The sequence below is a fragment of the Oncorhynchus kisutch genome, unplaced genomic scaffold (assembly GCF_002021735.2).
Source record: "Oncorhynchus kisutch isolate 150728-3 unplaced genomic scaffold, Okis_V2 scaffold967, whole genome shotgun sequence".
NCBI classification, from domain to species: Eukaryota; Metazoa; Chordata; class Actinopteri; order Salmoniformes; family Salmonidae; genus Oncorhynchus; species Oncorhynchus kisutch.
In genome coordinates this window covers 46,538-113,326 of record NW_022262912.1, presented here as the reverse complement: position 1 = coordinate 113,326, position 66,789 = coordinate 46,538, and the positions used below count along the sequence as shown (strand labels likewise).

General features: G+C 42.2%; 2 protein-coding genes, 1 long non-coding RNA gene, 2 other non-coding genes and 2 pseudogenes across 9 annotated transcripts; 4 read left to right on the top strand and 3 right to left on the bottom strand.

Annotated features, from left to right (window-relative positions):
- Positions 1-3,829: 3,829 nt before the first annotated feature.
- LOC116363911 (uncharacterized) lies at positions 3,830-3,948 on the top strand (annotated as a pseudogene).
- A 2,593-nt stretch (positions 3,949-6,541) lies between these two features.
- LOC116363907 (uncharacterized) lies at positions 6,542-22,194 on the bottom strand. Of its 3 annotated transcripts, none has more exons than XM_031817254.1 (21): positions 22,012-22,194; positions 21,858-21,913; positions 21,689-21,769; positions 21,465-21,589; positions 20,678-20,821; positions 20,269-20,367; positions 19,997-20,158; positions 19,758-19,857; positions 19,359-19,579; positions 18,600-18,756; positions 18,191-18,414; positions 17,851-17,971; positions 17,336-17,532; positions 17,107-17,221; positions 16,728-16,897; positions 16,535-16,632; positions 16,239-16,369; positions 15,739-15,928; positions 6,930-7,071; positions 6,734-6,830; positions 6,542-6,658 (listed from the first exon to the last, which is right to left on the bottom strand). In XM_031817254.1, the coding sequence occupies exons 1-21, from the start codon at positions 22,032-22,034 to the stop codon at positions 6,585-6,587; spliced, it is 2,727 nt and encodes a 908-aa protein (XP_031673114.1). In that variant the 5' UTR covers positions 22,035-22,194; the 3' UTR covers positions 6,542-6,584. The 3 variants fall into 3 exon arrangements, with proteins under 3 accessions (XP_031673114.1, XP_031673115.1, XP_031673116.1); XM_031817255.1 differs by having other exon boundaries at positions 6,544-6,658; positions 20,678-20,818; positions 22,012-22,184; XM_031817256.1 differs by lacking the exons at positions 19,359-19,579; positions 19,758-19,857; positions 19,997-20,158 and having other exon boundaries at positions 6,544-6,658; positions 22,012-22,184.
- Positions 22,195-27,132: 4,938 nt separating this feature from the next.
- Positions 27,133-27,250, bottom strand: LOC116363913 (uncharacterized; annotated as a pseudogene).
- Positions 27,251-28,865: 1,615 nt separating this feature from the next.
- trnaa-ugc (transfer RNA alanine (anticodon UGC)) lies at positions 28,866-28,937 on the top strand. Its single transcript has one exon. It is a non-coding gene; the product is annotated as a tRNA-Ala (tRNA).
- A 528-nt stretch (positions 28,938-29,465) lies between these two features.
- trnat-ugu (transfer RNA threonine (anticodon UGU)) lies at positions 29,466-29,537 on the top strand. The gene has a single exon. It is a non-coding gene; the product is annotated as a tRNA-Thr (tRNA).
- Positions 29,538-53,083: 23,546 nt separating this feature from the next.
- On the bottom strand, positions 53,084-56,798 carry LOC116363905 (uncharacterized). 3 transcript variants are annotated; one of them, XM_031817251.1, is made up of 14 exons: positions 56,240-56,797; positions 55,851-55,990; positions 55,673-55,744; positions 55,494-55,577; positions 55,224-55,370; positions 55,054-55,134; positions 54,779-54,928; positions 54,612-54,661; positions 54,421-54,490; positions 54,242-54,328; positions 54,058-54,156; positions 53,855-53,935; positions 53,645-53,749; positions 53,084-53,459 (listed from the first exon to the last, which is right to left on the bottom strand). In XM_031817251.1, the coding sequence occupies exons 1-14, from the start codon at positions 56,403-56,405 to the stop codon at positions 53,328-53,330; spliced, it is 1,464 nt and encodes a 487-aa protein (XP_031673111.1). In that variant the 5' UTR covers positions 56,406-56,797; the 3' UTR covers positions 53,084-53,327. The 3 variants fall into 3 exon arrangements, with proteins under 3 accessions (XP_031673111.1, XP_031673112.1, XP_031673113.1); XM_031817252.1 differs by having other exon boundaries at positions 53,084-53,192; positions 56,240-56,796; XM_031817253.1 differs by lacking the exon at positions 55,673-55,744 and having other exon boundaries at positions 56,240-56,798.
- A 5,661-nt stretch (positions 56,799-62,459) lies between these two features.
- Positions 62,460-63,178, top strand: LOC116363904 (uncharacterized). The gene is made up of 4 exons (XR_004207896.1): positions 62,460-62,526; positions 62,631-62,705; positions 62,830-63,003; positions 63,112-63,178. It is a non-coding gene; the product is annotated as an uncharacterized LOC116363904 (long non-coding RNA).
- Positions 63,179-66,789: the final 3,611 nt, after the last annotated feature.

Sequence of the window (66,789 nt, the reverse complement as noted above, 5' to 3'; positions counted from 1 at the left end):
TTGGATGAAGAAATGGGGAAGTGTGTGACAGTGAACTTAATCATAATATAGAAACGTTTTTAGATTTAAAAGCAAAACTGAGTTAAATATGAAATAGATAAGTGTAAGGGTGCAATTATAAGAAGTAAGGCAAAGTATGTTTTGGAGGGGGAGAAATGTACTTCATTTTTTCTTGGTTTAGAGAAGAATAAACAGAGGAGAACATATATTAGAGAGATTGAAAATGTAAAGGGTGAAGTTGTCAATGATTATGTAGAGATATTAGAAACAGTGCAGAATTTTTATAAGGATTTATTTAAGAAAGGGAGGTGGATGAGGGGTGTGTAAAGGAGATATTGGATAGTGTGGATGTGCAAATTGATGTTGAGGATAAACAAATGTGTGTTGGGAAGATAACAGTGAATAAAGATAAAGATGCGATAAAGGGGTTACAAGTAAATAAGAGACCTGGAGTGGATGGAATAATTGCAGAATTTTATAAAATATATGAACGTTTTTTAGCAGCTATTTATTGGAGGTTTATCAATATATGGAGGATAATAATAGTGTTTCAGAATCTATGGTGACAGGGCTGATAACGATTTTATATAAAAATAAGGGGAGCAAATTGAAACTGGAGAATTATAGGCCAATTAGTTTATTAAATTCGGATTATAAGATTTTAGCTAAGATACTGGCAAATAGAATGAAGCAAGTTTTAAATGATATTATAGCACCTACACAGAATTATAGTGTGCCTGGTAGAGATATTGCTGATACAATTAATACGATTAGAGATGTGATAAATAAAATGAATCATGATAAGATAGGGGGAATAGTGTTAAGCATAGATTTAAATAAAGCCTTTGATAGGGTAGAACATGATTTTATGTTTAGGGTAATGGATAAATATGGTTTTGGTAATAGAATAATAGGATGGATAAAATTATTATATAAGAAGGCAAAAAGTAGGGTGAAGTGTAATGGAGTTTTAACTGATTCTTTTATTCTTGAGAGATCTGTGAGACAGGGGTGCCCTTTATCAGCTTTATTATTTGTTTTATCGGTAGAACCTTTAGCAGCATTTCTTAAAAAAGATCATCTTATAAATTGTGTACAGACTCCACAAGGAGGTTTTAGTTTGATTCATCAATACGCAGATGATACCACTATAACAGTTAGAGATGAGGGAAGTGTTAAAAGGGTGATTGAGTGTTTTAAAGTATATGGACAAGCATCAGGGGCAAAGGTTAACATGGAGAAGTCAGTTGTAATGTATATTGGGAAGATTAATGAGGGAAATTTTACTTTTAAGGTGGTAAACGATTATTTTAAGGTGTTAGGAGTTTTTTAGGGGTGAAGGAAATGGAAGCTAGGGATTTGACATGGAGTGGTGTAATAAATAAAGTTAGAAAGGTGGTAAATATGTGGAAGGGGAGGTCTTTGAAGTTAAAAGGGAAAGTCATTGTGATAAATTCCTTGTTGATGTCAATTTTTATTTACGTAATGAATGTTTTGGATATGCCAGAATGGGTTTTATCTGAAATGAATAAGATTTTAGTACATTTTTTATGGGATGGGAAGGGGGTGAAAATAGCTTTTAAAACTTTGATTGCAGGTTATGAGGAGGGGGGTTTGAAGTTGGTAGATTTAAGTGTAAGGAAAACAGCAATTAGAGTAAAAATGGTACGGAAATATTTATTTGGTGAATTGGATTATGGGTGGAAAAGGTTTTTTAAAGATTATTTGCAAGAGGTAGGGAGGGTGGGGGACAATGGTTTATTGATGAGTATGAAGAAGGAAATGGTAGGTAATATATCGTTGTTTTATAGAGAAGTATTTGAGGCTTGGGGGCAATTTTTACCAAATATTTCTTATGAATGTACCATTTTAGAAAATATTTTAAATCAGCCGATATTTTTAAATCCAAAGATAAAGTGTAATAATATGACGTTGTTTTGTAAATATTTTATGAGGGCTGGGATGAGGCAGATAGGTGACATAGTATATGAGGTAATTCCTGGGTTCCTTCCGTTTCAAGCAATATATGATAATGTGGTTGAAATAGATGAAGAGATAAGTAAAACTACTGTGGAGAATAATTACAAGAAAATATTAGAATGTATTCCTGGGGAGTGGGTGATTTTAATAAATAAAGAGGTGGCTAAAAGAGCGAGGGGTTTACCGGTTTTATATTATGAAAGTAATGGGGAGAAACATGATTTATCAGGTTTAAAAGTTAAAATGGTTTATAGTAAATGTATTTTAAAAGAGATAAAAGTTCCTGCTTCGGAAAAAGTGTGGTCTAGGGTGTTTGCAAATATGGATGTGAAATCAATATGGAAGAATGTCAATGTAAAATATATTTCTATAGAGTGTGAAGACAACGATTTTAAATTGAAACATAATAGGATTTTTACAAATGTGGTTTTGCATCAAATAAATAGGGATATCAAAAGAGAATGTGATATTTGTGGTATTGAGGTGGAACATTTTATGCACTTTTTTGTTGAATGTAGCAGGTGTTAGAAATTAGATATGTAGACGGGCGAGTCGGTCAAGGATCGATTCAGACAAGGTGGTAAATTGTATGACAAGCGACAGTTTATTCAGAGTGAAGATATCTAGAACAGCGTAATTACGGCTCCTCCGCTAGTTCGTACGGAATTGCAGGCAAAAAGACCGTTACAATCAGTACACCACTTATATATAGAACAGAAAGTAGGTTGATTCTGGAAGATCGGATCTTTGGATTGGTTCAGCTGGGGTGTAGTCTGTAGTCTTCCGCCATTGGCTCAGTTGTCTGTCCGTCATCGTAGAATCCTCTTCGGGCACACAATGTTCAGCTACAAAGGAGATTATGTGTATGTGCTGGTTTTGGCAGTTAGTGTAATGCGGGAGCTATCCTGTAGGGGACCCCACAGGCTTTACTTTAAGTTGTAGCCCTGTATTAGCAATAGGTTGGTCACCTGCATAAGAAATTGCATTTCTCTACACAGGTTAAAAGATTTATGAGTTTTTAAAAGGGCTTTTAGTAAAACATTGGGGGGAGGAGATTTTGAATGAGGTGGAATGGAGAAGATTATTTCTTTGGGATTAATGGGAAAAGTAAAGTTTTGAATTTTAATTTGGTTAATTATGTTTTAAGTCATGCTAGATACGCTGTAAGATTAAGAAGGAACATGGGTCATTATGAAGGGAAATGTGTGAGTGTGGAAGGTCTTTTTAGGAGGATTTTAGAAAAGGATACAGAGATATATAAATACGGTGGAGGACATTTTGAAAAACTGTTTGTGTGGGGGAGTACTTTTATTGAAATTCTGTCAAACGGGAAACTTGTATTTAATTACTAATTGGTATTAGTGAATGATTGTGTTTTAAATTTATTTTGTATTTTTTTCCCTCTATTATTTTTCTGATTTTGTAAAAGGGTGAATTGTTCAACCTTAATTAATATTGGCTGAATGTTGTAAATATGTGTTTTTTCATAATATATATATATTTTTTAAAGTACGCCTGATCTCGTCTGATCTCGGAAACTAAGCAGGGTCGGGCCTGGTTAGTACTTGGATGGGAGACCGCCTGGGAATACCAGGTGCTGTAAGCTTTTTGTAAACTCTTTGTCTGTTTTTTCCCCACAAGGCTGAAATATGTGCCCTCGCTTTGAAATAAGTAAGCAAGGTTAGTTTGTATTTCATCCAACAATCTGTGCTACAAATTATGGCTACAGTATATGCAATTTCTTCCACTTTTTGAGTGACACAAAGATGCTTATCTAAATGGTGAAAATGCAACAGCTGTTAATCAGACTCACTTTGACTTTATATAGTGCACCAAGGGATAGTTTCTCGCTTACGACCACACCGGCCTCAGTACGCCTGATCTCGTCTGATCTCGGAAGCTAAGCAGGGTCGGGCCTGGTTAGTACTTGGATGGGAGACCGCCTGGGAATACCAGGTGCTGTAAGTGTTTTGCTCCAGCAGAGGGTTCTCGTGTCATGCGTGGAGCAACTGCCTTTTATTTATCACCCTAATGTTATCTTTTTATTGGACTAAATGCAGTTTGTTAGTGCTTCCCTGCCCTGATCATATCAAATAATGGACAGTCCGTTTCCCTCAATCTAGGCAGTGCATTCAGCATTTCTTTTTAGGCTAGGAGACTGTCAATGTCTGTAGTCCATTAGACCCTGTAAAATCCCTTCAATGTTTCTCCATTTACATTTCCCCGTTGTGTCACGCCCTGGTCTAAGTATTTTGTGTTTATCTTCATGTATTGGGTCAGGCCAGGGTGTGGCATGAGGTTTTGTATTGTGGTGTGTTTCGTCTTGGGGTTTTGGTGTGTAGGTATTGGGATTGTAGCTAGTGGGGTTATCTAGCAAGGTCTATGGCTGTCTGGAGTGGTTCTCAATCAGAGGCAGGTGTTTATCGTTGTCTCTGATTGGGAACCATATTCTTTGAGTTTGTCGTGGGTGATTGTCCTCTGTTAGTTTGCACCAGTATAGGCTATTTCGGTTTTCGTTACGGTCTTTGTTTTGTAGTGTTTATTCGTGTTGTACGTAGTTCATTAAACATGGATCGAAATCTACACGCTGCAGTTTGGTCCGACTCTCCTTCACACCTAGAAAACCGTAACACGTTGACCGTTTGTCCCTGCATCTATAGGTTTTCGCTCTCTAAAATGTACACCTTTTTAATAGAACATCCAATCATGTTATATTTCTATGTCCACGACAACGTTTAAAACCCTAGCAGGAAACCAAATAAGACAGATTTTGGGGTGTAGTTACCCTTTAACTAGGCATGTCAGATAAGCATGACGGCCTAGGAACTGCCTTGTTCCGGGGCAGATTTTTACCTTCTCGGCTCAGGGATTTGATCTTGCAACCTTCTGGTTACTAGTCCAACGCTCTACCCACCTGCCCGCCCAAGATTGAACTCGTATAATATTATAAATAAAATGCACTTCAATAAAGCGTTTCACATTCTCCACTGGTTGAAATACTATCTGTGTCCTCAGATTAATGGAGTTAGATATGCATACGTTTTTTTCCCTGTATATGAATTACAAATCAATCATGTTTGGTCTATTGTATAGTTACAATGTGTATTCATTGATATCCCAGGAGCAGTAAACACTGAAGTGTATAATTGTAATACATACGTGCAGACACCGCATCGTTTTATATGACTGAAAGTGTCTGTCATACCAGAACCACACCTTTCTTTGCCAAGGAAGAGTACATGATCGGTGAATATATTCACCAGGCTACAAGATGGGAATCTCATACGTGGTATTAACTAAAATACATGTGTATAGGTCTTGCATCCTTGGCACAATAAAGGTATATTCTACTCTAGGCTTCATTAATGCCATTCAGACTTGAGGTTCATTGATTGGTATGAATATTAGTACAGAACTACGTTTTAGGGTCCATACCCAGAGCGGCAACAGTTATTTTTAATCCGACTCAAGCAAGTAAATAGCTAGCCATGTTACTTTAGCTGCATTACAAGGCAAGCTTACAATTGTGCAGTCAATGCTTTAGCCAGCTAGATGCTTTACAGCCACTGTTTAACAAGACAAAATCCTGGTTTGTTGGTTCTCAGGAGTCCCTGAAAGACAAATTACAAATTCATTCTCCTAACACTAGCTAGTCTGAACTTGCTATAGAGATTTTTGTAATTTAACTATGACAAAAAAATATATATAGCCACGTCTCTACATTATCACATTCCTCTCAAATTGTACATTTGCTTGACTCGTTAAGACAACTTCCATCTGTTTTGTCAGCAATCTTCGTTGAGCGCCACAAGGCAAGGGTGGCTCGTGTCAAAATTAGTCTTTGGTCATCCCAAAGCCTTGGGACCCAAATGCATAATGATTGCACAAACTCCCCTTGTGGTGGTCTGGAGCAATGAAACTGTCCCGCGGTGCAAGCTCGCAACTTTAAGGAGTGTCTTCAGTCCCCGCTGTTCCGTACGGTGTGTTGAAATCTTATCCTGATGCGGAATAGATTGCAACGTATTCGTGGCTCTACCTTCGTAGTTCGGACTTAGAGATTGTGAAGAGATGTCTTGTGGGGAATGCATGGGTGTCTGAGCTGTGCGTGAGTTTAAAACAGACAGCTCGGTACATTCAGCTTGTCAACACTTCTTACACAAACAAGAAGCGATGAAGTCATGCTCTTCCCATTTGAGCCATGAGAGATTGACATGCATATCATTGAAGAGGAAATGTCCATATTTGGATGGAAACCAAGCTAGTGAGAGGTAAAGGAAAGTTGTAATTTCAGTTGAAAATTACCAACACTGCATCCAACCACAGCCCTGCTGGTTTCACTTTGGCAAACCACCATCTGCTATAACATTGAGTCAGTTCATCCTACTGGACAATGGAAAGCTTTTGTTTCGTCACCCATTGTTTGTCCTAGACGGGAAAATTGGTGTGCAACACTTATCTCCCTCCGGTGGATGGTTCAGAGTTCCATGCTTACAAAAGGGTTGACTGATACATGTCAGATGACAAGCCTACGACATGGTGTTAAGGTAGCTCCAACGGTTAGGATTGTTTTATATAGACTTTATTTGACATGTTAGAACAATACATTACACCCAAAGAATGTATCCAGAAGAAACATATACATGACACTCCTCAAAGAGGTCTTTGACATGTCGTTGACCTGTTGAGAGAGAGAGCGAACCTATTAGTTCAGTTATGGTCTGCCAGGGTCTGAAAAGCATAAAACAAGACCTACCTCTTTTCAGGTTGTCCTGATTCACACATTGTCCACTACAGGGGCCGCCAGTGGGACTACTGGCATCGCAGATGACCACATCACAATGGACAAAGACCTAGGAATCAAAGATTTGATGGTGTCCGTTTTTTTTTAAAGGGATGATTGCCACTCACACAAAATTAAAGAATAAAGATTGTTGGGTGAACTTTGTTACCTGGCCACTCGGCTCAACCGCATCACCGGCGAAGGAAAACATATAGGCCTCAAAGCGTTTGACGTGAGGGGGGAAGCGGACCCTGGCGTCAGCTTCTACCGGGTGGAAGACCACACGGTATGGATCCTCGGGGTTCTCACAGCTGCCAGTGTAGAGAGAGGGACTAAGTTATGAACAAGAAAACGCTGCAAACCCCAACCGCCTTGTGTACGAAGTCTTGTGGTGGTGTCATGACTGTCCTGTGAGGATCAGATCAATTTACAGCAGAAGTGGGTTCTTTCTCCCCCTCCAGTATGAACTAAAGGAATGTTTTTGTTAACAGGCTTTACCCAACAATCACCTTTGTCTTGAAAAAACATATTTCATATACAATGTAAAGGCTAGAGACGTCCTACCTGTAGAGTAAGCGCGTTTCTAGTAAAAAAAAATCACAAAATAAAAACCAATATGACATTCATTTTCTATAGCTAATCTCTGAGTGCATAAAAGGAATGGTAACAGAAATTAACATTAGACCAGAAAACTAGACGTTTGGAACTTTCCTAACCTAGAAAATTAACTTAAGTGGGACCATCCTACTCATCACCCACAGGGTTGATTAACCTATCTTCCAGAACGTGTGAAAGGAAAATCCATCCTGTAGTTCTGTTCAAGACTAGTCATTGGAGCCACGGACAACCAACGCCATTGTGACCTCATGTAGCCAATCAGAGAGAAGACCAACCACCTACCTTTCCACGGCGGCATCCCACAAATACATTCATGCTTTTACTCCAAGCTGGTGCCGGTTCGTGTGTTCAAAAATGTATCAATGATAAGTGTCCCTTACGGAACGGTGGGGGGTGTGAAGAGAAACCTTGTAACAAGCTGTCATTGTGTCACCTGTGTGTTTAGCCTGTGTTATTTAGTTAGCTAGTAATTCAATTAAACCAACTTGTATAGTACTGAATCATAAGGCTGGGGTTTTTGCAGCTGCAAGGAGGATACGATGTAAAGTTAATAAGTTGACTATCAATTTAATAGATTTCTACCGTCTAGAGTTTACGTCGGGAGACGGTAACTTTAAAACCGCTTCCTCGGCACCCCAAATCCTACGTTTTTATTTTAAAGAACAGAAATTGGGCTTTCCGTCAACAATATTTATTTTGGTCTAACATGTATATTCAATTCCATTGACATGAGGTGAGATGTCCCTCTAAATGGTTCTTAATTCTAAATGATCCAGAAAGGTCGCCTGTAGTCTGACCAGAATATTGATCGTGGTTTAACCAAAGTTGCCGAAGAGACAGTCGGTATCATCAACACAAGTACTTCATTTTAAACAAGAACTTCATGCAATGCGCCAGAGCAATTCTTCCGCTGTTGGAGAAAAATTGGTCACAAAATAAATTCTACACCCACGGCATCGGAGTCACACGGAGGACTTCTGTGAAGGGCGCAGCTCTACTATACAAAGTAACCTACGCAACGACAGTTTAGGCCTACTTTTTTAATTTGCATCTTGGGAGGTTTATCCTTTACTGTTTAACTGCCAGATATTAGCAAAAAGGAATTTGTGAAATCTGAAGACGTTACATTAAGAGAAACACCCACACCAGTACAAATCACTTGAGCTGACAGACGATGGTAAGGATTTTGCACAACGATATAGTTGCAGCTGAAGTGACAAATCTGAACTACCCATTTTGTGCACAGCCATGTGAATGTTGTCTTTTCCTATGATATACAAAACATTTCAGCCTGTTTTTTTTAAACTGCTATGACATTGCTGATTTAATAAACAGCTGCGAAGTTACGCCGTGTCCACATGGCCAAACTTAGGTTGATACCAATTCATAAAAATGGTCAAATTGCATGATTTCATAGCAAACCCGATCCCCCAAATGAATGGTTTTGACCAATAAAGTTGCTTCACTACACTGCTTGGTGTAACATGCAGCCAGATACTGAAAAGTCACCCGTAAAATAAAGGGTCATTTGCAGCGTGCATAATCATAAGTCATTGTAGCCCATTACAATGTAGGAAAAATAAGTCATCTTTCTATAGTAACCCAATTTAAATTCTTGATAAAAATTAGGCCAGCATGTCCATCTGTGTCAAAGTGCTCACCCAAATAAAAAAATGTAGTAACATTTTTTTTAAATATGAACATTAGCTAGCTAAATAAGGTTAGCAAGATGCTGCTACACTTGACCGTGGTATTTGTTCATGTTTAGCAACTCCCAATTAGCGCATTCTCTAGGACAGGAAATTCCATTGAAAGCGGCATCAACTTCTGGGGATCCTGTCAACTGATCCTATTCAGTTTCAAACATCCATGCTGCACAGGCATCTGAACAATCCTTTAGGTTTAGTGCAATAACTGTTTTAAATACAAGAGGTCACTTGTGCCTGAATTCAACCCAAAACCAACAACTATTCAGTCAGTGTTAAGAGCAGTTTTATGTAACCAATCGGAAAGGCAAGCCAAGCTTGCCAGCCGCTCTTGATTTCCATTTGACTGACCATCAGCTTGGCACAACACTGAACTGTAGCAAACCAAAAGGATAACATTGAGTAAAAAGGTGTAGGTAATGCCAACATTAACCTTTTCACACACACACACACACGTTCCAAATATCAACAGTCGCCCCAGTGGGAGTTGATTTCATGCGCGTGATGTTGGAACGGTGAGTGCATTCTGACATGTGGACATTTAACCCGCGCTGACCTCAGACCAAGGCACACTACCTGCTAATTTTCTAGAAGCCGTTTCAACTTCTAATTTTGCCTCATTCATTCACAAAAGTAGCCCATTTCACGGTTGCAGACCATTTAGATTTGAGAATTTAATGAGCCGGACAAACTTTCCTTCAAAAGAAAGCCCAAGCACTTCCCCAGATCAAGTATACAGTCCTTGCACATTTATTGCCTTCCTCACAAATAACTGTGGACATGCGTGTATTCCTATCAAAGTGCCTTATTTTCTGTGTCACGTGTTGTCGTTTCTACTGCATCGTACCGTAAGTATAATGTGCTTAGCGTTTTATTCATGCTTTCTGATTCTTGCCTAGATTGTAATGGACACGTGTGTAAAACACTTGAAGGTGGTACTGAATATAAGCTAACACCATACAATGCAGTCGGGTTATCACGTAAGCGTCTGTCAGACTTATGGTGATCTCAACTGGAGTAACCTCATTGTCTTGAATGCACTGAAGTCGTCAGTTGATTTGAACACGGCATCAGAGTGTAAACTACCTCAGGGTTGCCAGATCAGACCCCCCCTTTCCAGGGGTATATAGCTTAGAAAAACTGTCTGCCTCACCATTTATTGTTGATAAATTCCCAGATCTTAGTAATATTTCCTGCATCATCCTCTTCACAATACCTTCCCCCAAGGACTTAGCCCCCAAAAGCCAAGGTGGCATAGCAGTTCAGACGTCTTTTGTCCTCGTCTTGTCGTGTCCTGTATATATATATATTTACAACTTTTTCACATACATTTTATTTTTATTTTCCATCAACTCATCTTCAAAACACTCTCCTGCAACCCGCCTCACCAATGTATATTTATAAAAAAGTATTATTTACCTCAGATCTGTAATCCTCCAAGAAGCTAGCCAGAAACTCCAAGAAGCTAGCCTGAAACTAGCCAGAAGCTAATCCAGAAGCTAGTTCAGAAGCTAGTTAGCTCCTTTACTGGCAAATCGTTAATATTCAGCTAACCACGGTTTGTGGTCATCAGCTATCCTTTAGCTCGAAAATCTATCGCCAGTTCTGTACGGCGCAGCGCGGCTCGGAACGGAACATACCGGACCAATTTTTCTCTCCATGTCCCTGGACATTCATACCCGGATCTCACAGCTAGCTAGCTGCTATCCGTGTGACCATCGGAGCTAGCAAGCTCCGTCAATCACTCCTGAGTTCCATCAATCACACCTGGGCTGCAGTCACCTATCCGGACCCGTTTTACTGCCTTCGCGGAGCCCCACCGGGCCTTCACAACTGGACTGCCGACGTTATCTACCCGAAGGAGTTATTCGGCCGGCTCCTCCGTCGCGACGTTACCTGAACGCCCATCTGCGGCCTGCTAACCGTTAGCTGTCTTACCGGCTGCTATCTGAATAGACAATCGGACAATTTTTTTATTATTATTTTTTTTAAATTATTTTTTTAATTATTATTATTATATTTTCTTCTTGGGCCTCTATAACTATATCTATTGTTTTTATTTTTGTTGTTGTTGTGTGATTTGGATTAATCCCCTCTACCACACGGAACCCCACTAATCTACTGACGGAACGTAAGGGGTGGCTAACAGACCTCCATCCTATGCTAGCTTGCTACCGATGCCCTGGCTAGCTGTCTAAATCACCAACCAACCTCTCCACTCACCGGACCCTTTTGATCACTCGACTAAGCATGCCTATCCTTAATGTCAATATGTCTTGTCCATTTCTGTTCTGGTTAGTGTTTATTGGCTTATTTCACTGTAGAGCCTCTAGTCCTGCTCACTATACCTTATCCAACCTATTAGTTCCACCACCCACACATGCAATGACATCTCCTGGTTTCAACGATGTTTCTAGAGACAATATCTCTCTCTTCATCACTCAATACCTAGGTTTACCTCCACTGTATTCACATCCTGCCATACATTTGTCTGTACATTATACCTTGATGCTATTTTATCGCCCCCAGAAACCTCCTTTTACTCTATGTTCCAGACGTTCTAGACGACCAATTCTCATAGCTTTTAGCCGTACCCTTATTCTACTCCTCCTATGTTCCTCTGGCGATGTAGAGGTGAATCCAGGCCCTGCAGTGCCTAGCTCCACTCCTATTCCCCAGGCGCTCTCTTTTGACGACTTCTGTAACCGTAATAGCCTTGGTTTCATGCATGTTAACATTAGAAGCCTCCTCCCTAAGTTTGTTCTATTCACTGCTTTAGCACACTCTGCCAACCCGGATGTTCTAGCTGTGTCTGAATCCTGGCTTAGGAAGACCACCAAAAATTCTGAAGTTTTAATTCCAAACTACAACATTTTCAGACAAGATAGAACTGCCAAAGGGGGCGGTGTTGCAATCTACTGCAAAGATAGCCTGCAGAGTTCTGTCCTACTATCCAGGTCTGTACCCAAACAATTTGAACTTCTACTTTTAAAAATCCACCTCTCTAAAAACAAGTCTCTCACCGTTGCCGCCTGCTATAGACCACCCTCTGCCCCCAGCTGTGCTCTGGACACCATATGTGAACTGATTGCCCCCCATCTATCTTCAGAGTTCGTGCTGCTAGGCGACCTAAACTGGAACATGCTTAACACCCCAGCCATCCTACAATCTAAACTTGATGCCCTCAATCTCACACAAATAATCAATGAACCTACCAGGTACCTCCCCAAAACCTTAAACACGGGCACCCTCATAGATATCATCCTAACCAACTTCCCCTCTAAATACACCTCTGCTGTCTTCAACCAAGATCTCAGCGATCACTGCCTCATTGCCTGCATCCGTAATGGGTCAGCGGTCAAACGACCTCCACTCATCACTGTAAAACGCTCCCTGAAACACTTCTGCGAGCAGGCCTTTCTAATCGACCTGGCCGGGGTATCCTGGAAGGATATTGATCTCATCCCGTCAGTAGAGGATGCCTGGATATTTTTTAAAAATGCCTTCCTAACCATCTTAAATAAACATGCCCCATTCAAGAAATTTAGAACCAGGAACAGATATAGCCCTTGGTTCTCCCCAGACCTGACTGCCCTTAACCAACACAAAAACATCCTATGGCGTTCTGCATTAGCATCGAACAGCCCCCGTGATATGCAGCTGTTCAGGGAAGCTAGAAATCATTATACACAGGCAGTTAGAAAAGCCAAGGCTAGCTTTTTCAAGCAGAAATTTGCTTCCTGCAACACTAACTCAAAAAAGTTCTGGGACACTGTAAAGTCCATGGAGAATAAGAACACCTCCTCCCAGCTGCCCACTGCACTGAAGATAGGAAACACTGTCACCACTGATAAATCCACCATAATTGAGAATTTCAATAAGCATTTTTCTACGGCTGGCCATGCTTTCCACCTGGCTACTCCTACCCCGGACAACAGCACTGCACCCCCAACAGCAACTCGCCCAAGCCTTCCCCATTTCTCCTTCTCCCAAATCCATTCAGCTGATGTTCTGAAAGAGCTGCAAAATCTGGACCCCTACAAATCAGCCGGGCTAGACAATCTGGACCCTTTCTTTCTAAAATTATCTGCCGAAATTGTTGCCACCCCTATTACTAGCCTGTTCAACCTCTCTTTCGTGTCGTCTGAGATTCCCAAAGATTGGAAAGCAGCTGCGGTCATCCCCCTCTTCAAAGGGGGGGACACTCTTGACCCAAACTGCTACAGACCTATATCTATCCTACCGTGCCTTTCTAAGGTCTTCGAAAGCCAAGTCAACAAACAGATTACCGACCATTTCGAATCTCACCATACCTTCTCTGCTATGCAATCTGGTTTCAGAGCTGGTCATGGGTGCACCTCAGCCACGCTCAAGGTCCTAAACGATATCTTAACCGCCATCGATAAGAAACATTACTGTGCAGCCGTATTCATTGATCTGGCCAAGGCTTTCGACTCTGTCAATCACCACATCCTCATCGGCAGACTCGACAGCCTTGGTTTCTCAAATGATTGCCTCGCCTGGTTCACCAACTACTTCTCTGATAGAGTTCAGTGTGTCAAGTCGGAGGGTCTGCTGTCCGGACCTCTGGCAGTCTCTATGGGGGTGCCACAGGGTTCAATTCTTGGACCGACTCTCTTCTCTGTATACATCAATGAGGTCGCTCTTGCTGCTGGTGAGTCCCTGATCCACCTCTACGCAGACGACACCATCCTGTATACTTCCGGCCCTTCTTTGGACACTGTGTTAACAACCCTCCAGGCAAGCTTCAATGCCATACAACTCTCCTTCCGTGGCCTCCAATTGCTCTTAAATACAAGTAAAACTAAATGCATGCTCTTCAACCGATCGCTACCTGCACCTACCCGCCTGTCCAACATCACTACTCTGGACGGCTCTGACTTAGAATACGTGGACAACTACAAATACTTAGGTGTCTGGTTAGACTGTAAACTCTCCTTCCAGACCCATATCAAACATCTCCAATCCAAAGTTAAATCTAGAATTGGCTTCCTATTTCGCAACAAAGCATCCTTCACTCATGCTGCCAAACATACCCTTGTAAAACTGACCATCCTACCAATCCTCGACTTTGGCGATGTCATTTACAAAATAGCCTCCAATACCCTACTCAACAAATTGGATGCAGTCTATCACAGTGCAATCCGTTTTATCACCAAAGCCCCATATACTACCCACCATTGCGACCTGTACGCTCTCGTTGGCTGGCCCTCGCTTCATACTCGTCGCCAAACCCACTGGCTCCATGTCATCTACAAGACCCTGCTAGGTAAAGTCCCCCCTTATCTCAGCTCGCTGGTCACCATAGCATCTCCCACCTGTAGCACACGCTCCAGCAGGTATATCTCTCTAGTCACCCCCAAGACCAATTCTTTCTTTGGCCGCCTCTCCTTCCAGTTCTCTGCTGCCAATGACTGGAACGAACTACAAAAATCTCTGAAACTGGAAACACTTATCTCCCTCACTAGCTTTAAGCACCAACTGTCAGAGCAGCTCACAGATTACTGCACCTGTACATAGCCCACCTAAAATTTAGCCCAAACAACTACCTCTTTCCCAACTGTATTTAATTTTTATTTATTTATTTATTTTGCTCCTTTGCACCCCATTATTTTTTTATTTCTACTTTGCACATTCTTCCATTGCAAAACTACCATTCCAGTATTTTACTTGCTATATTGTATTTACTTTGCCATCATGGCCTTTTTTTGCCTTTACCTCCCTTCTCACCTCATTTGCTCACATTGTATATAGACTTGTTTATACTGCATTATTGACTGTATGTTTGTTTTTACTCCATGTGTAACTCTGTGTCGTTTTATCTGTCGAACTGCTTTGCTTTATCTTGGCCAGGTCGCAATTGTAAATGAGAACTTGTTCTCAACTTGCCTACCTGGTTAAATAAAGGTAAATAAATAAATAAATAAATAAATAATGGATTGTGCTATATCTTAGCTTTCGTGCTACGGTTGTATTTGGGGAGGTGACAACAATTGGCGTTTTGTATAGTTACCTGTAAACTACTTGTCATGTGATAATGTTTGTACTTGTTACGGCGTACACATGCTGAAGTGGCCAAACTAAGTTAAGATCTCAGGCAACGGGTCGCAGTGAACAGCATTCTAGGAGTTCTTGGTTGACAAACATGGCTGCCATACTTTCTATACTAGATTTACATGGCTCCCTTGTACCGCATCATACTGTAAAACAAGTCAACCTGTTATTTAGACTAGATAACGTTAACATTGATATATTTTACAAGCAAAGCTGGAATAAAGTTGTGAAGACCTTTATTTCTCAACACAACATTGTTTAGATGCTTTTCAGACAACGCGGTTTAGAGTCGTTTGATGCAGCATACGTTCCAATGATACGCTGCAGGGACCACTCAGTGATAACAAGCATGTGATCATACGCGCCAGAATCTCCCATAAGTGTGAAATTGGGTGGAGATCTGGTGACAGACCGCACATGGCTCACATCGTTTTTAAGCATTGTGACCACTCGACCTATGGATGGGGGCATAGCCACGGTAGCCAAAGTAAATGGCCTGCCAAGCATGATAGGTTGCTAATTACTCAGGAACCACACCTGTGGAATAACACTTGTTTAGGCCCAAAAACAACATGTTACCCATTAATGATGAGATTCCACCGGGGTCGGGAGTCGCGGTCCTCGTTGAGGGTGGCCCAGCAGTGGTCAAGCACCAGCGCTACCTTGGGATCAGAGGACGTGGTCAGCTCCACCTCAAAGTGCAGAGGCTGTCTCAGGTACCTCACCACTGGATAGTCCTCCTCCTGGTGGAACGTGTTATACGAGGCGTCTGGAACACAGAACAAGACAACCGGGGGTCGTGGTCAGTGGGCACCATCGGAACTTGTCCATTAAGAAATGCTCGTTTATCATATCCTGTTGTGCCCCAATGAATACTATCCACCCCCCACTAGAGGCTTCTAACAAATTCCCAAATCAGCTCCTCACCGTTACTACATAGCCACACCTGTAGATCTCAGAACGCAAGAGTAATATATCACAAGGCTTACATTTTTGGGAATGGTTTTGTAAAGGAGACCATCCAAGATTCTTTTAGAGGCTAGGGGTCAAGTTGAAATTCTGAATTTGTGCACGCTTACCCTGAGCGAGTCTCATTCTGACCATTAGTCGACCCGTCCCAGTCTCGGCAAAAGGCTCGTTGTCACGCGGCCTGGTCAGGAAGGCCAATGTGCGAGTGATGTTGGCCACATAGGAGCAGGAAACCTTTAACCTAAAGAGGGATGTAAGCAACTTCAATAGGGGAAACGTCAAGCAGTGGAGTGGACACTGGTAGTAGAGGCACATTTTCCCTGTATACAAAGTATTGAGCAATGGATGAAGAAAAATAAACCTTATGAAAGCTAATAGCTACAATTGTGATGCGTAATGCACTTACTGATATTCCTCCTCTGAAGACGTCGTGGCATTCAGCTTCACCTCAAGTTCATCTGGCAAGGAGATTTCGTTCTCATACAGCATGACATTGTTGATAAACTATGTAGTAGAGGGGAATTGCTTATTACAGCCTGCAGAAGCAAACAGTCCGTAAATACACAGTACCCATCACCTCAGGGTAATAGTCATTTTACCTTCCTGGTGGTGCCACAGGAGTTCACAGTGAAGTGGAAGTAGGCGAAGCGATCGTCACTGTAGGTGGGACCACAGGCGGGGTCGCTCAGGGTCAGCTGACCGGGGTTCAGACCGGGAACAGAATCCACCTTCACCGCCAGCGCAGTCATCGTTCCGTTAGAGAAACACTCTTGGAGGTGGGGGAGCAAAAGACAGGTAGCCATCAGACCTGGGTTCTGTATTTGTTAAACTTATTGAGCTTGAACCAATGGAATAGCACCAAAAATGCAAACCATGCCCATCTGGCACTACCATTTAGACTCACGGTATTTGCAAGGCACCCAGGTTTGGTAACCATGTTAAACGATAATTTATCGTAGTAATTGTTTGAGAACCAACCAGTCAGCGTTTTGAGGAAGCTGCAAGCCAGGGAAAAGTATTTGATGGTCATGTTGTTGTAAGGATTCAACAGAGCCACATCCAGTCTGCTCCTGACAGAGGACGAGTGAACCGACTGGGAACCAATGGGAGAGTTCATTAGTCCAATATTGTATGCATGTATACAGGGTAAGGAAAGGAAAGCTAGCTGCAGCAATTTAGGTTAACATGTTTTGGGAGAGCGTCGTACCTCAAACACTGCGTCCGGCGAAGAGAAGGGCAACGTGATGGTGAAGTCTGTGTCGCCCTCTGTTAAATACTGTTGAGCAAACTCATGGTTAAGCAGCCGCTTGCCAACCAAGACCACAAAAAAGGGCTCTTGGTTCCTGTAGTCCACAGTGATGTGGAAGTTCTCCTGATCACAGTTGCCAGTGACTGAGGGTGGCACTACAAGGACAAACAGGGTTGTGTTCATTAATTAAGCACAAAAAACAGGAAGGTACTACTTGAACTTGTCCAAGAAGAAACCCTTGTTTAGATTGCAAAATGTTTTGCTACGGTGGGACTGAATAAACACGATCCTGGCAAATCAGGAACAGGGAAACTGGGTCCAAATACTCTAAAGCTTAACATTCTCTGTAGAAAGACCGCATAGGAAAACCCTACAGTATGGCTAGTTGGTCTTTCACTGCCAATTTCCTTTCAGGGCAATCATTAACGAGAGGAAACCATTCAACAGTAGTTTGGCGTAGTCCAGAGGCATACCAATGTCCAGCAGTACAGCGTCCACAACGGCAGAGTGAGAGAAAGGAGCGTACTCTGGAAAGATGACCAGGCCGTAGATCAGCTGAAGAGTGAAGGTTGTGACACCTTGTTCCGCCCTTCTCTGTAGTGAAGTTAAAAGCATTGGTCAGCATTATTGTTGCAACAGAACTCTATTCAACATCAAGTGACAACTAAGTACATATGGGGACTATTAAAACAACACTTGAGTAAATGAGGGATACAAAGTACATTTGTGCCATTATTTATATTTTGTTGGTGGCCCACTTATTAGGGCATGAACAAATCACTGCGTGTGGCTTTGCATTTAACAGAAACACACCTCCTTAAAGACCACCGGGTCTGAGAAGGGCACCTCCATCCTGAAGGTCTTCAAGGTGTTGTCCGGGGATCTCTGCTCTTGAACGTTGAAGCCCCTGGCATTGCACTCTGCAACAGTTAGCACCATGGTGGGAAAGGTGATGTTCAGCAGCTCCACATCAAGGTTGAAGGTCCCCAACTCAAGCACAAACACTGCCTGCTCAGGAACTGTGTCCAAGGGCGTGTCTGTTCATTGGCAAACAAAGGAAAACATTTTGAAATGCGGTACAATGGAAGTTGAAAATGGACATTTGTTATTGGGTAAGTCCAGGTATTGCCTCCCCGTTTCAGTACATTTTCTGTTTTGTGCCTAATGAACAACCCAGGCATCCCAAATTACCATAGGCGCTATTTAACTAAACCAGACTCACAGTTGCGAACTTGTGGAGGCCTGGCCATCGGAGGTGTTGTGATAGGGAAGAGGACTTTATAGCTGGTGTTCTCGTGTGCGACCTCCTCGATCCACAGCAACTCAAGCATGGGCTCAATGGTGTAAGTGACAAAGTACTGGTCATCCTGAATATGGCTCTGTAAGGGAGACGAGTGATGCAGTCAGGCTGTAATACACAATTTGAGTGCAAAAACAGGTAAATGTTCCTTATAAGCCAGAATGTTAAATACAATTATTCTACCACTTTTTGCCGCTCGTAATTTAAGACACAATATCTAAAGGAAAGTATTGGTTACCAGACTTTAGACAGCTGGTAGGTGTATGTTTGTCAACTTGCATTTTCAAAGCAACTGACACGCAAAGTAAACACTTGCGCAATATGTAAACAGCAGCCGAGTGTTGCTTGCATTCAGTTGACAGTGGCAAAGCTACCGCCTCCCTAAAAAGTCAGGTAAACAATACTTTAGTGTGGATATTTGGTCTGAAATTTCAAGCGGCTAAAGGACAAACTGCAAAGACAAGAGGTAGAGTATGTTTAAGTGTAATTTTATGCAAAATTCTCACAATTTTGCAAACCATTGTATATTAGCCTGGTTAAGCAAACAATTGCTCAATAAGAAACATTTCTAGGAGTTTACCCATGAGAGATGGCAAAGGGTTACTGCAAAGCACTGACAACTGCTATAGTATAAAGGGCTCCACAAATAAGACAGGAACATTTTACTCATCCAATGCTGACCTTGAAGTAGCCGCCAACCGCCCCCACCGGAATTTCAACAATAATATGAGCCTCTGTGACTAAAACCGAGTAGTTTCTGGCAGCCATTTCCTCAGTGTCCAGCCTCTTAGCGTCAATTCCCATGTACACCTCCAACATGGTGAAGGCATCAGAGGAGAAAAGTGGGTCTATGTGCTTGGGCATGTACCAGGTGATCACTTCTGGAGTAAAGGCCACTGCCTCTGCAGTGACACAAGAAGCCAAGTGCACATCAAAACAGAACATTTTGCAACTGAAAACTGTGCCATTATTTGGAAAAAGTTAACCAAAACATTTTCCCAACTGAACACTACATGAATGTCTTGTCTGGAGCCAATTAAGAACTGGGCTTATAGGATCTTAAATTATTTCACACTCAACCTGGTGTTGGACAAACAGCCGTGGCATCTACTCGAGTAACCAGCCACTTCTGCTCAAAGAAGGTTGAGGTTGAGAGCACCCGCATCGGAACCCCAGCTACCTGTTCAGGGGGCAACCACACCAGGGCCGTGTTCAGTAGGACACACCGTATTAACAATATGTTGCAGAGTTCAGGTAGGGCCACCGTTTCCAAATGTTTGCTCTACTGAACATGACCCAGTTCATGGAGGTCAGCTTACATTCTGGAGGTATGTCTCCTCTGCATTATGAGGGCTTCTTAACACCAGCCGTGTGGGAGTGTTGGCTATTGCATAACCCTTTCTTTGGACCTCATCCACATTCATGACATTCTTGCTAGGACTAAAGACGACTGCTGTCATTTTGTATCCTGAAGCAACAGCCTGTCTCAGGAAATGGAAACATGAATTAAACAAAATTGTCAACAAACGCACATTGTTTAGCGCCATCCTGTCATTTTGTTGTGAAATTACAGAAACTGAAATGTATAAACCTCAGCTCCCCTCCGGAAGTTGCCGCTCCTTGCTTTCGGGCCCCCAGTGGGCTGTTTGGGGATGGTTTGGATGTCTGGAAGAGTCCTTCTGACAGACACCTAGAGAAGAAAGGCCATTATTCCCTATGCATTTTCTCCCTCCCATACAAGAGGAAATCAAGGGCCAGTTCAGAAATCTGTCCACTCGCCTCCTTAAATGCATTGAGAATAGGCCAAAATTCCTCACCTCTAAAGTTCTCCTATGTGCATTTTGAAGACGCGAGTGGAATTGAGAGAGTCAAGACCTCTACGTTGTGTCGCAGAAGAAATGAAACACTGGACAGTTGTAGCTCTAGACAGATCATTTATACAGGCAGTACGACAAGCGGGACTGTAAACATGTCCATTGGGGCATGCTCTGCTCACTTGCCTCCATGTAGTTGCGGTCGCACAGAATCTCTCGGGAGGTCCAGGGGGTGTAGCTACAGGTTTTGCCCACTCTATAAACAGGGTCTTCAGTCATGTGGTTTCCTGGCAGCCTGAACTGCATGACCAAGCTGAACATCTTATCATCCTAAAATGAAGGGGGAAGGGAAAAAAGCCTTCATTATATAGCAAAAAAACTAATTCAGGTGACATTCATGCAAGTTATAGACTGTGGCAAAATTGGCTATATGAATGCAGCTGCCACTGTATTGAAGCCACACTACAGGAGTAGAGCTCAATAGTTCACATCACTGCAGTCTGTATCAGAAAGTTGGCTGGCCCTCTGAAAGCCCTCCATAAACTTCTGCTGTACCTTACGTCATCGTTAACTTAGAGGTAAGAGATACCAGACCAAGGGGTGGCTAACAATGGAGATCCTTTTGATATCCACAGAGTTAAGGAAAACTGCTTCAATGTTCCTGGAACCGGACTTCTAATAACCTTCATGCGCTAAATTGTATGTATTAGCAGCTCTACGGCAACTCAGGCTTATTGAGGACCTTTTACTGAAGAATGGGTTCAGTTATTTCATTTTTCCATCTAGTGATGCAAATATCGACTTGTATCTTTGTGTAGACAGGGCTCATCTGTAAAAGAGCCTGGTCTCAGCATGACTCCACGTCAAAGGTAAATAAAATGACATTGCTACATTATGAGTTGCAAATGCAGTGACACTGAAAGGCAAACTGTCCATTTGAAGTACAAGCAAACACTACAGTTCTTAGGGTTACCATGTTTTGGGAAAAGCAGTTTTGAAGAGAAGCAAAAAACATGGCATTCCCCATGGGGTCAAATTTAAAGCTGAATCCACACTGAGTAGCAAGGCCAGGCGTCAGGTTTATGATTTGTGTGTCATCTGGAAGGGACGGAGATGGTGTGAACACAATAGTTGACAAGCAATATCAAGCCATGAATTATGAAAGGAGAGAAAGAGAATCATAAGAGGCAAACTCACTGAAGACAGCGTCAACCTCTTCAAAAAGAGGAGCGACACTCAAACGAATAACGTTACCAAGGTATTCAGCGTTGAGGTCATCTGGAATAGGAAAGGTTAGTTAAAAAAAACATATTTTAAATATTGTCAAACACTTAGTGCTTAAATTTGCAAGGTGCAAAATGCATACTTATAGGCGTCTGTTGTGCTTGTATGCCCACAGCTGCCATCAATAGGCAAAACAACCTGTAAGGCATTTGACAAATTATTATGATTAAAAGGAGGAAGAACACAACTCAAATGTTTGCGTCGCATAAGACTCTCCTAGGCCTGCTACTACTTACCCTGAGCTAAGGAAAATAATCATTGTAGAACAGATTTGTTCTGATAAAATACCCAGCTACAGAACCTGATATTTGACCCAAAGTGTGCAGCCTACAGCCCAGGGGTATGCAACTTTTACCCTATGACAAAGGCTTCCCACACTCAGTCACCTGAACCCCAAAGGGCTGCACATTTTCTTTTTATTCCCCTAGCCCTACAAAGCTGATTCAAATAATCATCCAGCTTTGTTAATCTGAATCAGCTGTGTAGTGTTAGGACAAACACCTAAATGTAAGGCTACTGTTCAATTTTAGAAGGGTGCTCCGCCCTCACCGCTTTTATCCATTCATGTCAGGGGCCATGGACCGGTGCACCTCGGCTCAGGTTAATAGAACTCCCTCATTAGCAGCACAACAGCCTTTCACAGGTGAAAAGCATAATTACCCAACCGTCTACAATTGTAGCCCAGACAGAGAGAAAGATATTGGCCTCTAATGGCCAAAATGCTGCATTTCATGCACTTTCACAATTTGAATGTAGTCAACTGGGTGGGACTACCAACTTCATTTGGCTGAGCCCTACTGGTGACCCTGTTGAAGTCATGTCCAATCGGGTCATCAGAAGGGCTCAGACAATTGTGAAGAAGAAATGTTACTACTTTAATGTGAAGATAGCCTCAATGGCACTGCCCATGCTGTCACAGACACTATATTGGCACAGATACATAGATGAGTCTTTTATCTTCTTATGGCTTCTTATTATCTTCTTGTCCAGAGGTGCCCAGAGTAAACTGCCTGCTACTCAGTCCCAGAAGCTAAGATATGCATATTATTAGTATATTTGGATAGAAAACCCTCTGAAGGTTCTAAAACCGTTTGAATGATGTCTGTGAGTAGAACAGAGCACATATGGCAGGCAAAAACCAGAGAAAAAAATCCAACCAGGAAGTGGGAAATCTGAGGTTGGTCGTTTTTCAACTCATTCCCTATTGAAGACACAGTGGGATATTGGTCATGTTGCACTTCCTAGATGTCAACAGGCTTCCACTAGATGTCAACCGTCTTTAGAACCTTGTTTGATGCTTCTACTGTGAGGTGAGGGCGAATGAGAGGGGAATGAGTCAGAGGTCTGGCAGAATGCCTTGAGCTCGTGACGCTCGTTCACATGAGAGCGAGCTCTGTTCCATCGCAATTCTACAGACAAAGGAATTCTCCGGTTGGAACATTATTGAAGATGTATTTTAACAACATCCTAAAGATTGATTCTATACATCGTTTGACATGTTTCTACGGACTGTAACATAACTTTTTGACATTTCGTCTGCTCCTAATGAACACGCTTCGTGAGATTGGATTTGTTTACAAAACTCGCTAACAAAAGTAGCTATTTGGACATAAATGATCGAACAAAACAAACATTTATTGTGGAACTGGGATTCCTGGGATTGATGAAGATGAAGATCATCTAAGGTAAGTGAATATTTATAATGTTATTTCTGACTTCTGTTGACCTCTTTTTGGCCTGTTTGGGCTCTGAGCGCCGTAGTCAGATTATTGCATGGTTTGCTTTTCCGTAAAGGTTTTTTGAAATCTGACACAGCGGTTGCATTAAGCAGAAATATATCTTTAATTCTGTGCATAACAATTTTATTTTCATCTACATTTATTATGAGTATTTCTGTAAACTGATGTGGCTCTCTGCAAAATCACCGGATGTTTTTGGAACTACTGAACATAACGCTCCAACGTATACTGAGATTCTTTTGATATAAATATGAACTTTATCGAACAAAACATACATGTATTGTGTAACATGAAGTCCTATGAGTGTCATCTGATGAAGATCATCAAAGGTTAGTGATTAATTTTATCTCTATTTCTGATTTTTGTGACTCCTCTCTTTGGCTGGAAAAATGAGTGTGTTTTTCTGTGACTTGGCTCTGACCAAACATAATCGTTTGTGGTGCTTTCGCCGTAAAGCCTATTTGAAATCGGGCACTGTGGTGGCATTAACAAGAAGTGTATTTTTAAAATGGTGTGAAATACTTGTATGTCTGAGGAATTTTAATTATGAGATTTCTGTTCTTTTGAATTTGGCGCCCTGCACTTTCACTGGCTGTTGTCATATCGATCAGCCCTAAGAAGATTTATCTATCTCTATGAGGCAAGACAATTGTCATTCAGGATTAAAAGGTGACTGCACTTCCTCATTTGGCCTTAGCTGTGTTCGAATACTCGTACTAACTGTACTGTTTGTGACATGAATTGAGTATTTAGTATGCTTATTGGTCATAGTATACCTGTATAAATATATCATAGTATACCTGTATACCTCTGGCCCTTCTTTGGACACTGTGTTAACTAACCTCCAGATGAGCTTCAATGCCATACAACTCTCCTTCCGTGGCCTCCAACTGCTCTTAAATGCAAGTAAAACTAAATGCATGCTCTTCAACCGATCGCTGCCCGCACCTGTCCGCCCGTCCAGCATCACTACTCTGGACGGTTCTGACTTAGAATATGTGGACTACAAATACCTAGGTGTCTGGTTAGACTGTAAACTCTCCTTCCAGACTCACATTAAGCATCTCCAATCCAAAAGCCCCATTTACTACCCACCACTGCAACCTATATGCTCTCGTTGGCTGGCCCTCGCTTCATACTCGTCGCCAAACCCACTGGCTCCAGGTCATCTACAAGTCTCTGCTAGGTAAAGCCCCGCCTTATCTCATCTCACTGGTCACCATAGCAGCACCGACCCATAGCACAAGCTCCAACAGGAGAATCTCACTGGTCACCCCCAAAGCCAATTTTTCCTTTGGCCGCCTTTACTTCCAGTTCTCTGCTGCAAATGACTGGAACAAACTGCAAAAATCACTGAAGCTGGAGACTCAGATCTCCCTCACTAAGCTTTAAGCACCAGCTGTCAGAACAGCTCACAGATCACTGCACCTGTACATAGCCCATCTGTAAATAGCCCATCCAACTACCTCATCCCCTTGCTGTATTTATTTATTTATCTTGCTCCTTTGCACCCCAGTATCTCTACTTGCACATTCATCTTCTGCACATCTACCATTCCAGTGTTTAATTGCTATATTGTAATTACTTCGCCACCATGGCCTATTTATTGCCTTACCTCCCTTATCCTTTCCTTATTTGCACACACTGTATATAGACTTTTTCTACTGTATGTTTGTTTATTCCATCTGTAACTCTGTGTTGTTGTATGTGTCGAACTGCTTTGCTTTATCTTGGCCAGGTTGCAGTTGTAAATGAGAGCTTGTTCTCAACTAGCCTAACTGGTTAAATGAAGGTGAAATAAAATAGAAATAAAAAAATACTATGGATATATTTAGTATGCCAAATGTTCCAGGATGTCGTACTAAATTCACCAAAATATGAGGAATACACGAAGAGGACACTGTTTCAGTACTTTAGGGCCAATAATGCAATTCTTCAGGAAATGGGAAATTTCCAGATTTGTTGGAAATGGCGGAAAATATGCAGTCGAAGTACAACGAGAGCGGATACAAATTCATTGCTTTAACTAATTATGACAAATATTAAGAAAATGTTGAGCAATGTAATAAAGTAATTACTTTTTAAATAAGTTAACTTACACGTTATATTGGCTGACAATTTGTTAGCTACACTGGTCTTACGAACCACATAGCGTATCAGTACAGCAGTATGTACCGGTATGTTGTTAGCTAGATACCTAACGTTAGTTGGCTACTTATAGATAAAACTTGACAGTATAATAACTATAGGCTATCTAACTAACTACCCAATGTTTGACGTGATTATTCCCGTCATTCTGAGTTTAGCTAAATGGTATAGTCATTGTGCGTTCTCAATGGACATTCGGGTGCTTTTGTAAATTCGCTCTGGCTGTCTACTCTGCTCTGAATTTACAAACAGACAATCTGACAAAGCTCTGAATTCATGAGCGCATTCTGGAACTCCTGATTGAATTTAAGAACACACCTGAAGTCGTATAATGTCTAACCAGTCATTTGTTATGCTAGATAGCTAGCAAGAGGTTGCATAGCAACAGCATCACCTTCCGGTAGACAGGTGAAAAGCTAGAACGCGCAATTGAAAGCATACTGTTCATTTACAGTATACTAAAATGAACTAATAATATATAATATTCAGTATATACTCATTAAGTATGTAGTATACAGTATGTTAGTGTGGGTATTCGAGCACAGCTCTTGTTTTTCATCAATGCTCATTAAGAAATGCTAGCGGCCTGCAAAGGTATTCCCATAATCTCTAGTCTGTGCCAAGTTCAACGAGATGCCCCGCTTGACTGTAGCTCGCTCGGTCTAAGCACAGTTACCATGAGAAAAAGTAGGCCCAAAATGAAGTCTGGCCCTAAATGTCATTTGCTTTTTGGTGACAGTGAGAGAACCGTTAGGGTGAGAAGCACAATTCGACCTCAGGTACATTCCTGAGGTCCTCCCGATCTGTGTAAGCCTAACCTTGACCGTGTAGTATTAACCCTTAACAGTTAAAAGAAGGTGTCTACCTCAAACAGTTTTCACTGACTTCTCTCCCATTAGGAATACATTGCCTGCAACCCTAAATTCAACCTGAAGCCTATGTGGGTTATGAATGCCGTATGAACCTGTATTCGATGACAATCCATCAGCCCACTATGAGGTCTACCTGTGTTGATTCTAAGCTTCCTGAAGCAACCGGAAGTGGTTAAAATCACCCTAAAAGTGTTTTTCCATACCCAAACTGATGTTTGATAGAAATAGTGAATTCAACCTTGTGTAAATCAGTCAGTTCTTAACGTATAGACTTAAAACTCAGGATTCTGTAAAAGCATACCCCAATGAGGATATGTGTTCACGTTCAGCTTCCTGTGCCAAACGGATGTGCCTTAAAATGGTCATAGGGGCTGTTTCGAAGGGTTAACAGATGTTGCATTTTCACCATTTAGATAAGCATCTTTGTGTCAATCAAAAAGTGGAAGAAATTGCATATACTGTAGCCATAATATGTAGCACAGATTGTTGGATGAAATACAAACTAACCTTGCTTGCTTATTTCAAAGCGAGGGCACATATTTCAGCCTTGTGGGAAAAAACAGACAAAGAGTTGAAATTCCACAAGGCAGTGACAAAAAGCTTACAGCACCTGGTATTCCCAGGCAGTCTCCCATCCAAGTACTAACCAGGCCCGACCCTGCTTAGCTTCCGAGAACAACGAGATCAGGCGGACTCAGGCCGGTATGGTCGAAAGCACGAAACTTTCTCTTGGTGCACTATATAAAGTCAAAGTGAGTCTGATTAACAGCTGTTGCATTTTCACCATTTAGATAAGCATCTTTGTGTCACTCAAAAAGTGGAAGAAATTGCATATACTGTAGCCATAATTTGCAGCACAGATTGTTGGATGAAATACACATTAACCTTGCTTACTTATTTCAAAGCGAGGGCACATATTTCAGCCTTGTGGGAAAAAACGGACAAAGAGTTGAAATTCCACAAGGCAGTGACAAAATGCTTACAGCACCTGGTATTCCCAGGTCGGTCTCCCATCCAAGTACTAACCAGGCCCGACCCTGCTTAGCTTCCGAGATCAGGCGTACTCAGCCAGTATGGTCTTAATCAAGAAACCTTCTCTTGGTGCACTATATAAAGTCAAAGTGAGTCTAATTAAATTAGCTTTTGCACAACTCCCACTTTCCAGAATGTTGACATTTTAAGAAGGAAATAGATGTGCTAAGTCATCTGTTTATGTAAACTGAAGCACATGGGTTCAATCCTTGTTCGGCGTTTATGGAAGCTAGATGATATTATGGAAATGAACTTTCATTAGAACAGTGTAAAGAAAAGGTCAATTGTATTGATATGGCCACTACGACCTGTATGCTCTAGTCGGCTGGCCCTCGCTACAAATTCGTCGCCAGACCCACTGGCTCCATGTCATCTTTTTAGTCTATGCTAGGTAAAGCTCCACCTTATCTCAGCTCACTGGTCACGATAACAACACCCACCCGTAGCACGCGCTCCAGCAGGTATATCTCAATGGTCATCCCCAAAGCCAACACCTCTTTTGGCCGCCTTTCCTTCCAGTTCTCTGCTGCCAATGACTGGAACGAATTGCAAAAATCGCTGAAGCTGGAGACATATTTCCCTCACTAACTTCCAGTGTTGCCAACTTAGCGACTTAGTCGGTGTATTTAGCAAGTATTCAGACCCCTCTGAATACTTGCAGACATTTTCATTTTACTCACTTTTTGTCTCTTCCACAATGTTATTCCTCACTCCTACAGTGTCCATCACAATTACATGGACAATTATGCAAATTAGGCGATGACATCATTTAGCAACTTCTAGTGACTTTTAGGACAGCCAATAGCTACTTTCCTTACTGAGGTGTTGGCAACACTGCTAACTTTAAACATCGGCTATCTGAGCAGCTAACTGATCGCTGCAGCTGTACAAAGCCCATCTGTAAATAGCCCACCCAATCTACCTACCTCATCCCCATATTGTTTTAATATACTTTCTGCTCTTTGCACACCAGTATTTCTACTTGCACATCATCATCTGCTCATCTATCACTCCAGTGTTAATTTGCTAAATTGTAAATACTTCACTACTATGGCCTATTTCTTGCCTTACCTCCATTTGCACGCACTGTATATAGACTTTCTTTTTTTTCTTCTATTGTGTTATTGACTGTACGCTTGTTTATTCCATCTGTAACTCTGTGTTGTTGTTTGTGTTGCGCTGCTTTGCTTTATCTTGGCCAGGTCGCAGTTGAATATGAAAACTTGTTCTCAACTAGCTTACCTGATTAATATAGGTGAAATTTAAAAAAATAAGAAAAAACCATTTCTTTCCCAGAAAGGGGATGTAGCTCAGTGGTAGAGCGCATGCTTTGCATGTATGAGGTCCTGGGTTCAATCCCCAGCTTCTCCATTAAAATTTTTGCAATGGCCCATCTCCTACTTTCCAGAATGTTGAAATTCTCAGCAGGAAACAGAGACATGCTAAATAATTTGCTCTTGTAATCTGAAGAACATGTGTTCAATCCCTGTTCGTACATTTATGTAACAGAAGTGGCATGGTTGCCAACTTCAATTGCATCATTTTCAAAAACTGAAGTTCATGGGTTAGATGACTGTCCATACTTGCTTGTATTTAGAATTGCTGCTATCATTTCATTGTAGTTTCAATGGAGTGGTGTATATAAAAAGTACATTGTATTAATATTGCATTTTATCTGCAAATAAAATTGGATCGAAGCTCAGAGGGGGAGTGCATGCTATTTTAGTACCTTGGTTCAATCCCAAGGTTCTCCACTGAGTATTTGTGTGCCAAATTCACATTACACAACTCCTACTTTCCAGAATGTTGAAATTCTCACAGGAAACAGAGATGTTATTTGTGTGCCAAATTCACATTACACAACTACTACTTTCCAGAATGTTGATAATTATCTTGCAACATATGGTGGCCAAGCGGTAAGGCGTCGGTCTTGTAAACCGAAGATCATGGGTTCAAATCCCATCTGTGCCTTACTGAAAGATAGCTGTTACCATGGGAAGGTTCTTTCACTGGAGGACTTTGAAGAAGAAAAAAGTTCTCAAAATGGCAACCCTGATATTATATAGTAAGGGGATGTACCTCTACGGTAGAGCTAATACTTGAAATGCATGCGCTCTGAAGTTAATCCCCAAATTTTCTGATGAGTATATTTAGTTGTGAAATTAGCTTTTGCACAAACTTGTGATGTTTCCCACTTATTTATACAACCTACTCCACACTTACAATGTGAAAGTTTATAGAAATTCTGAAATTAAGTAGTAAACAGAAGAAAAGCAGAATTGAGTTCAATTATAATGCAAATAATTTAATGGTCTATGGTTCAATCCCATTTCTGAAGGTCTGATGAATAATTAATATTGTTCCTCCTCTTCCTTGTGGCAGGCGCAGCAGCACACTGCCCTCCAAAGCCGGCAAAATAATCGCCGGACTGCCCCTTTCCTAGCTCTGCATGGTGTGGGGTGACATCCGGGATGACCACAGCAACATCCTCGGTTAAGGGAAAAAAGAGGATGTAAACCGTAGCTTCTTAACACTGGCCAGTTGAAAGGTTCTGCTAAGATGTCATGACAAACGACACCTGTCAGAGTGCTCTCTAAGTGTTACTCACCTGCTTGGATGTCAGCTGGCAGAGTGTCGAAGACGGCCATCGTGAGAGTCCTTTCTTCAGGTGTGACATGCTCAATCGATCCTATTTATTTGTACTGAAATCTTTTTTTTTCTCTGCTGCTACTCGTGTTTTACAGAAACACGTTTGAGTGGGTTTTCTACAGTCTGGCGCATGTTGACACAATATGGAGAATGCATATGCTGCAAACCAGCACGACTATCACGCATCAACTATAGACGAGTTTCACTCACTACTGCAGTTTGGAGTTAGGTTGATGTTAGAGGCTACTGGAGGAAGTTATGGGGCATACTTGAACTCTGTAAGGGAACATGAACCTTTCTACTCCTGCAAATTGTGACTAATAACCCTAATCAAATTCTACGAGATGGGTTTTTGAATGCAGTACTGTATTTTCATTGAAATGGCAGATTTGTATGATTTCAAAAATGTATGTAATGCTTCCCACAAAGAAATGATTTTACTATTTTGTTTCAAAATGGTCCCTCTGGCATGCATATTTCTGTATGATTTAACACATGTTTGAATCCCACTTCCTTGATATTTTGAAGTTCATTTTAGTCCTCCTCCGTGCATGTTTTGTTCCATACCTGTGCCTTGGAGAAAAGAACTATAGCCCTCCAAGTCTAATACGCTATACACAACAGCAGCCTACAGTGTTAACTTATTGAGAATGTATATCATTGCATTTAACATTCAAACCTCTTTTGAACTCTTCAGATCTTAACCGGATCAAACTGGAATGTTAATATATTACCCTAAGTCAAACTGGTTTTGGTGTCTTAGACACAAAAGGTTGTTTTCTCCTCATAGTAAAAACACTGTTTCATGGTTTGGATTAAAAACACTGGGTATTTGTTACGTAGAACTTTGTGTTTTTTGGGGGGGAAAGCTATACTTAGCTCTACTGCTGTTTGTATAGAGGCCTAGTTAGAATTGTATTGCAATGACAGGTGAAGTGCTTGTTGAAATCTTGCTGCTCATTCCTTAAAGTACATATACCAACGAATACCTGTTTGTCTGTAGCCATAGCTGTTCTTAACCTGTTCAACTCTGACGCCCTCTGGTGGCATTTTATAAACGATGCATAATATTGTATACTGCCCTCATAAAGTACATTTCGGTCCTTACAGAAACATGCTTAGGGAAAGGGAAAGGGGAATACCTAGTCAGTTGTACAACTGAATGTATTCAACTAAAATGTGTCTTACGCATTTAACCCAACCACTCTGAATCAGAGATGTGCGGGGTCTGCCTTAATCGACATTCACGTCATCGGCGCCCGGGGAACAGTGGGTTAACTCCCTTGCTCAGGGGCAGAATGCCAGTTAAGTACTGTTAGAAAGCTAAGAACTGTGGGATTCTGATAATCGTCAGAAAAAATGTGACTATTACAGAGCCCGAGATAGGGGGGAGGTCCCAATTGTCAGTTGTTGGGGAATAAGAGATTTGAAAGTCTAGGTTCGACATGAAATATGTAACCAATTACTCTCTCTAAACATGTGCACATTTCCATAGGAACAGAGCCATTTTAAAAGTGCGGGGTTTGTGCAACGTTTCTCGTTTTACAGGATATACACATGAGAAGAAAGCTGAAGTCTCTATCCATACATTGATGTAAATGTTCCCTTGTCTGATTCCCAGTTCGTCCACTCGCTAGCAGTCGGAGATCACATGAGTTCTCTTGGCCACTTGAAACCAGTTGCGTCTGGATCCTGTCATTTCCTAATGAGCCGCCCCCAGGTGGTGAGGGTAGGCAACAATTTGTAACTGGATCCTGGACTTCCTGACAGGCCGTCCCAGGTGGTGAGGGTAGGCAACATCATATCCTCCATGCTGACCCTCAACACGGGGACCCCTCAGGGGTGCCTGCTTAGGCCCTTCCTGTACTCCATGTTTACCTGCGGCTCCATCACCATCATTAAGTTTGCCAATGACACAACTGTGGTAGGGCCTGATCACCAACGACGATGAGACAGCCTATAGGGAGGAAGTCAGAGACTTCAAAGAGAGTTTGGTATTTTTCCTGGAGGGCCACAATGTGTAGTAATCTTTGGCCAAACCAGGCACACTAGAGGCTATGGAGCGATATGATGTTGAATCTGAAATTCAGTTTGTGTTGGCACTAATATCACTCCATAACATTCTAGCTATATGTCTTGGTTAATGCCTGGTTGGAAAAAATGAAAAAGACTGTAGCTCCTAAAGACATGATGGGCCACCACTTGGGTAGAAGCACTATATGGTCCTGTAGCCTACTTTGTCACATGTAAACAAGTTTAGGATGCCAAATATTACCAAACATCCTACGCTTCCTTTAGTCCCAGTCAAACTTATCTTGACCTTTATCAACCCTACTGCATATTCCCTTTAGCTTTCATTTCAATTTCATTTTATTGTACTTTGTTTGGGATGGCACAAGACACTTAAAAAAAGTATGATTTTCTCATAACAATGGAATTTTAATTCTCTGTTTCTCAATACTGTATGCTATTCGCACACAGTTGTCTGTTGTAGATCTGGAACCACTGACAGAATAGGGGAGTATCTGTGGCCACGTGATAAAACACTAGTCTGGTATCAGTAGTCTGAAAATAGGAGGAAACCAGTTGGACATGTACATCAACATATGGCAGTTGACATTAATATTGTTAAAAACTCATCCTCGATGTCTCACACCTGTTGAATGAACTTGTGCCTTTGGCCAGGATCCAATTTTCCCACGGAGCTGGTGTGTAAAGGACCATATAAAATCATCTGAATGAGGCTTGTTCATGTTTCAGTGGGATTATAGCATAGTTATAAACAGTTAGTTAATTTAGTGTGTCAGTTTGGTGGAGATCCAAAATGAATGTAAAATCCAGACAGTTGAGGAATGACACGCAGTATGACATGAGCGATACCAAAAACATAGCTACTGCAATCAGTTTACAACCAGGAGTTTCTTTTTTAAATTTGTTTATTGCTTAAACACAAATTTTAACACAGCATAAACCAATAATGATCAAATTAGAAATCAAAGCAGTGGTAGGTTTTATGGGGAAAACATTCAATCAAATCACATACACATGGTTAGCAGATGTTATTGCGAGTGTAAATGCTTGTGCTTCTAGTTCCGACCGTGCAGTAATATCGAACAAGTAATCTAACAATTTCACAACTACCTTATACACACACAAGTGTAAAGGAATGAATAGGAATATGTACATATACATTTATAATATATATATAATATAAGTGACACATTTATTACATCATATTTGTAATTATTAAAGTGGCTAGAGATTGAGTCAGTGTGTTGGCAGCAGCCACTCAATGTTAGTGATGGCTGGTTAACAGTCTGATGGCCTTGAGATAGAAGCCGTTTTTCAGTCTCTCGGTCCCAGCTTTGATGCACCTGTACTGACCTCGCCTTCTGGATGACAGCAGGGTGAACAGGCAGTGGCTCGGGTGGTTGTTGTCCTTGATGGTCTTTTTTGCCTTCCTGTGACATCGGGTGGTGTAAGTGTCCTGGAGGGCAGGTCGTTTTTCCCCGGTGATACGTTGCGCAGTTGCTGTACCAGGCGGTGATACAGCCTGACAGGATGCTCTCGATTGTGCATCTGTAAAGGTTTGTGACCGTTTTTAGTGACAAGCCGAATTTCTTCAGCCTCCCTGTATAAGCCATTTAGCAATAACTTTGACCCAAAGCGACGATCATGCTTGCTTCGTCCCGCAAAGTATTGTTCCTAGAGATACTGAATATGGCGTTGTTAAGTGGAGAAGTTATTTTCGTTTGAGTTGGTTGATCAAGGACGCAAGGCTACACGTACAGAAGCTTCTGCAACGAGTCGTCTGTATAAACAATAGTTTGTTGTGGGACGAAGCAATGGCCATGCACACATTTTATGTATGGGTGCTCCCAGGAATCGAACCCATAATTCTTACGTTGCAAGCGCCATGCTGTACCAACTGAGCTACAGGACCACAGACAAGAAGAGTTTCTCTCAAGATTAGAATACTTGTTGTAGCTATACAGTAACACGTTAGCTAACGTGCTAGCCACAGTAGCTAGCCAGGGCTACAGTTTGCATCCATTCCATACTTGTTAATTCACGTTTAGCTCATGTAATTTGTAATAACTATCTCTGAAGTTTATTTTGCTGAACCACGTGTATTTCTGCGTGGGCCACCATCTTTTCTCATTTCAACTTTGACCCTTCGCCTCTGACCCAACAACACATGTAATGCTTCTGTCCTCGTTTATTCAAAACTGGTTTGTAGTCGCCCTCAAGCGTTCATCTCAAATTACTGCATTTGATTTGTTATTTTTATTTTATTAAATGATTTAACATTATTTAACGAGGCAAGTCAGTTAAGAACACATTCTTATTTACAATGTTATGTATTGCTCATCATTGGTGTCGGCTGTTGTTTACTTATTTATTTGTTGTCTCATCACATTATTGTACAAAAAACGGAAACGTAGCTAATACACCAGTATTTATTGTTTCGAGTGGTCTTTTTAGTGGTATGGGGATCCAGTATTGCGTCGCTGATTGCATTGATTGACAGATCATCCCTGAAGTTGTTTTATTACGTCAAAGTGCATTCACATTATGACGTTGGCTGAGTTACCGTATATAATGCGATAGTTTCTCTCTTTGGTAATCACTTGGTAAAGTTTTACATGATGGGAACATAGGCTCCAGCCATAGACTTTAACCATGGAGGATAATAAGGTAAGCCTATGAATTGCTAACAGAGAAGCCCCATGCAGTGGTGCAGGAACCGCTGCACCGTCTTTTTTTATGCTGCAGCAGGAACCACAGGGTTTACAGGACATGACGGTAGGGGAGCCACAAGTAGTGGCAGCTGGGTGGCGGTGTGGGCTAACGTTAATGTGCCGCTAATATTATCATTTTTAATAACCTATACATCAAACCGTGCTTCTACACCTGCATTGCTTGCTGCTTGGGGTTTTAGGCTGGGTTTCTGTACAGCACTCTGAGATATCAGCTGATGTACGAAGGGATATATAAATGGATTTGATTTGAAATATGATCCTTGCAAAGATAACAGCAGTAGGCTATTTATCATAATTCTACCGAAAATATAATAATAATAATAATAATAAGTGACTCCATAACGCATTAATTATGAATCTTGATATCAGGCATTAGGATCTATGTGTATTTATAGCGAAAACCTGTCCTGTACATTTTTTAAATATATTGGACATTATAAACTGGTTGTTTTGAGTCCTGAATGCTGATTGGCTGAAAGCTGTGGTATATCGGAGCGTATACCACGGGTATGGATATACCACGGGTATGACGAAACATTTATTTTTACTTTCCTAATTAAGTTGGTAACCATTTTATAATAACTGTGCGTTGTGTCATGTGTAAGAACAGCTCTTAGCTGTGGTATATTGTCCATATCCATGAGCATTTAAAGAATGGTCTTTTTTCTTCCAGAGTTTAAACGAAGAGGATCCACATGATCATCAAAGTTTGGAAGGTCAAGTCCAGAAAATGAAGAATGATATCCTGGGTTTAAACTATCCAGAAGATAGTGAAGTGAAGGATCCCCTGCCTCAGATCGAGCTGAAGGCTGTGACAAGGAGAAAAGTTAAGGTGAGAGAATAGACTGAGGAGAGAAAGGGAAATCTGGGGTCTTACATGTCCACACTTTAAACCTGTCCAATATGCCATATAACATGTTGTTGTGAGGTTGGAGGGTGAATTGTCCTTACAACAGACTTCCATCTCTTAATATTCAATCACCAATTGTTTACTGTAGCTCTTCTCAAAGGCCTGTATAGCAACGGCAACATACAGTATGTCATTGACTGTATTGTCTTTTTAGACCAAGAGGAGGACCAGTGCCAACAGGTCCACAGTTGAACAGAGCACTGATACTGATGCAGCCGAGAGAGATTTTGTTGATAATCAGAGTGATGAAGATGAGGATAAGGTGAAGAAGAATCCCCTGCCTCAGATGGAGCAGGATGCCGTGAAGAGAAATAAAGTCAAGGTAAGGGAATAGATTGAGCAGAGATGTGGATATTTGTGATATCTTTCATATCTATAACCTGCCCCTATAGCATGTTGCTCTGAGGAAGGTAAATTGCCCATGCAATACCCTTTTATCTCCTAATAGTAAATCTAGGGCTGACCCCATTTGGTCGACAGTTTGGTCAATAGGCTGTTGGTTGACTGGGATTTCTTAAGTCGAGCAGTCGCAAAAGTTATTTTTTTCTTCATGGTGCACATGGACACCTGTCTGATTCGCGCCTGTCTCAGTTGACTAATCCATTGCCAAGGCCACAGGGATGGCATAGTCCATCACGCTAAGACGTGATACTGAAATTGTATATGGTTATATTATGTAACAATAATGGTGCAACACTAATAAATCAAATATTATTTTATAACAAATGCGCTTTCTCCTGCATTGGATACGGTCGCTGTCCGTGGTTCTGAAACATAATCTTCAGTGCTCCGTAGAATTGCCGCCCTTTCCTATGTTGCTATGTGCATAATAGCAAAGTTAACCAGCATATTGGGATTGAGAACAATGTTGCAGAGGCAGCAGCAGCAGCAGAGACGGGGAAACAGCCCTGGCCTTAGCCTAATTGTCTAAGAAAATTGAGGAGAGAGGAAAACCCAACTAAATTAGGTCTATAATCAATAGCCTAATTGTTAAATGTGCCTGGCTTTGTAAATCATCCATATATTACCAGTTAAAAGGGTTTTTCTTTATTTTTTACTATTTTCTACATTGTAGAATAATAGTGAAGACATCAAAACTATGAAATAACACATATGGAATCATGTACGTATCAAAAAAGTGTTAACCAAATCAAAATCTATTTTATATTTGAGATTCTTCAAAGTAGTCACCCTTTGCCTTAATGACAGCTTTGCACACTCTTGGCATTCTCTCAACCAGCTTCACGAGGTAGTCACCTGGAATGCATTTCATAAATGAACATGTGTGCCTTGTTAAAAAATTAAGTAAAGGAATTTCTTTCCTTCTTAATGCATTTGAGCCAATCAGTTTGAGCCAAGACAGAAGATAGCCCTATTTGGTAAATGACCAAGACCATATTAAGGCAAGAATAGCTCAAATAAGCAAAGAGAAACAACAGTCCGTCATTACTTTAAGACATGAAAGTCAATCCGGAAAATTTCAAGAACTTTGAACGTTTCATCAAGTGCAAAAACCATCAAGTTGCAAAAACCATGAAGCACTATGATGAAACTGGCTTTCATGAGGACCGCCACAGGAAAGGAAGACCCAGAGTTAACTCGGCTGCAGAGGATAAGTTCATTAGAGTTAACTGCACCTCACATTGCAGGCCAAATAAATGTTTCCACAGAGTACAAGTCACAGACACATCTCATCGTCAACTGTTCAGAGGAGACTGCGTGAATCAGGCCTTCATGGTCAAATTGCTGCGAAGAAAGCACTACTAAAGGACACCAATAATAAGAAGAGACTTGCTTGGGCCAAGAAACACGAGCAATGGACATTAGACTGGTGGAAATCTGTCCTTTGGTCTGATGAGTCCAAATTCCAAAAAATTTCTTTGTGAGAGTAGGTGTACAGATGATCTCCGCATGTGTGGTTCCCACCATGAAGCATGGAGGAGGTGTGATGGTGTGGGGGTGCTTTGCTGATGACACTGTCTGTGATTTATTTAGAATTCAAGGCACACTTAACCAGCATGGCTACCATAGTATTCTGCAGTGATACGCCATCCCATCAGGTTTGCGTTTAGTGGGACTATCATTTGTTTTTAAACAGGACAATTACATCTCCAGGCTGTGTAAGGGCTATTTGACCAAGAAGGAGAGTGATGGAGGGCTGCATCAGATGACCTGACATCCACAATCACCCAACCTCAACCCAATTGAGATGTTTTGGGATGAATTGGACCACAGAGTGAAGGAAAAGCAGCCAATAAGTTCTTAGCATATGTGGGAACTCCTTCAAGACTGTTGGAAAAGCATTCCAGGTGAAGCTGGTTGAGAGAAAGCCAAGAGTGTGCAAAAATGCCATCAAGGCAAAGGATGGCTACTTTGAAGAATCTCAAATATAAAATATATTTTGATTTGTTTAACACTTTTTGGTACCTAAATGATTCCATATGTGTTATTTCATAGTTGTGATGTCTTCACTACTACTCTACAATGTAGAAAATAGTACAAATAAAGAAAAGCCTTGAATGAGTAGGTGTGTCCAAACTTTTGACTGGTACTGTATACATATATACAGGAGTAAGACAGATATAGCTTCTGTTGCCTGTTTGAGTATTTGTTTAATAGACTACTGATTCTGTGAGCACCAAGCCTCATGCACCGGCAAAATGTTGAATTAAGCCATTTCACAGATTCGGCTGTTTTTAATCTTTGCTATGCTGTAATAATACAGTGTCACCATCGGGCTCTTTCCTGAGTCATTTGTGTGTCAAACAGTGTGCTTAAAGCATCAGCCAAGCTCAGTGCCTATGTAGGTGATTGTTTTCAAACACATAGGCTGTGTCTGATATGGAAAAATACATTTTAACATTAGAACAGGATGACTCTCGGTCGACAAATATTATTTTTTGTCGGGGACAGCCCTGCAATCAGTCTTACCCTTGCTCTACTCAAAGGGCTGTATTGGAATGGCTTCATACAGTATCTACGTGTATATCATTGACTGTATTGTCTTTTTAGGCCAAGAGGACCAAGAGAAACAAAGTGGAGCAGATCACTGATGCAGGTCATAAATTAAACTCTAATTTCACTGAATGTAATCCTTTTGCATGTAAATGTAATTTAGTATGGATATCTATTGAGCAGAGGACTAATAGCAGAGTGCACATGTTATACTTTCTTGGCTACTTAACTTCACAAAGTACACAAAGTTGGCTAATACATATTTGCCTCAGAAGGTTACATGTTTTCTGACTTCTTTACCTTGGTGAATGCTGCTTTGCACACAGGTCCCTCTACATCTGTGGAATTCTCTGGGATGGCAGTTCAGGGGACATCTCACCAGGGACAATCTAATGAAAAGATCCTAAGTGAGTGTGTCTCCAGGGCCTGTCAGACCAGGGCTCTTGACCTCCCGCCAATCGATCCGGATGCTTTCAACCCGATTATCATCCGGTTTCTGGAAAAACTTACTGAGGAGTATGTCCAAACTTCTATTGTAGTATTTGAATGCAATGTCATCTGGAGGATTTTATAAATTGTATGTGTGTTGGTGTGCTTTTTGGTGCTAAAAACATCTAATTATCTCCTATAGGCAATGGAGGCAGTTAAGCATTGGCAGGATGGACCCTGTAAGTCCCTTAACCCTGAAAATGATTCATAGATATATTAATAGATGTTTCAAGAATATTAGATACAAACCTTTTATCTATCTACAGTATCATCCACATTATCACAAACAGTTTCATTCAAATAGCTTTTTAGTAGCCTACTGCTTTTCATGCTTTCCAATGTATGCCACTTTCATGATTCTCATGAACATATGTGAGATTGTTGGTATCTCTTCGAGGAGCTTGGTTTCAGAGCCCGGCTATGAGTAATCTACCTACACTGTTTCGGTCCTACAGGTGATGAGGGCATTGCTTGCAGAGATGTGCCTGGAGATTGTGCGGTTTGTATCTGAGGCCATCCTGGAGGTCATCATCCCTGCAATTTTCCGTTTTGTACAGATATACAGCCATGTGTCTCCAGTATCCAGCAAGTCTCTGACAGAATCAGAGAGATCCTCTAGCACAAACCTGAAGGTTCGCAAGAGAGGCAGCAGCAAATCCTCAAGGTCTTGCACGGCCAAATCAAGCTCCTCTCGTAATGGGTATGTTCAGTCATTCCTAAAGAAACCGGTTTCACCTAACTATTCATAACCCATTTTGTGAAAATATGTTTTGTTATCTGTATAACAGTTTACTCTTAATGACCAGTTTAACTGATTACTGAATGATGTATTAATGTCACTACCGTGTCTACTATTGAATATGGAATGCTGTATTGTTTGCTTTGTATTCTCAAAGGTCTCAGACAGTGTTGCCAAATACTCAGGGAGATGGTGAGTCGATATCATCTGAGCCACTCAGGGACTTTTTTGGGATTACTGAGGACAGTCTCCTCACTGGTGTCCAGGATTCCTTCAAAGAGTCGCTGAACAATGTCCTCTGTTTCCAAAGAGAGGGCCAGGTAGACACTCAAAGTCTATCCCGGGTTATTGTTGGAGAAGTGTCAAAGAAGGTCAATTCCATAATCTCTGTGGCCATCCAAACTCCCGTCTCTGGGCGAATGTCCCCTGTCATTTTTGCCAGTGGTGGTGTCTCCAGCACCAAGGTGGTTGAGGAGATGGTGTCTGGTGTTTCCAACATACTTCAGATGTACATTAATGGGAAGAGTGTTGAGCAGAGTGTTGTTCTCAGAGAGGATGGTGTTGAGGTGGACATGACACATTTAACAGGACAGGTCATGACAGCCCTCAGTGGCACTGTTTTGAACTTCAGCAATAAGGAGAAAAATGAACCTGACAAGAGGGAACTGCTTTGTGTTGTTGCTGACCATATGAAGATGCTTGAAGCTTGTAAAAGTCCTGAGGAGATGCTAAAACAAGGAGAGAGCAACCTCAATATCAAAGGTGCCAAATCTAGTCTTCGTCTGTCAACACAAAGTATGGATAGACTACTCACTGAGGAGTTTCAGACCAAGGCCACTGAATCGATCCGGGAGATCGTTAAAAGATTCAGGGTTTGTACATCATGTTGTTCTGGCACTACATCATCTTGTCCAACTCCTAGGATAGGTGAGATCAGAGACCTTATGGTTGACCCTGAGGCCTCTGAGTTGGTAAGTACCTTTGTTTCAGACATGGACAATCTTACCCAGTCTATCAGGGCATCCTGCTCCCCTGCACAGGGCGAGCAGATCCTTCTTGAAAACCATCAAAGTAAGATCTGGTCTTACACTGTTGGTTGTTACTACGACATAAAAAATACGCTGAAGAGGCTTCTTACCTGTCTAGAAAAAGGGTATCTCGCAAGTACATTTGTGGGGAGCACAAAATATTCTTTCACAATGGTTCCAACTTTGTGCCTGGACGTCGGTCATTCCAGTAATGGTGAGGCTGACACATCGGACTCCATTTCTTGTAAACCACTTTTAATAACCCCCTCATCTATGAATGAACAAAAAGGACAAAGTGAGACCCCAAAACCTCTCTTGGCTCTCAACAAGTATTTGCAAAACCAAGTCCTCCTTGACACCACAAAAGCGATTGCCAGCCAGGTTCTAGTCTTGTATAAGACTGAGGTGATGAAGAAGTTCTCATCTTCTGTTGGAGAGTGTGATTCTGAAGAGTCTCTGGAGGCCATTCTATTTGTGGATGGCATCATGTCTGACTTGAATGATTTCACCAGTTCTTGTTCCCCCTCACCATCTGAGTTGTTAGACAGTGAACAATGTCTCTCCCATCTCACTTTTCCACTTGGTCTGCAGGACAGCACCACCAACAGTGAATCTACCCAGAGTCTTCCAATTATAAATATGAAGAAACTCTCCGGTGTGTCTTTCCAGACAAAGGCTAGAAAGGCAGTGAGTGAAGATCTGAGATATGTCAACCCCTTTACAAACAGCTTACTGGGAGACTCTGAAGCATCTAAATTGCTGGACACTTTTGTAACAGATGTGGAGACTGTTGTTCAGTCCATGCAGGCACATGACTCTGAAAATGTCAGAATTTCAAAAGTAAGCACCCTTTCTGCTGCTCGTATTATATATCATAGATTTAGAGAAATGCTGAGGCGGTTTCTCACTCCCTGCCAAGACTCTGTAAAGGTCATCGATGGTGTTACACCAATACATGATGAGACTCTCAAACAGGCTCCTAGTGAAAGTTTAGATTCTCAGGTGACTTGTAATAGTGATTCTCTTGAAATCCAAGCAGACCTTCAAACCTGTACCAAGGAGGTCATTAGTCAGATCCTCACTGTGTATCAATCTGAGGAATCCATGGAGAAATGCCTCTATAGCCTAAAAGGAGATACAGAAGACCTGTCCAAGCTTTTGGATGCCGTTGTTTCTCAGATTGACGTCCTTGCCGCCTCCAAATCATATTTATCTGTTGATGACTATGCTGTCAATACACAGGACAATTTGCATGGTGAGATCAACAATGATGAGGAGGAGGCATCCTCTAGAAGTCTTAAATCCACAGCCTTTGACAAACTATGTACTGAGGAGTTTCACACTAAAGCCTCACATATGGCTGGTGGGATCCTTCAATCAGGGTTGATTGGCATTGTAAATACCAGCCTTGATGGTAGAAGTGCAGACATTTGTGCAGAGTCCAGTAACGATGGTGATGATAGAGATATCAAAATCCTTCAGAAGAGTGGAACTCCACCTTTGTTCACCTCTTCTCTGCACACCAATTCTGCAGCATCCAACATCGTCATAAGCATCACTAAAGACCTTAATAGCTTCACCCAGATGACTAAAATGTCTGATGCTTCAGTGTCTGGCCAGTTAGAGAGATCCCTGTCAGCTTCAACCCTTCCTGTCAGTGTTCAGAACGGGGCCAATGTGAAAGGAAAGATCATTTGGCCAGGCACTGTAAACCTGTTCAACAATGTGTTCATCAAGGTCAAGGATTTTTTTGCCCAGCAACAACCGGTCCTCCTAGACAATGTGGTTGAGGCCCCCAAACATGCCGAATCCATATGCAGAACAGCTACTTCTACACAAATGACTTACAGTGAACATGAAGGCAGCCAGACCAGCATGGTCAATTATTCCAAAGCCTTAATTAGTCAGACTCTGATGACAATCCAGAGGAGAGTGTCTATGTCAGAGAGGATGAGCACCTCAGAGAAAGGCCTCTTGACTCGTTCCATCGTGGGCTCCATGTTGGAGGATGTTGACATGGTGAGAACTGATAGACACGAGATACACCGGCCATCCTCCTCAAAGTCCTCCCTGTCCATCACCTCTGCCATGACCAGAGGGTCCCAGAGTGATTTTACAAATTCTCTTCCAGGCACTCCAGTCTCTGATGAGTGGCCTGTTGAAATCTATTGTCCTATCATTAGGAGTTCGGTCATTGATATGAGTGACTCCTCAACTCATTCACAAGGGTCAACAAATTACACAAGGCAAACCATCTCTGCCATAGTTGACATTGTTATGGAGGTCATTCCAAGAGAAGATATGGAACACATAGCCACTGCAGATGATGTCACTTCTTTTACAAGAAGACTTGCGATACTCAGCCCCAGGGACGGTCTTCAGAACTTCTCACATGAGCTCACTGACAAAGTTTATGAGCTCATAAAGAGTCACAACACCCCCCAGGCTCTTTTTGTGCCAGCTGGCAAGAGCGTGTCTGACTCTATTCTTTTGAAGCTGAAGACAGGATTGAATGCTTCTGAAGAATCCAGGGAGTTTCCATCTGACCTTGTGTACTCCTTTGCTACGGAGTCAATAAAACGTCTGCTACAGCAGATTGTCTTCTGGCTTCCTCCACCATCACAAGGATCCGATTTCTGCCAAACTATCATCTCTGATGGTTCTCTGCAGGACACAAGTCGGCTTATCCCGAGCTCTTCTGCCATCTCCGTTAGTTCCTCACAGGTTTACTGTGACACAAAGAGCCTTTTCACCAATATAATGGTCAATCAGGTCATGGATACCTGTTCTGTGGCCTCCAATTCATCAGAAGAATTATCAGAGTTGATGAACATAATCAATGGGTTGTCCCCAACTGATGCTGGAACACTTGACTCTGACAGACCGGCTCTCATGACCACTAGCCGTCAGTCTAGTGCCAAATCATTGCCTAGACCCTCTCTGTCTGGCAGCAGCACACACAACGGTGGAACTGTGGATATTCAAATTTTAGGAGAGGTGGAATCCAAGATGGACAACAAAGATCTGGAGATGTCTAGTGCCTCTGTGCATCCATCAACTCCATCAGCCATGGACTCTGATTCACATGCATCATTTGACTCCACTAGCAATGACTACACCTCTTTGGTACTTTTACTGATTGTTAGATTGCTGTCAATGATCACCCCTTTCACATTACTGGAATCCTCTGACATTGGTGAAACATCAAGAGTTCTCACAAAGAGGATTCTGTCTGAGTTCTGTGGCACCTCAGGCCTTGAACCAACTCAAGCCTACCCCCAGAATCTGAAAATCAAAAAGATTTTCAAGGCTGTCTACAAGGGGCTTCTTCAAGAATTTGGGTCAGAGAAGATGCTCCAGGTTGCAATGAAGTCAACGGATTATGCATTTGACGATGCCCTGGTCAAATCATTAACTAGGGAACTACTAACGAAATGCAATGAGGCTAGCTCTTCACCTCCCTCCATGACCCAGTTGTCATCACGCAATGCACTTGGCAGTGACGAGGTAGGTAATTCTGGGCTTCCAACAACTGGTAGAAAGGAAAAGAAGAGAGGAAGATTCAGCGCTCTCTGTGGACTCAACCCAAAGGTACATATGTCATCAAAATACACATTTTTAAGATAATTTTTTATTCATTATGTACAGTATGATGGTAAACACTGATACCCTTTGTGTGCAATTTCTCCTACTGTATAAATGACTGTTTGTTACCCAGTGTACAAAGCAGGTCAACAAGAAGAACCACTGCACTCCAACACCTTCCCAGAACCAGACCCCTGCCGTCAGAGAAACAGGTAAGTCAATACACTCAAATGTGTACTGAACATAAATATAAACGCAACGTGCAACAATTTCAAAGATTTTATTGAGTTACAGTTCATTTATGGAAATCAGTCAATTGAAATATGTTCATTAGGCCCTTATCTATGGATTTCACATGACTGGGAATACAGATATGCATCTGTTCGTCACAGATACCTTAAAAAAAGGTAGGGGCGTGGATCAGAAAACCAGTCTGTATCTGGTGTGATCACCATTTGCCTCATGCAGCGTGACACTTCTCCTTCGCATAGAGTTGATCAGGCTGTTGATTGTGGCCTATGGAATGTTGTCCCACTCCTCTTCAATAGCTGTGTGAAGTTGTTGATTATTGGTGAGAACTGGAACACGCTGTTGTACACGTCAATCCAGAGCATCACAAACATGCTAAATGGATCACATGTCTGGTGAGTATGCAGGCCTTTCGACATGGGGCCATGCATTATCATGCTGAAACATGAGGTGATGGCGGTGGATGAATGGCACGACAATGGGCCTACGGATCTCGTGATGGTATCTCTGTGCATTCAAATTGCCATTGATAAAATCCAATTGTGTTCGTTGTCCGTAGATTATGCCTGCCCACACCATAACCCTACAGCCAACACGACGCCATATATTTGGTCTGTGGTTGTGAGGCCGGTTGGACATACTGCCAAATTCTCTAAAACGACATTGAAGGCGGCTTATGGTAAAGAAATAAACATTCAATTCTCTGACCACAGCTCTGGTGGACATTCCTGCAGTCAGCATGCCAATTGCACGCTCCCTCAAAACAAGTCAACCAGCGTTTTTCCTTGCTCCTATTCTTCTCAGTCTCTGGCTCTGAGACATCTGTGGCGTTGTGTGGTGTGACAAAACTGCACATTTTAGCGTGGCCTTTTATTGTCCACAGCACTAGTTGCACTTTGGAATGATCAAGCTTTTTAACCCACAAGAGTCTAAGCCCTGTCTAGGCCGAGGGGTTTGTATCGTCCTTACTGCTAATAGCCGATACAAATGCATTGAATAACATATTCACTACATGGAAAGTGTCTGTCCTAAATCTGAGAGATATAACAAAGTTGACGAATATATATATACAGTGCCTTGCGAAAGTATTTGGCCCCCTTGAACTTTGCGACCTTTTGCCACATTTCAGGCTTCAAACATAAAGATATAAAACTGTATTTTTTTGTGAAGAATCAACAACAAGTGGGACACAATCATGAAGTGGAACGACATTTATTGGATATTTCAAACTTTTTTAACAAATCAAAAACGGAAAAATTGGGCGTGCAAGATTATTCAGTCCCCTTAAGTTAATACTTTGTAGCGCCACCTTTTGCTGCGATTACAGCTGTAAGTCGCTTGGGGTATGTCTCTATCAGTTTTGCACATCGAGAGACTGACATTTTTTCCCATTCCTCCTTGCAAAACAGCTCGAGCTCAGTGAGGTTGGATGGAGAGCATTTGTGAACAGCAGTTTTCAGTTCTTTCCACAGATTCTCGATTGGATTCAGGTCTGGACTTGGCCATTCTAACACCTGGATATGTTTATTTTTGAACCATTCCATTGTAGATTTTGCTTTATGTTTTGGATCATTGTCTTGTTGGAAGACAAATCTCCGTCCCAGTCTCAGGTCTTTTGCAGACTCCATCAGGTTTTCTTCCAGAATGGTCCTGTATTTGGCTCCATCCATCTTCCCATCAATTTTAACCATCTTCCCTGTCCCTGCTGAAGAAAAGCAGGCCCAAACCATGATGCTGCCACCACCATGTTTGACAGTGGGGATGGTGTGTTCAGGGTGATGAGCTGTGTTGCTTTTACGCCAAACATAATGTTTTGCATTGTTGCCAAAAAGTTCAATTTTGGTTTCATCTGACCAGAGCACCTTCTTCCACATGTTTGGTGTGTCTCCCAGGTGGCTTGTGGCAAACTTTAAACAACACTTTTTATGGATATCTTTAAGAAATGGCTTTCTTCTTGCCACTCTTCCATAAAGGCCAGATTTGTGCAATATACGACTGATTGTTGTCCTATGGACAGAGTCTCCCACCTCAGCTGTAGATCTCTGCAGTTCATCCAGAGTGATCATGGGCCTCTTGGCTGCATCTCTGATCAGTCTTCTCCTTGTATGAGCTGAAAGTTTAGAGGGAAGGCCAGGTCTTGGTAGATTTGCAGTGGTCTGATACTCCTTCCATTTCAATATTATCGCTTGCACAGTGCTCCTTGGGATGTTTAAAGCTTGGGAAATCTTTTTGTATCCAAATCCGGCTTTAAACTTCTTCACAACAGTATCTCGGACCTGCCTGGTGTGTTCCTTGTTCTTCATGATGCTCTCTGCGCTTTTAACGGACCTCTGAGACTATCACAGTGCAGGTGCATTTATACGGAGACTTGATTACACACAGGTGGATTGTATTTATCATCATTAGTCATTTAGGTCAACATTGGATCATTCAGAGATCCTCACTGAACTTCTGGAGAGAGTTTGCTGCACTGAAAGTAAAGGGGCTGAATAATTTTGCACGCCCAATTATTCAGTTTTTGATTTGTTAAAAAAGTTTGAAATATCCAATAAATGTCGTTCCACTTCATGATTGTTTCCCACTTGTTGTTGATTCTTCACAAAAAAATACAGTTTTATATCTTTATGTTTGAAGCCTGAAATGTGGCAAAAGGTCAAAGTTCAAGGGGGCCGAATACTTTCGCAAGGCACTGTATATATATATATATATATATATATTTATATGTATATATATTTTAGCATGTTTTTATCCCCTTCTTTTTGGCACTAAACAGACTAAGCCCTGGGGGGGGCCTATGTAACACTTCTGTGTTAAATAGGCGGATTGAGACTGCTAGGCTACCTGCCGCCCGACATTTGTAAATTATGTAGAATATTACAATTTAAATAATAATAATGCAATACTAATTATTCACACTAACTAGGGTCAGTTAAAGAAATGTTATGTTTACATTTTTTCCCCCAGCAATTGTCAATGATCAAGAATCCTGCCGAACAGAGAGTGTATGCTCCACCAAGAAGAAACCAAGGAAGCGTTCACTCATTTCCAGGATGTTTTCAGCTATAGGCAAAGCCTTGTCCAGTCCCTTTACTTCCTGCTATAAAAAGAAGAGCACCTAATCTATATTTCAAAATAAATATTTGAAATTAACATAATTGCATAAATTCTTCATGTTGAGTGTTTTTCATGATATATTATTGGATGATATAAAGTGTAGTAGTAGTAGTAGTAGTAGTAGAAGTTGTATAGTTGACTATATTACTTTTACTTTTAAGAAACATAAAAAAACAATAAGAATAGTGTGCACTTCTATGTACAGTTGAAGTCTGATGTTTACATACACCTTAACCAAATACATTTAAACTCTGTTTTTCACCATTCCTGACATTTAATCCTAGTAAAAAAATCCCTGTCTTAGGTCAGTTAGAATCATCACTTTATTTTAAGAATGTGAAATGTCACAATAATAGTAGAGAGAATGATTTATTTCAGCAATACGTTGACTGAATTTTGGCCCATTCCTCCTGACAGAGCTGGTGTAACTGAGTCAGGTTTGTAGGCCTCCTTGCTCGCACACGCCTTTTCAGTTCTGCCCACAAATGTTCGATAGGATTGAGATCAGGGCTTTGTGATGGCCACTCCAATACCTTGACTTTGTTGTCCTTAAGTCATTTTGCCACAACTTTGGAAGTATACTTGGGGTTATTGTCCATTTGGAATACCCACTTGCGACCAAGCCTTAACTTCCTGACTGATGTCTTGAGATGTTGCTTCAATATATCCACATCATTTTTGTGGATATCACATCAAATAAAACTATAAATAATCTTATCTAAGTCCTTTACAATTTTAGGGGGTAAGTCAAGTGATAACGAGACATAAACCGACCTGGATAACCCTTCAGCTTTGGATAATAATACCAATTCACTCCTTTGTTTTTCATCCTTGCATGTAACAATTTCAAGATAAGTAACCTTATCTTTAGATGGGATACCATATACAGTGGGGCAAAAAAGTATTTAGTCAGCCACCAATTGTGCAAGTTCTCCTACTTAAAAAGATGAGAGGCCTGTAAATTTCATCTTAGGTACACTTCAACTATGACAGACAAAATGAATTTAATTTAATGAATTTATTTGCAAATTATGGTGGAAAATAAGTATTTGGTTAATAACAAAAGTTTATGAAGCAGGCTCAAAGGCAACCAAATTACTAGCATGGAGACTCAGGAAACAACAAGCACAGAATACCATTTTCAAAATAAAAGACCCCAAAACAAAAAAGATCACATGCAAATTAGATGAAATACAGAATGCATTTGAATCATATTTCAAAAATCTGTCCAAGCAACCAGAGAAGGCAGATGCACAGACAATAGAGCACTTTTTGAACTCACACGATCTCCCCTAAATTGGGACAGAGCAAAATGATAGACTATCTTCAGAAATATCCACCGAAGAAATTAATAAAGCAATATCTCAGCAAAAAGCCAACAAGTCTCCAGGCACTGATGGCTTCCCTTCAGAATGGTTCAAGACCTTCAGAGAACAATTAGCACCTCTACTTAAGGCCTGTTTTAACTGGACTCTGAGGGAGGGGGGTCTCCCACCCTCATGGAGAGAGGCCATCATATCAGTAATCCCAAAAGAGGGTAAAGAAAAGAAAGAATGCAGTTCATATCGACCTATCGCAATTCTTAACACAGATTATAAACTATATGCATCAATAATAGACAAAAGAATGGAGAACATAATCCCAGAATTGATTGACGGAGATCAAACTGGTTTCATACACAAATAGGCAGACACAGGACAATATAAGGAGAACACTACATGTCATGGACCACATTACTCAGAATACGACAAGTGCAATATTAATCAGCCTAGATGCAGAAAAAGCATTTGATTCAGTGGGATGGGATTACCTATTCCAAGTTATGGAAAGATTTGGTTTCAACAAAGAAGTGATACAGTGCATCAAAACACTGTATTCATGTCCGACCGCTAGAATAAAGATAAATGGACATTTGACACGAACGATAAAATTAGAGCGAGGGGCAAGACAAGGCTGTAATCTATCACCCACACTCTTCTCCTTGTACCTAGAACCATTAGCACAGGCAATAAGACAGGACCCAACCTTAGAGGGAATAACAATAAGAGGCAGTGAACATAAGATATGCATGTATGCTGATGACGTTCTGTTATTCCTTAAAGACCCAGGCTCAAGTGTATCTAGATTGATGGATGTTTTACAACATTTGGAACATATTCAGGGTATGTGCTTAACGTACACAAGACCCAAGCCCTAGTATATAATTATACCCCACAGGAAGATCTGAAGAGTAGGTATAACTTCACCTGGACCTCTTCATCCATTATATATCTGGGAGTAAATTTACCAAAGGATATACCCAAACTTTATTGTATGAATTACGATCACATTAACAAGAAAATATATGATGACCTAGACAGGTGGAATTCACTTCCCTTAGATCTTAGTAGTAGAATTGAAACAATCAAAATGAACATCCTGCCGAGGTTACTGTATTTGTTCCAATCACTGCCCATAGAAATCCCACCTAAACAGTTTAGGGAATGGGATCAACGGAACAGTAAGAGACCAAGAACTAGATATACAACATTACAGGTATGGCCTTACCAAACCTAAAAGATTATTATGTGTCAGCCCAATTGAGACCCCTGGTGTGTTGGTGCAATTCAGAATACGAATCCAAATGGAAAGACATCGAGACTACGCTGACAGAGATACCCATACAGTCAGTACTGGGAAATAAGGAGATGGTAAAAGAAATATACAATAGACAAAATCAGTGGATTAATTTCTCTCTGAAGACATGGTTTAGGGTAGTTAAGCAAAATAATTTAGACAGAGAGATCAAACTGCTGAATTGGCCCGCATACGACCCCAGCTTCATCCCTGCAACTCAGGACAGCAGGTTTAAACAATGGACGCAGAAAGGCATCATGTCATTCAGTACAATTGTAAGGAATGGGAACCTAGATAACTTCCAGGACCTAAGTAAAAAACATGGCTTGGATAAACAAGATTTTTACAGATACCTACAAGTACGACACTATTTCGTAAGGGAGATAAAAGTGACTGACCCTCGAGCACCTCCAAAATTAATCCAAGTTTTCACTAACGCATACAACTTGGGGAGTAACGAAAAAACTATTTCAAATCTCTACTTGGGTATTCAATCCTCAAAGAAACATTCTACAAACTATTTTAAAAAGAAATGGGAGGAGGAACTTAACATTGAAATAACTGATGAAACATGGTTGAATATATTAGAGACTCAACAAAGCTCCACCAACTCAAGGTCATGGAGAGAATTCTGTTGGAAGAATGTTATACGTTTCTTCATAACACCTAAACTGAAATCAAAACAGACTGGCTCACAACACCCTTGTTGGAGAGAATGCGGTCTATTGAGGGCGGACCACTCTCATATCTTCTGGACTTGCCCCGCAATCGAAACTTACTGGGGAGAAATAAGATCTAACATTGGAAAAATAATGGGATTTGACATAGAACAAACATTCATTTCTTTGTACATGGGTGAAATACCTGATAACTTACACAATAGAGAAAAGTACCTCTTGAAGGTCCAACTGGCAGCCAGTAAAAAGGCTATCACTAGGAAATGGCTACAAAAAGACCCTCCCACAGTGACACAATGGATAGACATTGTAGAAGAAATACACCACACGGAGCGTATGCCCTTTGCCTTAAGAACTCAACAGGAGAGAGGTCAAGAATACTGGGAAAAATGGGTTTCGTACTTGGAAAAGGTCTAATTCAAAGATGTCAATGTAACTAATATGATGGTATGATGATGAAGGTATGAAGTGCACTGTAACTGCCAGATCTTTTCTTGTTGTTGTTCTTTTATTTGGCTTTATTTGTACTTTGTGTTCCTACAATAAAAACTAAGTAATTTAAAAACTAAGTATAAAATAAAAGAATACAAAAATAAAAGAATTACACAAAATGTTAACCTCAGATCACGATGACAAGATTGATTGTTTTAAACAGATCTGTCACGACTTCCACTAAAGTCGGTTCCTCTCCTTGTTCGGGCTGCGTTCGGCGGTCGACATCCCGGTCTTCTAGCCATTGAAGATCCACCTTTCATTTTCCATTTGTTTTGTCTTGTTTTCCCACACACCTGGTTTACATTCCCTCATTACTTGACGTGTATATAACCCTCTGTTCCCCCCATGTCTGTGTGTGGAATTGTTTGTTGTAAAGTGTATGTGCACTTCAGACTTGTTTGCGACGGGTTATTTCAACCCATATTCTGTTGTTCTGGGTGCCTTTGGTTTTTTCCTCATTAAACTGCTCCGGTTAATACCCAGTTCTGCTATCCTGCGCCTGACCTCCCTGCAGCCCGTTACGCAACTCTTTCAAGATCAATATATTGTGTTTTGTACCATTGATTTTTCCATGCGCTGGGATGCGTAGAACTTAGAACGGAGTTAATGAAATGAAATTTTTTTTCATGCTCAACAGTTTCCCATGTGTATCAAGAATGGTCCACCACCCAAAGGACGTCCAGCCAACTTGACACAACATGGGCCAGCATCCTTGTGGAACACTTAGGGCAGCTTGTCGAGTCCATGCCCAGAGGAAATGAGGCTGTTCTGAGGGGAAAAGAGTGTGCAACTCAATATTAGGAAGATGTTCCTAGTCTATTGTGGACTCAGTGTATGTCATCGTACATGTTTTTAAATAGTACAGTATTTTTTTATTTAACTAGTCAAGTCAGTTAAGAATAAATTCTTATTTTCAATGATGGCCAAGGAACAGTGGGTTAACTGCCTGTTCAGGGGCAGAACTACAGATGTGTACCTTGTCAGCTTGGGGGTTTGAACATGCAACCTTCCGGTTACTAGTCCAACACTCTAACCACTAGGCTACCCTGCCGCCCCAGTATCACAAACCACAGTACAAAACCATATAAGTGTGGGCCTGTAGTATCTGTAAATCAACTAAACATAGTTTTTTATTTCCATATGCAGATAATAAAGCATCATTGTTCATGTAATATTCTAATATATGCATTATACCTCCAGGAAGAGGAAATGGTCATAAATCAAATAGATGAAAAGACAGAAACAAAATTGTTTTTGAACTACAACTTATTTTATTTTAAAATGTCAAATTCAGTGCAAAGTAATGTAGTGCATTGGTGTCTACAGCCCTGTTGGGAGGCAAAGTGTCACAATAATCCTGTGGGGAGAGAAAACAAGAGAATACATTAAATTAATGCGTGTTAACTAATCAGGGTTAAACAAAGCACTTCAAGTCCTCAATTCCTTCAAAAGAGAGAGAGAAGGAGAAAGGAGTATGGTCCCTGCAGTAGGACTACATGCTGGCCATGAGGTTCTCCAAGTGGTACTCCAGGAGGCTGGAGAGCTCAGTGACCAGAGACTCTGGGTTAAAGTACCAGGCCAGCTGCTGGCCAAACATGTCATCTAGCAGAGCCATCAGCCCGCCCTGTAGAGAACACCACACAACACATAGAAAATGGCTCTGAGTTACTAGCTTATCAAGAGGAGAGAGACAATTAGAAATACTCCCCCTAAAATGGCATTGAAACCTGGTTAAACATGAATAAGGAAGTCAAAAGGAAGTACACTAAGAATATGGAAGTAAACAGGAAGTAACCTCTTGACTCTTACATTGAGCAGCAGTAGGATTCTATCAGCCTCTGGCTCCATGTTGGCAGCAGTGGGCAGGAAGGAGTACAGGAGAGCATACAGACGCTCCACGAACCCACCAGGGTGCTAAAGGAAACAAAGGAGGAGAAAAGATAAGAGAAGAGATGAGGAATTTAAGTGAAACTGCTAATAGAGCGATATCAAAACATGTTCCAGTGAGATGCTACTTACCACCATCAGGGACTTCTGAGCTGTCATCATCCCAAACAGCACCAGCTCAAAGAGGACATCTATCATGTTCACATGATGGATCTAGGACAAGAAAACACGTTTGGAGAAAATAGGAATGATTTCATAAATATCAGCTACTGTGATGTATAAAAGACATGCATGTGGAAGAACTCAGTGAGACTTGAAAGAGTTAATGAACTCACCTTTGCCTCAGCCAGCTCCCTCTCAATGTCATTCCGCTTGGAGGGGTCACTCAGGTAGTCCACAAAGTCATTATAGGTACTGATGAATTTGGCCTCGTCCTATGACAAAGAAAAGAGCATCTTAGTGAACAGAACACATTTCCCCTCAGGGACGCTCTCTTTCCCTTGAAAGAGAGTGAGTTACCATGTGGTTGGCCTGAACAAGGCCGCCCAGGAGGACCTTTCCCGCCACAAACAGATGGTTCCTGCTCAGGGTGGAACCAAGCAGGGTCTAGGGAAGAGGGAAGAGTTAGGGTGAGACATCTTCCTCTTGGAGACAGAACAAGAAGTCACAGAGACAAAAAGAACAGTGGGTCCACGCACAGTGAAGGCCTGGCGCAAGGAGACGAGCCTCAGGGCGATGTCCTCCACTCTCTTGGTGGTAAGGTAGAGGCTGTGAAAGGGAGGGAATGAAGCATGTCAACCATTAGAGTCAATGGGGGATAACAGCATTATGACCACTATCCTTCAGCATTTGACAAGCTCAGACTACACAGACATTTAGAGGAACTCACTTTAGCAGAGGAACCTCCCTCTCCTCAGGCAGCAGGTCCTCCTCCCAGCCCTACGACAACAAAACAAGCATTCAAAACCAGTGACCAATGCAATGACATAACAAACAATCGGTCAATGGAAGGATCTTAATGCTCCTAGTCAATAGTATGTGTGTGTAACGTCTGACCTCATAGCAGTTGTGGCCCTCAGGCTCTGGGTCAGTGAACTGCTGAGTGGTGGGAGTAGAGAAGGAGGCAGCCTCCGACCACGCTGAAGAGGATAGAAGCCCGTCCAGCCCCATGTGGAGAGTGGCGTACACCACTGAGACATCAGTCTGCTGCTCAAAACACACACAGCACACCGGTTTACCACACACACACACGTTATTAGAAAACACACCAAATCGAATGCAAAAATGCCCAGTAATGTCTAGTCTATATACATAGGAAATCGTTTATTTACCTGGTAGCAGCCAAGCGTCACGTCCACAGACGTCTCGTGGCGGAGGTGAGATGCATAGTGGGTCACCCTGCCAGCCACACGCTGACAAAGAGAGAATACATATTAAGGCCAAATGGAATAAGTGAAGAAAAGCCTAATCTACTACTGTTTCAGTAGTATTTACGTCTTACCTGGATCCAAGTGATGGACTGCACTTTGGTGGCACAGTAGGGGATGCCCTCTGGACTAAGCCTGGCTGTCTCCTTGGAGATGGCCCACACCAGTTGAGTCTCCAGGCCTCTCACCCTACTCACGTGGTGCATCCTCACCACCACCTGCTGTTGAGATAAACAACAAGACAACATCAACAAAACCACTTCGGCAATTACTGTGACACATTTCCATCAAGATCAAATGACTGACAATATAGATTATGATTAGGTTGTTACAAAGACACATACCTGGGATCCCCCACGCATGTAGGTGATGATGGGGCTGATGAACTGGAAAGTTCTCCAAGCTTTAACCACCGGACCGGCATTGTTCTGCACATTACAATACATTCATGCTGGAAACAGTAAACATTGTAACAGTGATGTGACTGTGTGTGTGTGTGTGTGGGGGGGGGGGGGTCTCTTACCCTGATCACAACAGGCCCACAGTACTGGGGGCTGAACCTAATCGGAATCAACTGCCAATTGCCAGTGGCCTCCTAAAGCAGAAAGCAGACAAGAGATTTGTTTCATGTTAAAGAGACACAACTTGAATATCTGGGATATTTTTCAAACATAAAACCCCAAACTTTCAGAAAATTGTACCTCAAGGATAGTCTGCACATCTGGCACATCCTCAAGGATGATAGCAGCATTCTGGACATCAAGGAGGACTGGCAGCTGTGGAACATCTGGCACATCATCCAATGGCACATCCAACTGGACCTCATCCAGGACAGTTGTTTCTAAAATGAGGAACATTGGAATATAAAATAAACTATTGTTAGGACATAAAAAAAAATAGCAAGATTGCTAATACTAAATACTAAGTCGATTGCTTAGCAACAGTTACTAGAGTTAATGTTAGCTAGCAAGCTACAACATCTCGAGCACTAGCATTTTTGCCAAGTCTCAATGATAGAAATACACAACATTTCGCAAATTATAATGACATTGTTAAATGTAGTCAAAGAAGAGTTGTAAACTCCACATACCCTCTTCGAAGTCGCTGTCGCTGTCCACCTGTCGACGATCACGAACCCTGCAAAACAGAAAAAGACAAGAAAAACAAGCCACAAATGAATTTGAACAACCCGTCGACGCAGTAGGCCGCCGACGTCCACGCACTCTCTCCGCCAGTCTTGAAAAGCACCCAGGCATTTTCCAGTCGATTGTTCTCAGGTCTCAAAAATCAAACAAGTTTGTTGTCAGCAGCAAAGTTGTTGTTTTCGCACAGAAAACGTTCCATAGAACGTCGGTTAGATGTCTCTTGGCAACACACGTTCGAAAATGATTGTTTACAAAATTGACAACTGTGTTGCCATAGAAATTAGTTTGGAATTCTGATTCCCTTTAGAGTCCCTTAAAATTGTTGTCATCATTCTAGTGACGTCGACGTGCTCCTTCGTAGCTCAGTTGATAAGAGCATGACGTGTTGCAAACATTGCTAAGAAGATAGATAATGATTTCAGGGATTTTTGTGATGATGAGTTATCTGAAATTGAGATAAAATACTGTATTAAAAGCCTTAAGGACAATAGGTCCCCTGGAAATTATGGTTTAATAAGCGGGTTTTATAAAGCATTCAATGATAAATTGATTCCTTTCATTCTTGCTATGTTTCAAGAATCAATAGAAAAATGGGAGTTACCGGCTTCCTTAAAACAAGGTGTAATTACTTTGATTCCCAAACTTAATAAGGATACTCTTTATATAGACAACTGGAGACCCATTAGCCTGTTGAATAATGATGGGAAATTATCACGTTAGATATTTTCGTATCAGCTCTTTTTCAGAGCATATCTGATTGGTCAAAAGAGCAATTACTTTTAGAATAACTGTCTTCAAAGTAATGACTCGGGACGTCGGGGTTGATATGTACGCTTCTTTTAGTAATATTACTTGTTCACGTTACATTTAAGAACTTTAGATTCTACAGAGCAATGCAGGTAAGATGCTAGCGGAAAGGTCAGCTTAATCACTTTGCACCAGCACATAACTGGCGCGTTCTCACTCTCGTTCCTGTCGCAAGGCATTCTGGAACTTGCAGTCAAAAGCGTAATTCAAAACTAACCAATACAATTACATATGTAAATAACTGTAAAGAAATATCTTTAATTACAGCTCAATGAATTAACTTAAACATGAACACATTAAAGTTACAACAATTACTCAAAACAATGACTGAATTGGGCTGCCTGTCTCAACGAAGCCATAGAAACCTGGACATGCTCCAACTGAAATGTTCCCTCCTGTCAGCACTGATGTTGAATGGCATTAAATACACTTTTTTTGTTCTCTCCCATCCCCTGTAGGTTTGTTGAACATGAGTGGAAATGAAACTCCAGCACACTGGTAGCACTAAAGACGTGTGAGTATAACTTTTCCAGGTGAGTTGAACCTGCCTGTGGGTGCAGTGGGGATATTCCTGGGAGGTCTACTGATCAAATCAAATCAAATCAAATTTATTTATATAGCCCTTCGTACATCAGCTGATATCTCAAAGTGCTGTACAGAAACCCAGCCTAAAACCCCAAACAGCAAGCAATGCAGGTGTAGAAGCACGGTGGCTAGGAAAAACTCCCTAGAAAGGCCAATACCTAGGAAGAAACCTAGAGAGGAACCAGGCTATGTGGGGTGGCCAGTCCTCTTCTGGCTGTGCCGGGTGGAGATTATAACAGAACATGGCCAAGATGTTCAAATGTTCATAAATGACCAGCATGGTCGAATAATAATAAGGCAGAACAGTTGAAACTGGAGCAGCAGCACAGTCAGGTGGAAGTTGAAACTGGAGCAGCAGCATGGCCAGGTGGACTGGGGACAGCAAGGAGTCATCATGTCAGGTAGTCCTGGGGCATGGTCCTAGGGCTCAGGTCAGTTGAAACTGGAACAGCAGCATGGCCAGGTGGACTGGCGACAGCAAGGAGTCATCATGTCAGGTAGTCCTGGGGCATGGTCCTAGGGCTCAGGTCCTCCGAGAGAGAGAAAGAAAGAGAGAAGGAGAGAATTAGAGAACGCACACTTAGATTCACACAGGACACCGAATAGGACAGGAGAAGTACTCCAGATATAACAAACTGACCCCAGCCCCCCGACACATAAACTACTGCAGCATAAATACTGGAGGCTGAGACAGGAGGGGTCAGGAGACACTGTGGCCCCATCCGAGGACACCCCCGGACAGGGCCAAACAGGAAGGATATAACCCCACCCACTTTGCCAAAGCACAGCCCCCACACCACTAGAGGGATATCTTCAACCACCAACTTACCATCCTGAGACAAGGCTGAGTATAGCCCACAAAGATCTCCGCCACGGCCTAACCCAATGGGGGGGCGCCAACCCAGACAGGATGACCACAACAGTGAATCAACCCACTCAGGTGACGCACCCCCTCCAGGGACGGCATGAGAGAGCCCCAGCAAGCCTCTGATGAAGAGGTATAAGCTTGGCGTTGTGTCTGGAGCCCAGCTGTCTTTCGTCACCTCCTTCATGGCCTACCTCCTCCTCCCTCTGCAGTCTGGCACTAAGTGTGACAACGTTCAGGTGGCTGGTCTGACCATGTCCTACAACGGGTAAATATGACATCTGATTGGTTGGTTGGTTGGTTGGTGGGTTGATAAAAACAAAAGTTTTGATCAGTGGAATATGAGGGAGAGCTAGACCAAAACACACATGGGCTTGTGCCGGGGCTCCCTCTTGTGGGAATATTCAGTATGGTTGTTACTGAGCCCGGATTCCTGGCTGTTTTGTCACTGTGCCTGTGTCAATGATAGTTCAGCAACAATTATTTAAACATCATCATTACCAGCGATTTTCTCTGTCCCCCAGGTCCCCTGGTGTACGATGGCAGCCTGTTGTCAGAGTGTAACAGAGACTGCTACTGCTTGGCTGGGGAGTGGGACCCTGAGTGTTCAGACAACGGCATCACTTACACCTCCCCCTGCCTCGCAGGCTGCTCCAGCTTTACAGGTTACGGCAAGAACACGTACCAATACTATTAATGTACTGAGTGTACAAAACATTCACAGGGATGCTGGCCCATGTTGACTCCAATGCTTCCCACAGTTGTGTCAAGTTGGCTGTATGTCTTTTGAGTGGTGGACCATTCTTGATACACACAGGAAACTGTTGAGCGTAAAAAAACAGCAGCGTTGCAGTTCTTGACACAAACTGGTACCACTGGCACCTACTACCATAACCTGTTTAAAGGCACTTAAATATTTTGTCTTGCCCATTCACCCTCTGAATGGCACACATACACAATCCATATCTCAATTGTCTCAAGCTTTTACAATATATTTTTTAAACCTTTCCCCTCCTCTTTATCTATACTGATTTAAGTGGATTTAACTAGTGACATCCATAAGGGATTATAGCGTTAACCTGGATTCACCTGGTCAGCATATGTCATGGAAAGAGCAGGTGTTCTTAATGTTTTATACACTCAGTGTAACTCATTGGCACTGAAATTAGTTATTTTCAACCATTAACTGGGGCCTTGTTGAGGCCTTATCTAAGTTAGTAATTGCTGATTGACAATAAAGTATTATTTTGATGTATGGAAAAAAATATGGTATGCAATTCCTATGTAGAGAAGGTTCTCTCTGGTAGTTGTTCAATATGACTTCAACTTTTACAGCTTTTACAGGGCACTGTGGTAAAATGGATGTTTAATCTCAGTGTGACTCCCTGTTTAAATAAAATAAAAAAACATCAACACAAACACAGGATATGGGGTACACATGGTATCACATCATTACATACTAGGCCCTACTGCACCTGCATTCCAGCACCATTCCAGCATCTGGAATTGACTCAACATGTTTGAGGTGGGGGATCAATACATGTGGGGGAAGAGGTGGCTGTCGAATGTATGATTCTGATATGTACAGGTAAGTTCATTGTGTGTGTGTGTGTGTGTGGTGGGGGGGGGGGGGGGGCGTCCATGTTTGTGTCCGTACTCTGAGGTGTGTTTGAATATGAATGAGCAGCAGTGTTGTGATGTGTCCTATCCCGTCCTTGCAGAGTGATCTTCCTTGGCCTCATCACATGTCTCAGTGGCTCCTCCTTAGGAGGGATGGGGACACCACTATGGGCTGATTTCAAGGTTTTACTGCTAACCTACAAAGCATTACATGGGCTTGCTCCTACCTATCTCTCTGATTTGGTCCTGCCGTACATACCTACCCGTATGCTACGGTCACAAGACACGGGCCTCCTAATTGTCCCTAGAATTTCTAAGCAAACAGCTGTGTCAAACAGCTTTCTCCTATAGAGCTAAATTTTTATGGAATGGTCTGCCTACCCATGTGAGAGACGCAGACTCGGTCTTAACCTTTTAGTCTTTACTGAAGACTCATCTCTTCAGTGGGTCATATGATTAAGTGTAGTCTGGCCCAGGAGTGTGAAGGTGAACGGAAAGGCTCTGGAGCAACGAACCGCACCGCCCTTGGTGTCTCTGCCTGGCCGGTTCCCCTCTTTCCACTGGGATTCTCAACCTCTAACCCTATTACAGGGGCTGAGGCACTGGCTTACTGGTGCTCTTTCATGCCGTCCCTAGGAGGGGTGCGTCACTTGAGTGGGTTGAGTCACTGATGAGATCTTCCTGTCTGGGTTGGCGCCCCCCCTTGGGTTGTGCCGTGGCGGAGATCTTTGTGGGTTATACTCGGCCTTGTCTCAGTAAGTTGGTGGTTGAAGTTATCCCTCTAGTGGTGTGGGTCTGTGCTTTGGCAAAGTGGGTGGGGTTATATCCTTCCTGTTTGGCCCTGTCCGGGGGTATCATCAGATGGGGCCACAGTGTCTCCTGACCCCTTCTGTCTCAGCCTCCAGTATTTATGCTGCAGTAGTTTATGTGTCGGGGGGCTAGGGTCAGTTTGTTATATCTGGAGTACTTCTCCTGTCTTATCCGGTGTTCTGTGTGAATTTAAGTATGCTCTCTCTCTAATTCTCTCTTTCTTTCTCTCTCTCGGAGGACCTGAGCCCTAGGACCATCCCTCAGTACTACCTGGCATGATGACTCCTTGCTGTCCCCAGTCCACCTGGCCGTGCTGCTTCTCCAGTTTCAGCTGTTTTGCCTGTGGCTATGGAACACTGACCTGTTCACCGGACGTCCTACCCGTCCCAGACCTGCTGTTTTCAACTCTCTAGAGACAGCAGGATGGTAGAGGTACTCTTAATAATCGGCTATGAAAAGCCAACTGACATTTACTCCTGAGGTGCTGACTTGCTGCACCCCCGACAACTACTGTGACTATTATTATTTGACCATGCTGGTCATTTATGAACATTTGAACATCTTGGCCATGTTCTGTTAAAATCTCCACCTGGCACAGCCAGAAGAGGACTGGCCACCCCACATAGCCTGGTTCCTCTCTAGGTTTCTTCCTAGGTTTTGGCCTTTCTAGGGAGTTTTTCCTAGCCACCGTGCTTCTACACCTGCATTACTTGCTGTTTGGGGTTTTAGGCTGGGTTTCTGTACAGCACTTTGAGATATCAGCTGATGTACGAAGGGCTATATAAATCAATTTGATCTGATTTGGATGGTGGAGTGTACTCCACCTGTGGATTTCTATTCCAAGAGAAGAGGTCACTTAAACGTACCTAATTAGTAGAGAAATTACCATTGTGATAGCGTGATGTGACTATTTTATGCAGAAATAGTTTGGCGATTGGTCACATTTGTAAGCCCTCACATAATATGCAGGGAATTGTTGATTTTGCAACCAAAACAATGCGATGGCAGAGTACTGGAGTAACCTCCCTGTAATCCCTGTGACTGCGTGTAGGTTAAGATTGGGTTGTAACAGAGTATCAGAGCGAGACGTTCCTACCTGTCAGCTAGTAATTGTTCTGTGTGGTGACATGATCAGAGTGGCCTGACTTCTTCCACTTATTACAGATGTCCGACTTAGATATGTTGAGCATCCTGCTATGATGTCCATTACCAAGCCGGAACACTCCGAGGCCAACCCTCAGTGCCAGACTGGCAGCCGGCCGGTGGCTGAGCCCGAGACCCCTGCTGTTCACAATAACAGTGGAGGCTGGCTCAGCTGGGTCTTTGGGAGTGGAAGAGTTAATAAGAAGGAGGTTCATCTACCTGAGGACAAAGACAGATCTCTAAGGAACTGGTTATTAACACTATATTCTATGTAGAGACAATTGAGTGGATTAAAATTTGTAAAAATTGTGGCTTGCTTCACATTGCTAATATCTTCTTCCTCAGATTGTCTGGGATCCAACTTTGCACAGATGGGTTAACAAAACTGAGCCCAAGGCTGAGGTACACACTTAAATTCAATGAACTTAAAAACAGTGAACAACCATTGTATTTCAACTGTGATAATATTACTAACAATTTGGAAAATGTGTTGATGTGTTTTACAGAACAAGTGTGTACAACCACCTCCACGAATGGGGACATATGGATATCAGGAGAACACTGGCAGTGTCCCCAAAGGAGTGAATCCTTACTCTATGAAAGCAAGTGAATATTGCTTTAGAATACATGTGGTTTAACCAAGACCGTGTCAGTCGATCATAGATGTCCCTGGTGGTCTCCTGCTAACACCTTTCCCACTACCAGCAGGTCTATGGGGCAGCAGATACCCTACAATGCATTACAATGATGAGACCAACTCAAAGCCTCAAAGCCTTGGGCCTGGACTGCTTCCTAGACAGCTCTCTGGCTTGCTCCCTCCTTCACACTTTGACCTCATGGCACCAATGGTTGTACCACCTGACACTCTACCCTACTGAGGTATGACTTTGGAAAATCCTTCCAAATTGTATCCATTCATCATTAAATTAGATTTTACTTTAACATAGCAAATGACTGAAGTAGCAAATTTTTATTTTTGTCCAACAGGCCATTTGCCCAGATTGGATTTGCAATACATAGATTTTTTCAGCATTAAAAAACTTCAGCATTAAAAAATGTATTAAAAGATATTTTAATGAATCTCTCCTTTGTGTCCTCATGTTCACATTAATTTGATGTGTTATATCATCATTTACAATGCTTATTGATTCTGCATTGCTTTATGTTACAAAAAAGTATATACACTGCTCAAAAAAATAAAGGGAACACTAAAATAACACATCCTAGATCTGAATGAATGAAATATTCTTATTAAATACTTTTTCTTTACATAGTTGAATGTGCTGACAACAAAATCACACAAATGATCAATGGAAATCAAATGTATCAACCCATGGAGGTCTGGATTTAGAGTCACACTCAAAATTAAAGTGGAAAACCACACTACATGCTGATCAAACTTTGATGTAATGTCCTTAAAACAAGTCAAAATGAGACTCAGTAGTGTGTGTGGCCTCTCTACAACGCCTGGGCATGCTCCTGATGAGATGGCGGATGGTCTCCTGAGGGATCTCCACCCAGACATGGACTAAAGCATCCGCCAACTCCTGGACAGTCTGTGGTGGATGGAGCGAGACATGATGTCCCAGATGTGCTCAATTGGATTCAGGTCTGGGGAACGGGTGGGCCAGTCCATAGCATCAATGCCTTCCTCTTGCAGGAACTGCTGACACACTCCAGCCACATGAGGTCTAGCATTGTCTTGCATTAGGAGGAACCCAGGGCCAACCACACCAGCATATGGTCTCACAAGGGGTCTGAGGACCTCATCTCGGTACCTAATGGCAGTCAGGCTACCTCTGGCGAGCACATGGAAGGCTGTGCGGCCCCCCAAAGAAATGCCACCCCACATCATGACTGACCCACCGCCAAACCGGTCATGCTGGAGGCTGTTGCAGGCAGCAGAACGTTCTCCACGACGTCTCCAGACTGTCACGTCTGTCACATGTGCTCAGTGTGAACCTGCTTTCATCTGTGAAGAGCACAGGGCGCCAGTGGCGAATTTGCCAATCTTGGTGTTCTCTGGCAAATGCCAAACATACTGCACAGTGTTGGGCTGTAAGCTGTGGACGTCATACCCCCCTCATGGAGTCTGTTTCTGACGTTTGAGCAGACGCATGCACATTTGTGGCATTTTGCAGGGCTCTGGCAGTGCTCCTCCTGCTCCTCCTTGCAAAAAGGCGGGGATAGCGGTCCAGCTGCTGGGTTGTTGCCCTCGTACAGCCTCCACGTCTCCTGATGTACTGGCCTGTCTCCTGGAAGCGCCTCCATGCTCTGGACACTACGCTGACAGACACAGCAAACCTTCTTGCCACATCTCGCATTGATGTGCCATCCTGGATGAGCTGCACTACCTGAGCCACTTGTGTGGGTTGTAGACTCTGTCTCATGCTACCACTAGAGTGAAAGCACCGCCAGCATTCAAAAGTGACCAAAACATCAGCCAGGAAGCATAGGAACTGAGAAGTGGTCTGTGGTCCCCACCTGCAGAACCACTCCTTTATTGGGGGTGTCTTGCTAAATGCCTATAATTTCCACCTGTTGTCTATTCCATTTGCACAACAGCATGTGAAATTTATTGTCAATCAGTGTTGCTTCCTAAGTGGACAGGTTGATTTCACAGAAGTGTGATTGACTTGGAGTTACATTGTGTTGTTTAAGTGTTCCCTTTATTTTTTTGAGCAGTGTATTATACACATATATTTTATTTTAAACTTTACTAAAACATATTTTTGTGCTTTTTGGATTTCCAACATTTACTTACTGTACAGACAAGTGTAATACTTGGCCCTACTGCACCTGCATTCCAGCATCTGGAATTGACTCAACATGTTTGAGGTGGGGGATCAATACATGTGGGGGAAGAGGTGTCTGTCGAATGTATGATTCTGATATGTACAGGTAAGTTCATTGTGTGTGTGTGGGGGGGGGGGGGGGGGGCGTCCATGTTTGTGTCCGTACTCTGAAGTGCGTTTGAATATGAATGAGCAGCAGTGTTGTGATACTTAATGATAATTTTTCACTGTCTTCAACCCTCAAGAACCAGGGTTAGTCTGGGTCACCCTTTTACTGGGCAAACACAACTTGTATATCATCATAGACTAGGCCGAAACGTTAATCTTTTAACCTTGCTTGAATAAAACAATGCATTTTTTATAGTGAGCAAGAGTTGGGCTTTTTCCTTTTCTATGGTGATTCAAATTTTTGGTTGCACCTCAACTCAACGTTGGTTGAGCGCCCTCTGTTTTTTTGTTGTCAAATAATACCTTTGTTTTTAAATGTACAAGTTAATTATTAAAAGCATTAAATTGGGATGTTTTCCACTTATTTACACAACCTACTCCACACTTGCAAAGTGAAAGTTTATAGACATTTTCTGAAATGAAGTAGTAAACAGAAGAAAAGCAGAATTGAGTCCAATTATAATTGTATAATTTAATGGTCTATGGTTCAATCCCATTTCTGAAGGTCTGATGAATAATTAATATTGTTCCTCCTCTTCCTTGTGGCAGGCACAGCAGCACACTGCCCTCCAAAGCCTGCAAAATAATCGCCGGACTGCCCCTTTCCTAGCTCTGCATGGAACATCCAGTGTCACGTCCTTGGTGACGTGTGGGGTGACCACAGCAACATCCTCTGGAAAGGGAAAAAAGGGGAACAGATTGAAAACAAATGCAATCCGTAGCTTCTAAACACTGGCCACATCTACTAAGATGTCATGAAAACGGCACCTGTCAGAGTGCTCTCTAAGTGTTTACTCACCTGCTTGGATGTCAGCTGGCAGAGTGGCGGAGATGGCCATCGTGAGAGTCCTTTCTTCAGGTGTGACGTCCACAACCTCCAAGAGGGAAGAGATGGGCTCTGCCTCTGTATTAGGGGTTATGTCCACAACATTCAGGTGGGAAGAAGCCGGGTCTGCCTCTGTATTAGAGGTGATGTCCACAACATTCAGATGGGAAGAACCTGGGTCTGCCTCTGTGTTACTGGTGATGTCCACAACATTCAGGTGCGAAGAAGGCAGATCTGCCTCTGTCTTACGGGTGATGTCCACAACCTCCAGGTGGGAAGATGCCGGGTCTGCCTCTGTTTTACGGGTGATGTCCACAACCTCCAGGTGGGAAGATGCCGGGTCTGCCTCTGTTTTACGGGTGATGTCCACAACCTCCAGGTGGGAAGAAGCCTGATCTGCCTCTGTGTTAGTGGTGATGTCCTCAACCTCCAGGTGGTAAGATGCTGGGTCTGCCTCTGTGTTAGTGGTGATGTCCTCAACCTCCAGGTGGGAAGATGCCGGGTCTGCCTCTGTCTTACGGGTGATGTCTACAACCTCCAGGTGGGAAGATGCTGGGTCTGCCTCTGTGTTAGTGGTGATGTCCTCAACCTCCAGGTGGGAAGATGCTGGGTCTGCCTCTGTGTTAGTGGTGATGTCCTCAACCTCCAGGTGGGAAGATGCTGGGTCTGCCTCTGTGTTAGTGGTGATGTCCTCAACCTCCAGGTGGGAAGATGCTGGGTCTGCCTCTGTGTTAGTGGTGATGTCCTCAACCTCCAGGTGGGAAGATGCTGGGTCTGCCTCTGTGTTAGTGGTGATGTCTACAACCTCCAGGTGGAAAGAAGCCTGATATGCCTCTGTGTTACGGGTGATGTCCACAACCTCCAGGTGGGAAGAAG

Excerpts from the sequence above, each read along its gene's own strand:
- LOC116363905 (XM_031817251.1), bottom strand. The coding sequence starts at position 56,405 with ATGCCTGGGTGCTTTTCAAGACTGGCGGAGAGAGTGCGTGGACGTCGG. Across the intron at positions 55,745-55,850 it reads ATGTGCAGACTATCCTTGAG|GAGGCCACTGGCAATTGGCA; the intron begins GTACAATTTTCT and ends TTTCTGCTTTAG. Across the intron at positions 54,157-54,241 it reads TTGTTCAGGCCAACCACATG|GACGAGGCCAAATTCATCAG; the intron begins GTAACTCACTCT and ends TCTTTGTCATAG.
- LOC116363907 (XM_031817254.1), bottom strand. The coding sequence starts at position 22,034 with ATGATTATTTTCCTTAGCTCAGG. Across the intron at positions 20,822-21,464 it reads ACTGCTTTTCCCAAAACATG|GATGATAAGATGTTCAGCTT; the intron begins GTAACCCTAAGA and ends CCTTCATTTTAG. Across the intron at positions 17,533-17,850 it reads CGCTGTACTGCTGGACATTG|TGCCACCCTCAGTCACTGGC; the intron begins GTATGCCTCTGG and ends TTGTCCTTGTAG.